The following is a 72089-nucleotide window of genomic DNA, read 5'->3' as shown; positions in this document are numbered from 1 at the left end:
GGGAGAACTAGTCCTTCAGTCCCCATAGATCAGTGAAATACTATCTAAGGTCTGTCTCACCTTGTGGATAACTGTCATATTTAGCCAGATGGGGTAACTCAGGGCGAGTATCTGTACGAATCACACATTTCATTTTCTGGTTGTCCTGAGGCTGTTGGTATGCACCTAGTGAGACTTGTGAGAGACAACCCTTGGTAAGACAAACAATTCTCTGAGATTGTAGCAGCCACTAGGATTCATTAAACTTAAAGGATCCTCACCATTTGGCATGAGTATCATAGCAGCACATTGTCCTGAATGCCTAAGCCATGGAGGCAGAGTTACAGGAGCACTGGCACAGAATAAAGTTTTGGGATAACCTGAAAGACACCGGTACAGACATTTACACTGAACAATCCACGTTCTACAAAGCTGAAAAGGTCAATGAAGTCTAATGATTTTGAGACCCAATTGCTCCCATCTTCCTTAGCTTTAGTTGTCACCTCTATGTCTTATTCTTCTAGTGGACTCTGAACCGTTCTTTCTACCTTCCTCTCTCTGAAACCCCCAATACACAGGGAATAATCATTCATCCATCTTTTGATTTATCCCAGGGAACTTCATTGAACCAAGTCTTAACTTAAGGTAAATTTTTCTCCTACCCTAAACTTTTTATCACTCCCCAAATGCCCTTGCCCAAGGACTGTATCCGTAAGAAGAAGGGTTGAGAATTGGTGTTGGCAGCTTCTTAAGGCCAATATGATCCCACTTCTTACCTCATCTGGATTACCATCTATCTGTATTCATATTTTCAGCCTTTTTTGTTACTTCCTATGATCCACTGAACTATCTATAACTCAGGCAACTGACATCTTCTGCATTTCAACCTCTGCCATCATCTTGAAAATTCTGATACCCATGTGGGTACTAAATGTATTATCCTAATGCAAATGGATCTGGTTTCTTCAAATCCAAGGACTTTGCCTCTATTCTACTTCAGCATCAACCTCTTAACTCATGAAAACCTTATCATCAGTCAGCACTGTTCAACTTTTCAGAATTTAATTGGCACACACACACACACACCCCTCAGACACAGTATTTGTAGTCTTTTAACTTGTTTTAATTCTCAGTCATTAGTTTTAGTGACTAAACTAACAATTAGCAATTGTTTCAGCCACTAGTCATCATTGTACTCTTCAGATTCTAATCATCCAAACCACAAATTAGCTTCAACTCTGAATCTCATTCAAGGTTTATTTGTATTTTTGATGTTTAAATTTCTCCATATTTCTTCTCTCAAAACTTGGTTTCAAGTCTTTTTCTCACTTGATACATATTTTTTTATATCCTTGGAAGAGAAAACTTTAATACTAATCAGAAATCCTGTATGTGGAAGAACAAGAGGAAAAAGGATTGTGAGAATATTTTAAAAATTTTCTTTATATAGCTTCTGAAGTAGTAAAAACTCTTTATTCGTAAAAGTTTTTATGGGAGAAAACTTACCATCGGAGGGCCTTCTAGGACCTGCACCCAAGAGACTTGGCCTTGGGATATCCCTATGAACCAGAGGCCCCTGGATTGGCTCGTTGAGTTCCTTGTCGATGGCAACAAAGGCTGTGAAGGAGCTCATGACTCCAGAATCTAGACTGATATCCAACACATCTCTTTTAAATATTAGTGATGTCTCCTTGAAGCCAAAGTCTTTGGACTGGATCATGGACTTTGCAGCAAGACGGTGAATAGTGAGGCTGAAAGAAAATAATGTTCTGGAAGTAAGAGGAAAACCAACCTGCATGCCTTTCAGTTGGAGCCTATGAAAGCTACATGTCACAGAAGGAAGGGGATGTAGGAGAAAAGGGGGGTTATTTGTGAGTGAGCAAGAGACGAAATGTGATTGTAAGGACACAACTTGGTTCAACATCAAGAAAGGTATTTGGCCATCAAAGACCACAGGGACAAAGAAAGAAGGAAAGGGAAAGAGAAACAGAACACTCACTTGTCATCAGGCTTTGGCTGAAGAGAGAATGTCACTTTTTCCTCATATCTTTTGCCTTGAAGTGTATATGAGAGACACACTTCACCAGTTGCCTCTTCTTTCTGTAAGTGAGAGAAGGAATGCAAAAGAGGAATCACTTGGAAGATGGTGGGCTATAAATGTCAGACTCCTACCCCAGCTTAATATATTCAAGTTTCTATCCAGAAACCATGTGTTCAGGAGAGCAAGAACCTGGCATGATGGGCAGAATTCTAGTTAGCAAATACAAATAACCTGTTGAAACTCAAAACCATCTATTTTGTTCAGTGACTTTACCAGGGAAGTACCTGCACCAGGTAGAGAGACTAAGATTATGGACTTACTAGTATCTTTCCAATCAGTAGGCTGTAAATGATTAACCTTTGACCTCTAAAGATAGAAGTTTGTTCTGGAGATAGCATAGGTGCAAACATCTTAGGAGGCAAATTCCAGCTCAGAGAGACATCCTCTACTATAGACTGTAAAGAACGTCTCAGAGATCTAAGGGCCTGCAGGAGAAGAAAGAACAGAGTAAGTATATGCAAGAAATTATAGTGGTTGGTACCATTGGTCACATTCTGTGTATAGAGGTCATGAGCCTTCATTAATGCTATGTCTAATTTCTATTGCTATACTAAGAAGTAACCTTATTGCTCTTTTGCAGTCTAAAGTTGAGGAATTTCACACATCAATATGAATGGATGAAATGCTGATGAGAGAGGATTCACCAGAGAAGAGATTTAGTAAAAATGCTATTGTGAGACAGAAGCTTAGAAATGTATCTGGAGATGGCTTCTCATACACATGTATTTAAAAAACTGTATCAATTTGAAGTCATTTTGATTTTATAATGCATAACACACTTTATCTTTCTCTTTTGCCTGATATCTCTTGAAGCAATGATTGGATATAACACCAAAGAGGTTCTGAAGCATATATGTGGATTCTTAAGTGTGACATCAAAAGCTCTTTATCTGTCTCATTTCAACACATAAGCTTCAACTCTCAGCAAATGATCTCTGAGCCAATGTATAAAAGAACAAGAGATATTTTCTTGCATACTATAATGGGCCCTCTTTCCATTGGCTGGAATTGTCTCCATTAAGTTATATGAGCTAACTAAGAGCAAGAATTGACAAATGGGACCTCATAAGGTTACAGAGTTTCTGTAAGGCAAAGGACACCATCAAGAGGACAGATCAGCAACCAACAAATTGGGAAAAGATCTTTACCAATCCTACATCAGATAGAGGGCTAATATCCAATATATATAAAGAACTCAAGAAGTTAGACTCCAGAAAACCGAACAACCCTATTAAAAATGGGGTACAGAGTTAAACAAAGAATTCTCACCTGAAGAACTTCGGATGGTGGAGAAGCATCTTAAAAAATGCTCAACTTCATTAGTCATTAGGGAAATGCAAATCAAAACAACCCTAAGATTTCATCTTACACCAGTCAGAATGGCTAAGATTAAAAATTCAGGAGACAGCAGGTGTTGGAGAGGGTGTGGAGAAAGAGGAACACTCCTCCACTGCTGGTGGGGTTGCAAATTGGTACAACCACTCTGGAAATCAGTCTGGCGGTTCCTCCGAAAACTGGGCACCTCACTTCCAGAAGATCCTGCTATACCACTCCTGGGCATATATCCAGAGGATTCCCCACCATGTAATAAGGATACATGCTCTACTATGTTCATAGCAGCCCTATTTATAATTGCCAGATGCTGGAAAGAACCCAGGTATCCCTCAACAGAAGAGTGGATGCAAAAAATGTGGTATATCTACACAATGGAATACTATTCAGCCATTAGAAACAATGAATTCATGAAATTCTTAGGCAAATGGATGGAGCTAGAGAACATCATACTAAGTGAGGTAACCCAGACTCAAAAGGTGAATCATGGTATGTACTCACTAATAAGTGGTTATTAACCTAGAAAACTGGAATACCCAAAACATAATCCACACATCAAATGAGATACAAGAAGAAAGGAGGAGTGGCCCCTGGTTCTGGAAAGACTCAGTGAAACAGTATTCCGCAAAACCAGAACGGGGAAGTGGGAAGGGATGGGAGGGAGGACAGGGGAAGAGAAGGGGGCTTACGGGACTTTCGGGGAGTGGGGGGGGGTAGAAAAGGGGAAATCATTTGAAATGTAAATAAATTATATCGAATAAAAAAAATTAAAAAAAAAAGTTATATGAGCTAAACATTAGAGGCATCAGAAAATGTGCCCTGGAGCAAAGTTTGACTCGTACCCTTGAAGAAATGTCCCTTTCTGTCAGAGATTTTAATTGTAGCATCCACTTCTTTATACATGGTTGATCCTCACCTTGGACTGCATTCTGTCATTCCCTGTGATAAACTCTGCAGTGCCCCCTGACACCCGAGCAAGGTTCTTGACTAAGCTAGTGGAGGCCCCTTCTCCAATGCCAAATGAGAAACATCTGTGAATGTAAGAAGATGGATGTTAAAGATGGAACGTGAATAGAATTATCAAATTAACACATCATTATCAAAAATTATATGAACACGGGGTACTTTCTTGAATAACTGTGGAATAATTGCCATTCATTAAATATACTCTATTTCAAAGATACATAAAATATCTCACCGCTGTGACACAATTTACCTATCCAGAGTCTTCTGAGATAATCTCATGTTTCATTTTGACATTCAGATCTGAAGTGCAAAAACCAATGAAAACTATCCAAAGTCATTCTTTACCAACTGATCTGTCTAAATACAAAATTCTTCTAAAACAAGAGGAAAGATATGAAGAGTAAACAGCACCTTCTTGACACTGCCTAATGTAGTGTTTGCCTTGCTAGGGATAATGTCAGTCTGAGGAACATGCACATGCACCCTGCTTTGCTTTTTTTTCTTTTTTTCTTTCTTTTTTTTTTTTGTTGAAACATATAAATTTTATTTTATTTATTTTTTCGTTATTTTTTATTTGATATATTCTTTACTTACATTTCACATGATTTCCCCTTTCCAGGATCCCCCTCTCTGAAAGTCCCATAAGTCCTCTTCTCTCACCCTGTTCCCCAATCACTCCCTCCCCTTTTCCCTCTCCTGGTATTCCCCTACATTACTGCACTGAGCCTTTCTAGGACCAGGGGCCTCTCCTTTCTTCTTCTTGGGCATTATTTGATATGTGAATTGTTTCTTGGGTATTCCAAGCTTCTGAGCTAATATCCGCTTATCAGTAAGTGCATACCATGTGTGTTCTTTTGTGACTGAGTCACTTCACTCAAGTTCTCATTCTGTTCAAATCTATATACAACAAGTAGTGGGGTTTTTGTTGTTGTTTTGGTTTTTGTTGTTTACCATAATTTCATTTCCCAAGAACAGACAATATATTATGGGTAAATTAAACAAGTTTTTTAAATGGTATAAAAAAGTTTTCTTTGTAAAACAGTACAGTATAAACTGGGCCTGTTTATTGATCTCTTTTGATTGAGTTAATATAAGTCATAGTTCCCGATGATATCAGTTATAAAGCTAATGATCTAAAAAATCCAAGAATCAGGGCTCAGCACTTAATTACAAAGAAAACCAACTGGCGATTTTCATCTTACAGAATACAGTCTGTCATGATCTTTATACCACCACATCAAATTTTCTAATGTAAAGCTTCAACCATCGTCTATACCATCTTTATATATAGAATCAAATTAAAATTGTTTGTGCCTGATGGCTTGCCTAGAACTCACAACAGCGCTTTATGTGGAAGCTAACAAAAACAATAATTACCATGACATAAATATTTGTGATACTCAAATTGTATCAAGATAATTCCTAATGCTTATACAGTTTTATTATTTCTAGTATCACAGTAAACTTTAAATAAATACTGCTACTTTCTCCATCTTGAGAAAAAAATATAAGGGTTAGACTGAGTGGGTAAGTAAGACATATAGAAATTAACTATGTAGCTTAGGTTCCAGCACTCACTCTGGGCTCTGCTCATAGAAATGCCAGCTGCAGTTTTCTAAACCAGTAGAAAACTAGAGAACATATATCTATAAATATTTCCTTTTCATGCTTTGAGAGTATCAGACATGTATGCAATGTATTTTAATCAACTACCCTTTCCTACCTCCTCCAAGTCCTCCTAGACAGTCTATTTCAACTATCTCCCCATCAACTTTTTATAAAACAGAGAATGCACTCAGTGCTCTCGATGCATACATGGATGTAAGAACATCCACTGGCACATGGGCAACCTACCAGTGGCCACTGCTCTAAACAAACTCATTTCCCTGCCCTAGCAATGCTCATTGGCCAAAGCTTCACTCAAAGGGGGTAAGTCCTCTCATTTATGCTGGAATTTCTACTAAGTATTTTTAATAATAGTATACATGGAGGGACCCAGGGCTCCAGCAGCATATGTAGCAGAGGATGGCCTTGTTGGACATCAAAGGGAGGAGAGGTTCTTGGTCCTAAGAAGGCTTGATGCCCAACTATAGGGGAATGCCAGGACAGGGAAGCAGGAGTGGGTGAGTTGGTGAGCAGGGGGAGGGGGAGTGGCATATAGGGTTTTTGGAGAGAAAAGGAGGAAAGGAGATAACATTTGAAATGTAAATATAGAAAAAATATAAAAAACATTAAAGAAACTAAGACACATAAATTCTATCTCTACAAAGATGTTAATAACATGGGGTGAATAACTCAGAAGGCATCCATTTACCTATTGGGGGGATTAGTAGAACAGATAAACAGGTAAAAATCTAAGCATGTGCTTTCAAAGAGCAGTGTACCTTGTCCTACAGTTGTGGACAGAACCCTCTGGGGTCATAAACACTCAAGAGGTCCAAAAAGGTAAGGGTACATTAGTATTTTTAGGTAATTGATGTTATTTGAAGTATTGTTTTTATTTTCATCGAAAATAGTCAGTTGAGAAGTCTTCAAAGTGCTTAGTATCAAAAGTGCTTAGTCGGCTGGCTACAATTTGGCCTTGCTAAGCTCCCTCTGTTTCCCCAGTAGAAATGAGACCACCCTCATACCTGTGCTTTTTGCTCTGGAACTTAACTTCTCGGATTACATTAAAAGTTTCAACAACTTCTCCATCAGTGAAGACAAAGATCTGCACAAAGCGAACAACAGAATATCCATCAAGTCACTGTCAAGTTCATTTTAAGAGGATAGAACTTAACCCTTGAAACAATTCAACCGATTTCTTTCAAATTCTCTGGTGCCTCTTTGAACAGGCAGGAGATCACTATTCTCCAGTGTTCTGCTTTAGCTTACAATGTTTGCATGGGGTCAGCACAAAACCATTGGGAGTTTCAGTCATTAACACATTAGTTTTGTTTAAGTTAAGAAGACAAGTACCTCTTATTTTTATTTCTCTCTCTTATACAGCAGAAGTCTGAAGTACATAGAGTGTTTCCAAAGTCTTTCAGTGACATTCAAGGACATACATTCTTAAGGAGAATCTTCATGCTCTCTACCCCTTCTTTTAGTCTTGGTCCAATACTTACCTGTAAGGGATGCCCTGGAATGGGGGGTTTCCTAAAAATTTTCCGCAGTGGTGTTAAAAGTTCAGTCCCTCCTAGATCCGCCAACAAACGCTTTACTTTCTTCACTGCAACCTGCATTGTTTCTTGATTGTACATCACACTGTCCCTGAGAAAGGCAAGCACATGTGGTCACATGGTGGCCCACTATTGAGTTTCCAGGGCTGAGAAATCCCATCAAATCCAATCCTTCCTGGATTTCCCCCAAGCTCAGCTCAGCTTTACCCCTACCCTTTCACAATGTATTTTCTCCCTTCAAAACTCTTTAAAATATATAGTTTATGTGATTTTTACAACAGTGTGTGTGTGTGTGTGTGTGTGTGTGTGTGTGTGTGTGTGAGAGAGAGAGAGAGAGAGAGAGAGAGAGAGAGAGAGAAAGAGAGTTGTGTGACAGCACACCTGTGAAAGGTCAGAAGACAATTTCTGGCAACTGATTTTGTTTTCCTTCTACCATGTGAGTTCTGGTTAATCAAAGTTGGGTTGTTAAGCTGGGCAACAAGGATTCCTACCTACCTAGTTATCTTGAATGCAAACCCTCTTATAGCTTCTTGGCCCCTCTTTATCGAAACTTACGGAAAGAACTCCTCATGGGTGGCTCCAAATCCATAGATGTTGAAATAGCAGCCCATTGGCAAGCTCTTCAGGAGCAGAATCAGTGTTTCCTGGAGGTGAGAAAGTGTGATCAATGAAGCGATTGGGAGTGCACACACACACACACACACACACACACACACACACAGTACAAGTGTGGAGGGCGTGGGCTGTCCTACTACTTATTCCGTCTTGTACTCTAAGGAAACCCCAAGAGCTCAGACAACAACCATACCTCCATCTCTAGCACAGCTGAACAGAACCACTCCCTAAGCCCAGATTCATCCTCACTGAGTTCATTTTACCTTGGCAGCATCTATTCTCAGCTGAGATTTGTTCTTGGAACTCATAGGGCTATTCATGCTTCTTGAACGGTCCATAAGGAACACAAATTCTCCACATTTTGCTGTGGTCTCCACTTCTGGGATATCTGGGTAGAAACTCACCATCGCAGAAGGTGCTCCCATTAAACTGTCTATATAGAAAGGATTAAGATCTTGTAAGACAAAAAGAAACCCAAGAATCCTAAAGTCCCTAGGAAGCCTATAATGGCATAGGTTTAAAATCTCAGCTACTTCCATAGCTAAAGATGAAAAAGCATGTACTCTGGAAGACAAAATGAATACAAGTCCAATACCTGTATAATTTAATGAAGTCCTTTCTCAAAGAAAATATAGTACACTAAATAATATGCTGGGATCACAGGTCAATTGTAGCATTTGCCTAGCATGTGAAAGACTCTGGATCTACTCATCCATTTCCAAAAACACATTCCACCCTCCTCCCGCTCTCTCTCTCTCTCTCTCTCTCTCTCTCTCTCTCTCTCACACACACACACACACACACACACACACAAACACACACACAAACACACACACATAAACACACACACAAACACACACACACACACACACATACACATATCAACATCAATCCCCCTAATCAATTATGAACAGAACAGTGAGAGGGAAAAACACAAGCTCAAAACCTATTTTATTTTGGTTTGTTTTTTTTGTTTTCTTTTGTTTTGTTTTTGTTGTATGTTTGTAGTTTGGTTTGATTTGGGTTTTTTTGCAACCTTTGTTCTTCTTTTTAAAAAAAAAATAATTTAAACAGTTTTTTAATCAGTTTGCTTGCAAGGGGCTAGAGGTGAGTTATGAACATTCAAAAGACACAGGAGAAGAAATATGAAGATGAAAAATGGGGGATTAGCATATAAAAGTAATAGTGGCCCTGGTGTAATTGCCAATGAATGTTCATTTCCTGGCAGTTCGTTTCATTGTTTTTTAAGATGTTAATTGCAGGGCCCAAGAGATAGCTTAGCAGATAAAGCTGCCATATTTGGACATGTCTGACCTTTTGAGAAGGGAAAATGTCATAGAATTATTTTGAATTATATCTTTTCAAAACTGGCTATGGTTCAAGTTTATACTATTTGCATTTTTCAAGCTATTTATTCACATTCTTCTTCCAGTTATTTATTAATAGACTTAAACATCCTGATCATTAAACTATGTTTGGTTAGAGAAGTGTAAGGACTTTCAGTATTTCAGACTGTTGATGGTTTGCTCATCACTTAACTGAACAATCCAAGTATCAATATTTGAGAGTAGTTTTAAGGCAGGATGAGCTCCTAGGGGATAAATTTCCAAGTAAAGAAGAAAATACCTGATGGCCTTTCAGACATCCCCATCTCCACAGCTACACTGGGGCTGTGCACCTTCCTATAGAAAATCAGGAGTTCCACATCCCGGTCAAACTTGTGTCCTTCAGCCAAGGAAACCTGAGGAAGGGATCAGTGGAAGACCCATGTTAGAACTTCCACTGATTGCTTCAAGAGATGTAAATCATTTCTAGAATTATAGATTTCCATGAGCAGCATGAGAAGAGTTATTGTACAAAGGGTAGGTAAGCAAGACAGTAGCTCAGAAAGTGAGGAGGATCTAAAACGGAGGGATGAAGACCACGAGGTCAATAGCTAAAGCACTAAAGGACTGGAAGCTCTTGCACTGATTACCTGAGCTGAGGTCCTGTTATCTCCGGTGTACTCAATGGGACTCAAGGGACAGTTGGATTGGATTGCACTGATACCAAGCTGGGAGCTGATGGTGGCATCCATGCTGAGTGTGTAGGGTAATTCCTCCAAAGGGACTATTGGGGTCTTCATATCCAGGGAACTGTCCTCACGTTGCTCTACAAAAAGATCCCCAGTTCGGTGTTTCTTGTCAATATATCTAACACTCCAAAAATGTACTGTGCCCTCCCAACTTATGTCATCAAAAGCAGGTATCCAAAAGGGAGAGGCACTCACCAGAGAGATGGAATCTAGGATTCAGGATGGCTGGGAGCACGTAACGCAGGGCCCCATCATCTTCCAAGGGAAGTTCTTGCACATATCTCAGGGTCAGTGACACTTTTGACCCTGGCTGTAGGTTCCCCACATTGCAACAGAAGACATCCTTGGAACATTTGTCTTCCTCCAATAGGTAGGTCTGATATCCCCCAGAGAGGGCCTCTTCATACCTTTTGTGAGCCTAAAGGAAATAACATGAGGGGTGGAAAAACAAGGTGACACCAATGACCAATGAACGGACATGTAGGAGGCACATAAAATCCATGCTGGTTCCAAGAGACTTTGACAGGTGCTGGCACTGGAAGAACTAAACTCTGGATGGCAAATTATCTGCATCCCAAATATTTTTAGGCAAATAGATTAGAAGTAAATGAAGGTTTGATAAAAGTCTAAGGAGAAAGTCCTCTGTAAACAAGAAGGGGTGGGAGGATAAACTCTTCCCTCGAACCTGATACTTGTCCTGCAGTTCTGCCACAATTTTCTTCCCATCCACTAAGGCCTCAAAGCTGTAGACAGCAGAGTCTTCATCCATGGGGAACACAAAGAAGGCCTCCAAGGGAGATTTCTCTTCATTCTCATAGTTTAGGGTTGCAGACACACCCGCCACAAAATCCTTGATGGACAGAGTCACAGCAATGCTCTTCAGTGCCACTAGGGAAAGATCAGGGATCTGTAGTTTAATGAGATGTACTAGAGTCACACACACAGAACTCATAGGTTCTAAAGAATACAGCATTAAGAGTCTTGGCTCTTGCTTACCTGGATCCTTTACACTAGTGAGTAATCCACTAGAACGCACCATCTTGACTCTGTGGTTCTGTGGAAAGGTACATGGTTAGAGTCAAACACTCAAACATGACCACCTGACATGTCTCTGGCAGAATGCATTCAGAGTGACTGTTTTAGAGCTAGAAAGAAGGATGAGGTGTGAGGAGACAGAAATGTCAAAGATAAGGTTTCTATTAAATGGCAAACCAGGCCGGAAGATATAAGAGTCCTGAGGTGTCCACAAACAGGAAATATCTGAGACTGCTTTACACAATAATTCTACTTCCCCTGAAGTGTGACTAATAAATTGCATCTCATACCTACGGAATAGGTGCCATAAATCTAGCCCCAGTAAACGTTAGTAAGTCCTGTCTAAGATGAGAACCATAATACCAGCATAGAAATGTGACAGTCATATGCACAAGCTTTCTAGACTAGGGGCAGATCCTTAGAATCAATGACATCAGCAGTGTTCCTGTTGTCATGGTCACTACACTTAATCAATGTCTGCTGCTGATTATTTCATTCACACTACTCAGAGACCTGTGTGAGCAGCTGGGCAACCCAAGGGTTGTCTGCCTTCTGAGTCCTTGTAAGTAGTGAGTTATCCTTGAGGGCAAACCACAAATACCATAAATACATCACCAAGTTTTCCTCCAAGCTTTTCGAATTTTCACACCTATAAGATAAACTCTACATAACCTCTATTTAAAAGTAAGATGTCACTGGGTGGTGGTGGTACACACCCTTTAATCCTAGCACTTGAGAGGCAGAGGCAGGCAGATTTCTGAGTTTGAGGCCAGCCTGCTCTACAAAGTGAGTTCCAGGACAGCAAGGGCTACACAGAGAAACCCTGTCTCAAAAAAAAAAAAAAAAAAGTAAGATGTTTCTATAATATTATAGTATTTTTAAAGCTCAAACATGTTATGGTTTTTTCAAAAAAAAAATGGAAGGAGTTTATGCTTTATGATGGCCTTGACTGTCCTATCACAGAGTCTGTATGTTGTTTGAATTTCCATGTTTGGTAGCTATGCAGGATCTAAGGGGATCCATCGGGAATGATGAACCCTTCTCTGGCTGGCTTTGGACTCCACTTCCTGATAACATTAGGAAGAGAAACATGAGCTTGGCCCCGCTTCAGGATTGAAAATACCATATGAAAATATAGAGGTATGAGGGAGGGCTTTGGGGGTGTGGCATTAAAAGAGAGATATGTCTTCCAGGTCAAAAGAATAAAATCTGAGTTCTACCTAAGGACCTGGTTAGAGCCATGCATTGTATGCTATTGCCCATGTTAATACAGTTGGGTTTGTCAATCACCTGGCCAGGAACCTATTCAAAAGGCTGCCCACTAAGAGAAAGGACTAACAGTCTTTTTAATGAGATAGTTAATTTACCCAGGCACCCATTAGCCCTCCCACAGTACACAGTTCTGAGCTGCAGTGGCAGGCACCATCAAAGGAGCTTTTTGTGGGGCTGAAGCGTGGCTGACAGGAGCACACAGCAGGCTCAGGACAACTGATACTCTGATGCTGATGAATTGGCTCAAGGGGCAGTTGATTTAAATACCTTCACCTTCCTTGGGACTAAACCATGCAAATACGGGCTCTTGTTTTTCTTTGTGGCGGCAGCTGTCCTGTACCTCAGGGGTTCCAAAGCTCTGGGCAGTGCTACTCCTGAGCCAACCATCCTCATCTAAATAGCAATTTCAAATACATTCTAAATTGTGATGTATCTTAGTGATACAGCATTTACTTAGTATATCGCAGCGCGTGCGCGTGCGCGCGCTGGAACACACACGCACACACGCACACACACACACACACAGAGAGAGAGAGAGAGAGAGAGAGAGAGAGAGAGAGAGAGAGAGAGAGAGAGAGAGCAATCTTCATGCTGTTCACACACACCCACTCCCAAAAAATCAGCAGCTATGATATTCTGCCTCAACTCTCCAAGTTGCTCTTCAACAACTGCGGAATAAATCCTGGCTGTCCAAATGTTTTACTGCTTGGCGGGAAAGCAAAAAAATGTAACAGATGAGAATTTATGAAAACACAGAGCAACTAAAAACACATAGGAGGAAGGGGGCGTCATTTAAAGAAGACAAAATGTCATAGAAAAGGCCTGAGGCCAGTGCAAAGAAAGTCTGGTAACAGCAACAGGGAGCTTAGAGAGGAAGACTCACCCTGGAGCAGCAAGAGCTGAAAGATACCCGTGTGGCAGCAGAGATCTCTGACTGGCAGTGGTCACAGCAGGAGGCTGAGAGAGGCAGACCACAGTCACCTGTGATGGAAAACAAAACAGATATCCTTTATTTCCTGAATCTAAACTCAGAGTAAATTTCCCTCGCGGAGGGATTTCCCTGTCCCTCCCACCCTTTCTCATATAAAACAGTCAGTTGTGGCAAGGCTTCTTTCTGCATCTCAGGGGAAAAAAATAAGAAAAGTGTCTCTATTTAAGGTAGACAGTTTCCCCAGGTGCGATCAAAATTCATGTCCAGAACCTGTTGCTGTTGCTGGTAGTGGACGTGGAAGACCGAGGCGAGGGCTTCTCACCCTGTTGCGCAGAATCTGCTCTGGTGTGGACCCTCTGCGCAGAGCAACTGCAGTGAAGGGGGCGGGAGTGTGAAGAAACAGCTGGCCACTCCCCTGCAGTTGTCTGATGGGAACTAGAAGCTAACCATGGAGGAAACTTGGAAAGGGGAGGATAGCATGTAAACCAAAAAGAGGGTAATTTCAACTTTCAATTGCTTGCCCTTGATTTTCAGTACCTCGAGATTTACCAAAACGGTCCGTTTTCCTGAGTTTTATTCTTTATTTATTTATTTTTTCAGGACTTAAGAGCTCCAAACAGTTTCCGTGGTCAGAGGCTTAAAACTGCACTTCTACAGCACAATTTTACATAAAACCGATAACTTAATTGACTTAAAGGAAAGGAACTTTGGAGTTGAAAGAAGAAGGAGGGGAAAGAGTTAAGAAAGTAGAGAAAGACAGTCTGTTTAAGACAGACAGACAGAGACAGACCGAGGAGAGGAAGAGGGGCTTGTCTGACTCTATTAGATGATTAAATGATTTTTTGCAGCCCGATAAACTTCTAGTGGCGCAGAAATCACCCACAAGTACCCACTCTCCACACTTGGAGCTTTCAGTTTAAGCAAGCCCTAAGGGGGGTGGGGAAGGAAAGGTGATGTTCAAGTCCGAGATGGGCATGGGGTGTGTTTTCAGAGCTTGGAGTGGGATTTGCTTTCAGCATCTGCAGCGCTGGCTCTTACCTTCCGCAGAAATCCTGGTGCTGTGAGTCAAGAAAAAGGAAAACAGCTGCAGATTAATTTTCCTGGAAAACACGCCCACCTCTCTGGCTCTGTTGTAGCATAGCAACTCTATGACTGAAGCATCTGCAGGGAAGAGAATCCCTGCTGAATTTCAAAGATTGCTATTTACCTCTCCCTGCGCTCTGCGAAGTAAGGATCACAGACCAGGAAAAGACAAAAGCAGGCAAACCCTTCTTCAAGAGAAAATTTAAAATTATAACAACAGAAAGACCGGGTATGAAAACGCAACGCTTCTGTACCTGATTTGATTATCAACAGGTTTACATCCGCGCTTCCAGTTTCAAGGTCGAGGTTGAGGCTTCGTGGCTTCCATCTCCAAGTTATGTTTGGTCCAGGGCACACATTCTGTAGAAATCACTTCTGGTGTTGCTCACTGCCTGCCGGAATATCTAACAGCAAAAGCCAAAAACTGGGAGAGTGAACAGATTTCTCCCTCCATTGTGCTGGAATAAAAACCTAGGACTTGTCTTCCACAGAGGAGACATGACACACTTGTTGTAAGAAGCAGAATTAAGGAATATTTGTGGTACAATACATACAAATAAATAGAACTTTGCAGTTAACCATAAATCCAAATTTTATTTTAAAACAGTGCATAATTTCTTTTTTCCATAATAATTTTTTAATGAGTCCAATACCAAGCCATTAAAGGAAAACATCATTTTATATGCATACATATTATGCATACATTTATGTGTATATTAAGGCACTGTTGTACAGATTTGTATTTTGTCAATAAGAGGAGACTGAAAGAAAGGTCATCCAGAGACTGTCCCATCGAGGGATTCATCCCAGATACAGTCACCACTCTGACACTATTGTGGATGCTAAGAAAGGCTTGCTGAAAGGAGCCTGATATAGCTGTCTCCAGAGAGGCCCTGCCATAGCTTTACAAATACAGAATCAGATGCTTGCAGCCAACCATTGCGGGGGTTCCCCATGGAGGAGTTAGAGAAGGAACTGAAGGAGCTGAAAGGGGTTTGCAACCCCATAGAAAGAACAACACTTTCAACCAACCAGCCCTTCCAGAGCTCTCAGGGACTAAACCACCAAACAAGGAGCACACAGGGAGGGACCCATGACTCCAGCCCTATATGTAGCAAAGGATGACCTTGTCGGACATCAATGGGAGGAGAGGTCCTTGATCCTATGAAGGTTTGATAGATGCCCCAGTGTAGGGGAATCAAGGGCTGCGAGGTGGGAATGGGTGGGTGGGTGGAGGAACACCCTCATAGAAGCAGGGGGAGGATGAGAGGAGTTTTCCAGAAGAGGGGTAAACTGGGTAAGGGGATAACAGTTGAAATGTAAATAAATTAAAAGCAAAGAAGAAAAGAAAAGAAAAAAGAAAAGAAAAGAAAAGGAGGAGACAAGATTATTATTACCCAATAGTGCTAGCTAATTTTTATAAAAACTTGACATATGCTAGGGTCATTTGGCAAGAAGAAATCTTGATTGAGAATATGATCTCATAAAATTGGCTTATAAACAAGCCATTGTGACCTTTCTCTTCCTGTTTTTCTTTTCATTAGGTTTATTTGTTTTGAAAAGAAAGCAGTTTTCCCTTATTGTATTAGACATTTGCACTCATGTTTACCATTTTTACACTTTCTTTACATATGTTCCCATTTTCATTTTTATCTTTGTCATTGAAACTGTTTTCCTCACTGTCATTTTGTTTGTTTGTTTTGCCATGGTTTTTCTCATTCTCTCTTTCCCCATCTCTCCTAGTTCAAAAGTCCCAAATTGTGTTCCTCCAGCTGCAGGCGCCACCTGAGCAGTCACCACACTGTCCCTCTGTTAAAACCTTAATAGCAGAAAGCCTTGCCCTTCCCTCACCCACCCCACCCCCCAATATCTCAGAGTGGCCTTGGGATGCTTCTTCTCCAGAAACTTCTTACCCAGCTTGTATCATGTCCTTGGCCAAATGGCTTTTCTCTTCATCACTTCAGAAAGATACCAGCCTTTAATATTGTATCTTTTCCATTTTTTTGTATATTCTTCTTTAACTTTAGTCATACATTTGTAAAACTAATGCTTAGACTCTATTCACGACTGTCTAAATAATGTCTTTAACCCAACATTTAGTTTTCACACTAGTAATTTCCTTCCTTCTTCCCTTCCTTTCCAGCATTCTTTCTCCTTTCTTCCTTCCTTCCTTCCTTTGTTTCTTCTTTGTTTCTCTCTCTTTCTCTCTATCTCACTCTCTCTCTCTTTCCAACAAAAAAAATGACAGAATAAGATAGAAAATAGAGAACAACTAACACACTGAAGCTGCACAAATCAAATTGTCAAATCAACAAAAAGAAAAGACCCCCAAGAGCAGGCATAGACATCAGAGAGCCATTGGGCCACCTTCAGTCAGAAGTTCCATAAAATACTAAGATGAACATTATAATATATACCCAGAGGACCCTGTCCCCTCTGGCTTTTATATCATTTCTGCCTCCTGTTCTGAGGGATTCCTTGAGCTCTGAAGAAATTAATTGTGTTGACTGGTGTTTATTTACATGTTTTTCTCATAATTTTTTCTGAATTTAAACAAATTTTCAAGGATCACTGCTTTGTTTGTTACATCCGTGTATAAAAGTACACTAAATACCCAACAAGTAGAGATGTGGGTATTCCCAGCCAACCATTGGACTGAGCACAATGGAGGAGCTAGAGAAAGGACTCAAGGAGCTGAAGGAGCTGTCAGCCTCATAGAAGGATCAACATTATGAACCAACCTGTACCCCTAGACCTTCCAGGGACTAAACTACCAACCAGAGTACACATGGAGTACAAAGATTATCCGTGCTCCAGCTGCATATGTAGCAGAGGATGGCCTTGTTGGACATCAAAGGGAGGAGAGTCCCTTAAACTTGAGAAAGCTCTATGCTCCAGTATAAGGGAATATCAGGACAGGAAGCAGGAATGGGTGGGTTGGTGAGCACGGGGAATGGGGGGGATTTAAGGAGCAGAAACCAGAAAGGGGATAACATTTGAAATGTAAATAAAGAAAATATCTAATAAAAAATGAAAGTACACTAAAACTGAAGTAAGCTTTTCTACAGCATCAGACTATCTACCCTAGTCTTCCAGCTTCTCAGATCCCATGTCTAGCAGAGAAGATCTGCATAGATCAGATAAAATGTTGACAGGGCAGAAAGATAACCCAGTAGGCAAAGGTGCTTCTTGCGAAGACTACCCATCTCAATTTAATCCCCAAATCCAAATGATGGAAAGTGAGACCCCCCCTTCCTGAAAGTTGTCTCCTCACCTCAATATGCAGCCCTTGACATACAAAATAAAATACCGTGATAATAAGTAAGTGACAAAGAAAATATTTGGAAATGAAGTGGCAAAAAAAAAAAAAAAAAAAAAAAAAAACCCAAAATACCATCATGGACATTAACTTCCAGGAACCATCTGAAAAATGGGCCCTTTGCAAGTTCCTCTGGAACTTTGTGTACTTACTAGGCTCAGGCCACAAGGCCATTACTTGCTATGGGTTCCTGAGGCAGTGGGAAGAACCCACAAATGCCAGGCACATAAATCACTAATAGCAAATTCTTTCCTCCTACGCTTCACTTTTTTGTAAATAAAAGAAGTGCAGTCTAGATTAAATGCCAAATGTATAATAATATGTAAGTTAACAATAAAGTGGCTATCACACTATTAAATATTACCCTTTTTACAAAATCATATGTATTAAATGCTTACATGACTGGCAATATGATAGATTTCTTTTCATCAGTACAAATAGAAAACACAATGTTCTATGACTTCTTTTTCTATTCCATCATTAGGTAATAGGAATTTTTCAGCTCCATAATAATTTTTTGTATCTACTCACACAAGTCTATATGGTGTTGGTGGTGGTTGATAGAATTATTTTTGCTGACAATGACTTTATAGTAAAAGATGAGAAATGAAGACTACTTCAGATTCTATATCTCAATCCAACAGTCTGTCATTCTACTATATACCATTACTTAGTATTTGAAAATAATTCATTTTCACTCTGTTTTATTACTAGAAGAATTTTCAGCTTGAAGTAAGTATATAAATAATAGCATTTTCTGCCCCTACTAAACCTGTATAACCCTGTGAATGATTTTTGATTAGTTGGACACAAGAAGTAGCAAGAGAAAAGGATCAGGCAGAAACTGGAAGCAAGAACAATTGGGCAAACAAAATCCCTAAGGTGCCTGGAAACACTAGGAGTCAATGAAAGACTTGCCCCAGTTATAAAAATAAGCAAATAAATAAGTAAAACAGAGCAAAACATTGGAATAAAAACCAACCCCAAAAACAAGGTCTGAAGGGATTCACATTCTTGGTCCCACTTGATTACTGTGAAACTCTTCTCTGCTTTTAATTGTTCCCTACACTCAGAAGGCTTAGGCTCCCTGAGTCTTTGGATAGATTGAAGATAAAACCCCAGTGGGATCAAGAAGTCATTTGAAGTCCCATAAAAGTAGGATGATTTAGCTTCCATTAACAAAGGAAACCACCCCAGGTCCCAGCAGACATTCAGCAACATCTCTGTGTGTGATTCTGAATGAAAAGGAAGACCAAGTAGAACCTGAAGCTGTAGAGTAGATGTTCAATTGTATGGGAGTGGAGAAGGTTATGGTGAAGAGCACATACCTACAAAGAAGAAACTGGTAACAGAAGGAGAGAAATCTGTCCTTCATATTTGAGTCATTAATGATCCACTATTCATGTAAGTGCTCAAGAAGAAGCAAGCTTCTCTTCCTGCTTCTTTCAGTTTTGTTTTGTCCTCACTCCAGGAATGTAGAGAGATAGATATAGTGTGGGAAATGACTGTGGAGGCTTCCTTCTCCTTAATAAGAATGGCCAGCTCCTTTCTCCATTTTCTGTCTCACATACAACATGTGGGCGTGAAGCCCCTTTTTATTTGCTACCAATTAATTGAATATCTGTTCTGTTCAGAGAATTATACCATGACTTATGCATAAAAGGTTAGTTGGATGTATTCTTTACATAGAGAAAAACAACAATTATGAGACAAAGGTGTATATATCCTGACTCCCTGAAGACTGGGAACAGTTCTTGTAGTATGGCTCAATTTCTCTCATCTGTTCCTACAGGGTAACTTTCTAAAAGTTGCATTCTAGTCCTGCTTGGTCCTGCCCAAACCCTGCTTCTCTGAATGATCCTATGTGAACTTAAGTTAGCAAATACTATTTCCATGCAGGTATCTTCTTAAAATCTCTAACACAAAGCCACCTATAATAAGTGCAATCACAATAAATGATTGGATAAAATCATACTATATATCAACACTTTCCGAATCTATTACTGTTAACACTGTTTACAGTGACTTTGTGAAGCAATGGTTATCACTTAGCCAAAACCAAGCACAGGGCAATCCTCATTCTATACCAAGCACAATTATGAAAGCATTCAATGTATTCACTAAGCACTTGTGATGTCAGTTGCTGAATCATAAGTGTCTGGGACACAAATGAAGACTAAGAAGCAAAGAAGAATAGTCTTCTGGTCCTGCCAAGAATTTTACTGATTTTACTTTATTTTTCATCCATTTAAAAATGTCCACTCTATCATGTAATCTATCTACTTTGGATGATAAGATATGATGAGCTAGTTAAGTTTGAAGCTACTCCTGGGAGAAACGTTTTGTTTCTTAAACAACAAGAAACTGAGTTCCAGAGATATAAATTACCAGAGTTTCGTCCTATCAACAGAAATCAAACCTTGAAAGTGAGTATTTAGATCTAAAGGCGAAGTTCTATGGGTGTGGCACTGCTGTCTTTTTCCTCAATACATTTGAATTTGACTTCAATATTCTATAAAAGCTCCATTACTTCCCTTATGGAAGAAAGCATATACTACCAACTGGCTGTATTCTTGAGTCCATGAATTTATGATGTCTACAAGAATGGCTAATGATGAGTAAAAAATGATAGCACACCTTAATCTCTAGGATTTCAAAAAATAACATTTGAGATTATAAGAGAAATTTGTTTTTTTCTTTAAAAAATTTATTATATTTAATTTATTTATTCTGTGTGTAAATGTTTATGGGTGGTGGTACGTGCCTGCCACAGCCCTCTTTTGGAAGTCACACCACAATTTGAATAAGCTAGTTAATTCTGTCTATCATATGGGACCTGAAAATTTAATCTAGGTCCTCAGGCCTGGTGTCAATATTCTTGAGCCACTGAGTCAGCTCATTGGCCCCAAGTTATCTTTAAATGTTGAAAAATAATCTCATCCTGCAACATCTCATAGGCTTCCCTTGTTGGGAATCCTACCGCTTCTGGGATTCAGATTTGTGCTGCTATAGGTAAGAGCACTATGAGTCACAAGTTACATTGTACATCACCGGTTAGATGTACTGCCCAGTTCATACTGCACTGTTTTGAATGGTTTGAAAGAGACTTTACATATGGATGCTAAATAATTCAGTCAACCCTTAAACCATGGTTTTCAATCTTTTCCATCCTATATGTTAGTTTTTACCTTAAAAAAATTAAGTAGTCTTGTTGAGCATTCAAGGGCATGTTTTAAATTCTCTTCCATATTCTGAGTTATTTGACGTTAATGATGTTCACATGAATGTCCCCACACGTTATAAGAATGTCTTTTGTTACTGCAGATAGAACTTAAATTCTTCAGATGGGAGGCAAGAACTTTACCCTGAGCTATAGCCTAGCTACAGAAAAACATTTCTTTTATTGAAGAAGTAAATAGCATTTGCTAAAAATCTACACATCATTAGAAACTCTGTTACAAGTCTCATTATTGCATGACCTTGTTTGGTCTAATACATAAGGGATGGGGAGCACACTATAATATTATCTTTTTTCAGATATTAGAAACTGAACACATTAAAAACTCACAAAGCTACTCAACAAGAACCAACCTAGACAAAAATCTTAAAAATATTATTTTTATCTTATCTTCCTTCTTTTATGGCCTCCTCTCCCAGAAGATAGCAATAGAAGTCTATCATTCTCAAAGTTATTTCATGAACATTGTCCAATTTAAACTTCATAGTGCTTCTAGGATGGGGATATATTCTAAATTAATCAACAATAATCATTTAGTGGGTGGTTGATGTACTGAAGACAATTACAGGAACAACCCACAGTTTCAAGTTTAATTCCTCATCCATTTGACCTTGATTTCTGACTGCAACACATTACCTTTATTTATTCTTTATTTCCTCACAGTTTGAAGGTCATATATCACACCCCACAGTTTTCTAGACCACTTGTCTAAATGTGTTTGCCAGGAATGTGTTTAAATGCTAAATACTTTTATGACAGCTATTTGTTGTGCATTGGTCCTCAGGTTCAGAAGCCTTCCAGGAGGCTATGTAGAGACATGCATAGCATGAGAGCCACCCAGTGGCCATGACCTCTTCTACAGTTAGGAACAGCTACAAACTGGCCTCTTTGGAAATAGAGGAGAGTAGAAAATGAAAAAGAAAACTAATTTCCTTCCAGCTAAAAACACAATGAGCTAAAACTGAAAGAACTTGATAGAATAAGCTCTCTATGAACATTATCAAATGGCAGTAGGGAAGTAAAACAATTGAAATGAATTATGTCACATTAGTCACTCTGTGAAAAGGAAACATGGTATCAACCCAGTAACTATACACACCACTATATGTAATTCTCAAATAATGTATCTAAAGATATACACATGATCATATATAATTTTGTATTAATTCAAGTATTTTATACTACAAATTCAGTTTCTGTTACAAAAATCTAATAACCAAACCTTTTTTAATTTTCCCTTTGAAAGAACTCCATTTTCTTTCCTTCATTCTTTACTCCAAATTATTTTATGTGATTTTCCCCAAGAATTTGATGAGATGCTATCAGCAATTATGAATTTGTTATTGAAAATAAATAATATATCTATGTAATTTCTCTCCAGGAACATGGACTCAATTACTTAAAAATTTCTTGTGTATACATAGAAGGAATTGTTTTATGTACTAATACTTAAACTACCAATTGATCTATATTAAGTATTAATTATAAAAAAGAAAAGATCAGAAATATTGAACAGAAACCAATGTTAGTAATCGGGACAGGTAAAATTGGAGAGTTTTCATATACTTTGTAAGTCTATACTACAAATCATAGAAGTAAAGTTGTAGATGGAAAATCATCATGTGTGCTTGCATGATTCACAAGGACCTTTAAATGACACTACTGAGGCAGACAACCAACCACAAAACCCCAGAAAAGGTGTATGACTGTCAGGAGCTTGCTTCTATTCTTCCATAGATAGCACATAGACAGCATATAGATAGCATAGCACATAGATAGCACATAGGGAGCAGAGAGCAAGAGTGTGTTGTCAGCAGCAGGATGAGGGAAAACTCATCAGTTCTATTGTTGCATTGTGCTAAGAAAGCTATGACCCACAAGTTCACATATGATAAACCTGTGGCCTGTTCACTGAGCTCCTTGAATATCTCTGCAAATGATTGAAAAATAATCAGAAACTTGTGCTTCCAGGTCATTTTGTTAAACATCACTCAGATATGCAGTTGGTTAAAGATACATTACATGTCTTTCTGTTTGAAACTTGTGTCTTGTTTTCTGAGGCAGTCCTAACTTGGCTGGGACAAATTTTATTTAGCTTTGTGACGATAAACAGGAAGGATTATCATACTAATACTTCACTAATCCCGAAGTATTTCTAGCAAAATACTTAAAATTTAATTTTAACATCATCTGTGGTGATTAGACACTTCTAATAAAACTAACATTTAAATTTGATTCTGTTCTAAAACAATTTGTTAAATTTCATGTATGCGTGTTTGTGTCTCTGTATCTGTGTGTGTGTGTGTGTGTGTGTGTAGTTTCCCTTTTGACGTATGCGGAGATGTAACCATAGGGATACAGAGCTTGACATTTTCCTGTATAGTGAACTAATGTGATGGTTCACTTTCCAGTAAATCTCCTAGAAAAGCCTATTTGATGCTTTTTTCTTTAGTTAACCTTTGATTCACTGAGGCCACTTACTGCCTCCAGACTCAATAGGGAATCCTTACCAAAGAGAACACCCCAACCAGGTGTGTTCCATCGAAACACACTCCTGCAGAATATCAATTAATCAAGCTTTTTTTTTCCTTCATGATGTATCTAATATTGGGTACTGATGGGTATTGTTTCATAACTATGAACAGGCCAAGAGACTGACTTTAGATTTTAGCACAAATGATGATTAGCATTCTAGTGTTAAATTTATTACAATTACTCTGCTTCATTGTTTTCATGTTTAGTTGAAAGTTATTTCCACCAAGACCATCATTGAAGATAATGAGGAATTACACCCTACTCAATGAATTCATTCTACTGGGAATACCCCAGACCCAAGGACTGGAGACTTTACTCTTTGTGGTATTCTTATTTATATACTTCTTCACTTTGCTTGGAAACTCACTCATCTTTACAGCAATCATTTCTTCATCTACCCTTCATACTCCTATGTATTTCTTCTTGGGACTTCTATCTAGTTTTGACATGTTGTTCCCATCAGTAACCTGTCCCAAAATGCTACTTTATCTTTCTGGTAGGAGCCCAGCCATCTCTTACAAAGGCTGTGCTGCCCAGCTTTTCTTCTATCACCTTCTGGGTTCTACTGAAGGATGCCTCTACTCTGTGATGGCCTATGATCGTTATGTTGCCATCTGTCACCCGCTTAGATACATGCTCATCATGAAACCCCAAGTGTGTGTGAACTTGGTAATAATAGCTTGGTTAGTGGGCTGTCTTCATGCCACCATCTTGACCTCTTTAACCTTTCGTTTAGTCTACTGTGCATCCAATCAAGTGGACTATTTCTTCTGTGACCTTCCTGCAGTTTTACCTCTGGCTTGTACTGACAATACGTTGGCCCAGAAGGTGGGTTCCATCAATGTTGGATTTCTGGCTCTGATGCTTCTCTTCAGTGTTTGTGTCTCTTATGTACACATTGGGGTTGCCATTCTGAGAATCCGTTCAGCAGAGGGCAGGCAGAAAGCATTCTCCACCTGCAGTGCCCACCTCACAGCCATTCTCTGTGCCTATGGACCTGTAATCATCATCTACCTGCAGCGCACACCAAACCCTCTGCTTGGGGCTGTGGTGCAGATATTAAACAATATTGTCTCACCCATGCTGAACTCTTTAATATATTCATTGAGGAACAAGGAAGTGAAGAGATCCTTGAGAAGAGTTTTCCAGAATATAATGTTTAGTGGTCAGAAATGAATTGTATATTTAGTAATGGTATACAAAACTTTGTCTCTTGCCTTCTTCCTTCAGCAGATGGGAACAATTACAGAGACCCTCCGCCAAACATTAAACAGAGAATGAGAGACTTGGAACACTCAAACCTAAACAATATATCTCCATCAAATTCCTCCCCTTAGGACTCAGGAAACCAAGAGGAAGAAGAGGCAGAAAGAGGTTTAGATCCAGAAGGCATGAGTGACACCACAGAAACAAAGGCCTCTAAATCAACATGAGCAAAAGTCATGTGAACTCAGAGACTTAGGAACCAAGCAAGTGACCTGCATGGGTCTACAACAGGTGCTCTGGACATTGTGGCATCTGGTGTGGTGTTTTTATGGGTCTCCTGAATGTAAGAACTAGTGGGCCTCTATTTTTTTGTGTTGTCTGTTGGGCTCTTTTCCTTGTGTTTGTATGTTTTGTTCCAAAGTGTAACTTGGTGTTTTGTATTAAATTTTATTTTATTTTAGTATTTAAAAATGACCTAACATCTTTTGCTACAGTAAGATGTTATATGGTCAAACAACCTGCCCCAAATTACATTAAATTCCCTGTCAATTTAAATTAAATTTGTCTTTTTGATTGCTTTGTTGTTATGAAGAAATAGGAGTAGTTGTAATTTTCCACTCCTGAATCTGAACCCTTTAAAGATAACAATCATCAAAATATGTAGAGATATTAAAGGACAGAAAAACCTCAAAAACACCTATCTTTAATAAGATTTGTCTCTTAGTATAAACCTTTAATTCCAATTTTTGAGGAAATAAATAAATAAGCAGAAAATGAAATATCTGAAGACATGTGGTACATCTATAATACTTTCTATGTTCTTCTGCCTCTACAAACCTGAACTCTCCTAAGTAAATCCATAGCCAAGTGCAGAGGTAACTAGGCCTCAATTCTGGTTAAGGAATGCAAGGGCTTAGGAAGCACCAACAGAGAGATTTCTGACATCTACAATCCTCAGTGCAGACATATCTCCAAATGAAGATTGGAGACAATTGTGACTCTATTCGTCCCTTCTGTGTCAAATCAATCTCATTCCATACTTCTGCTCTCCATGGAGGGGTTGCTCTGTTTATCTGCTCACAGGCATGCCAGTTCCCTGTTTCTTGAAGAAGAACATGGGCTGTTTATAAGACAATGCCATTGTCTGGTCACTGTGATGCTCTCTCACAACTCTCATCTCCATACATGTACACATCACTCCTCTGAAGTAAACTTTATTTTCTCTATGAAAGAGTTCTCAGTATTAGAAACCTCAAATAACAGATAGAAAATTGTGCATGAATGGACATTATGAACCTGAAACACACATTTCAGTTGACTAAGAGACTGCTGTTCCCAATTGCTCACCCCTCCAGGAACTGACCTTCATGATCACTGTGTTGTCTTATCATACTCCATCATTTTTCCAGAGAGCTTTTGAGATTACAAACTTTTTCAGGAACTGACTTATAATAAGTACTTTGAACAGGTCCTGGATAAACACTGACATCACCGAAGACTCAATTTTCATATATATATTTCCCTCTAGCTAGTGCAGTTAGAATCTGACCTCCTACAACAATCTATTGATTGTTAAACCTCCACTGGGCCAAATCCAGTGCCTCCCTTCTTTGTATTTTGCTAGCAACTTGATGCTGACACAAACCATATTTTTTTGCTTGTCTGTATGTCTGTCTGTCTAACTGTTTTCAGAGCATGGCTCTTTAGGATTTCTTCCTAGTTTTAGCATTTTTAAAAAATTAGTTCCTCTGTAGGACCATTAAAGGCAGCCTGGTTTGTGTTTTGAGCTAGGTTTAAACCCTGGAGATGCAGCATATAATTCTGCAAGGAACGGTAGGTGTTTGCCACACTCCTAGACACCAGGCTCCTGACACGAAGCCTCAATTCTCCATAATTCTGTGGCTATCAGTCGCGTAGGGAAATGCCCCAATCTCCTCCAGAAGTAGAGGATGTGATCACAGATCACCATTTTAATGAGGTACTTAATGGCCTGAAGGGCTTAGTCAATTAAGCTCTCCTTCCCTTACATTCCTCCCTGAAAAAGGTATTTAAGCTCAGGCCCACCCTGAGAAAGTAGAGTAAGGTTGCACTCATCATAATTCTCTGCCATGGCAGTATATACTTTAAAACATGCACTACCTCTTCTAATCGGGATTCACCATGCTGGAACAATGGAGCAGGTCTTCCTCTAAACAGCTGCATCTAGTCTCCATCAGGAGACCTCTGCATTGCCAGACACTGTCTACACCAAGCCAAGCCTACTGCCAATCAAGCCAAGGACAATCTTGTCTCTGCAGGAACCAGTCAGAGCTCTCCTCCTGCCCTTTCCCCTTGAGACCCAGGCTAGAGCCAACCCATGGGTCACCACTTTTCTCAGCTCTTCTGCATCATCCAGTGGCATCTGTGATGTCCAAGAGCCTGAGAACATGTTGTCCTCAACCTCCATGCGGCCTGGGGACCTACGAGCCCAACTCCGGCAAGCTGAGACCTCAGATTGCACCTCCACACTCCGAGAGCAGGGTCCTGTGGCTTCTCACAGCCCAATGCCTACCCTGCAGCAGGGTGGGGTGCACACAGTCAAGACTTCCGGAGTCATTCCTTGCCCAGTGGCCCAAGCCATGTGCTGGATACAGGCTACCACTTTTAATACACAATTGTCCAAGATGATGTTATCTCACCTCTTACAAACTTGGCCTATAGAATAAAGATATTTGAGGAAGGATAGCCTTTGGGATCACCATGAAGATCTCCAATCTACAGTGCTAGCTTTTGGGGGTTTTCACTTGGCCACTAGAGATGCGATCAATATCTCATTGCTGGCCATTTCCCAGGGAAGCAGCTGTTCTGGTAGCCAATACCTTCTTTTGAACATAACCAGATATCACTAATTCACTCAATTTTCCTTTTACAGCTGGGTGAATCCATCATTGTACTTCCATGTTGTGTTAAAAAATTTCAGATGACAATCTCTTTAGTCTCCAAATAAACCTATGACTGTTCCTATGTCTATGACTATGACCATAACAATGTCTATGACTATGATGATGACTATGACTGACTATGACTATGACTATGACTATGACTATGACTATGACTATGACTATGACTATGACTATGATTTCGCCCGTCAAAAATGTTAGGAAAGAACTCCTAATGTTTCAAGATAGCATAGAGGGCAGCATTCTCAAGCTGTGGGGGCATGCACTAGGACACTGGAAGGAAAAGAATTAGTTTTGAAAAATTCTAATATTTGAATTTATTTATTTCATTATGTCTAAGAACTTCATCCTACTAAAGGTCACCATTAAATGTCTTTTCTCTGAGCATTAAAAAATGACACTACTCTACATTTGAATTAGACAGATAGTTGAGCTAGTTCTCCCACCAAGCCTTTTTGTCTTACTTTACATCTAACATAACTGGAAAGGAAACTCATTTCTTTTTTTAAGATTCAGAGGTGCAATGAAGAAGTGGAACACTTATTGCTGTTACAAACAAATTTTCCAGCTATTATTTTCATATTGATTTTTTTAATATTCTACATCACCCCATGCTGAAGGCAATAAAGAGCCAGCTTTGATGCATTTCCTGGCTGAGCTCCAGGAAATGAATGAAAATGACTTGCCAAGAATCAAGTCTTCAGGGATTGGTCCCAAGTGTATCTGACTTCTCCAGGATCTTCTGATTAAAATTGAATACCAGATTATGCTTCTGGAACTAGATCTGTCCCTTTCTGTGCTTCTTGCATATGGTGGTTATACACTTAGTCATAACTATGTCATCCAGGTACTGGTCGTAGATTTCCATCTTCATCTACCAAGCTCCCAGGTTATAGACACAGTCCCAAGATGACATTGCAGCTCCCATTCATACATTTCACACTCTTTCTTAGCACTATGCCTTCTAAACCATATCCCTTGTTGGCCAAGCATTTCGTCCATCTTACCCTTTAGGGAAAAACCTTCCCATTCCTTGTGGAATTATCGTAATTGTAATTTGTTAGCATGTTCAGCTGTTTCTTTCACCAAGCCTTGTTTTCATACTTCTAACAAAACTGAAAATGAAATCACGGCCTTATTTAAAAAAAAAAATTCATACAGAGAAGCAAGAAAGCAGGTGTGCTTATTGTTATTACAAACAATTTTCCTCTTGAATTTTGAATTGTACATTTATAATGGCTTCCCTACCTATCAATTTAATAAATGAATTTCCTGGACATATACTCAAAAGATGCTCCAACATATAACAAGGACACTTGTTCTACTATGTTCATAGATGCCTTATTTATAATAGCCAAAAGCTGGAAAGAACCCAGATGTCTCTCAACAGAGAAATGGATACAAAAAATGTGGTACATATACGCAATGGAATACTATGCAGAAATTAAAAACAATGGCTTCATGAAATTGAAAGGCAAATGGAAGGAACTTAAAATTGTCATCCTAAATGAGGTAATTCAGTCACAAAAAAAACCACACATGGTATGCACTCACTGATAAGTGTACATTAGCCAAAAGGTAGCTCAGAATAGCCATGATTCAACTCATAGACCATATGATGAAACCCAAGAAGAAAGAAGACCACACCAAAGTGTAGATGCTACAGTCCTACTCAGAAGGGGGAAGAAAATAATCTCTGGAAGTAGAGGGAGAGGGGGATCTGATAGGGAGAGAGAAGCGAGAGGGAAAAGAGTGGTCAGTTCAGATATGGTAGGAGAAGGGGGAGAAATACAGAGGGTCAGGAATTTGAAAGGAGGTATGTAGCAGTGGAAGGGGGACTGGGCATAGCCACTAGGAAGTTCCAGATGCCAGGGATCCAAGAGGTTGCCAGGACCCAACAGGGAGGTCATTAGTTAAAATACCCAACATTGAGTAGAAAGAACCTGTAGAGACCTAGTTAAGGGATGGTACCACCCACCCATCTCAAAAATATTAACCCAGAATTCCTCCTGTCAAAAGGAATTTAGGGACATAATGGAGCAGAGACCGAAGGAAAGGCCATCCAGAGACTGCCCCATCTAGGGATCCATCCCATCTACAGACACTAAACCCAGACACTATGATGCCAAAAAGTGTTTGCTGACAGGAGCATGGTAGAGCTGTGCCCTGAAAGACTCTGCCAGAGCCTGACCAATACAGATGAGGATGAACACAGCCAAACAACAGACTGAAAGAGGGGACCCCAATGGAGGAGTTAGGGCAAGGACTGAGGGAGCTGAAGGAGTTTGCAACCCCACAAGAAGAACATCATCAACCAACCCTACCACCCAAAGCCCCCAGGGACTAAACCACCAAAGAGTACATATAAGGGGAACCCATGGATCCAGCTGGCTATGTAGCAGGGAATTGCCTTAGCAGGCATCACTGGGAGGGAGTCCCTTGGTCTTGTGGAAGCTTAATGTCACAGGGTAGAGGAATACTAGAGAACTAAGACAGGAGTGGGTGAGCAGATGGAGGAGCACCCTCCTAGAGGCAGGGGTGAGAGGGAGGGGAAAGGAGCTTTGAGGAGGGGAAACTGGAAGAAAAATAACATTTGAAATATCAAAAAATAAAATAACCAATAAAACATAAGAAAGAAATATTCAAAAATGTGCTTCCTTTATAATTATATCCAAATCCTGAAAATTTGTTATAGCAATGAAAAATGGACAAAGACATCATTTAAATTATGACTAATCTCATATTTTGACACCATGTCTCACCATGTTTCCCAGGCTGAACTTCAATATCATCTGTTACTCAGGCAAGCCTAAATTTGTGATCCTACTCTCTAAGATTCCTCAGAAACTGAAAATAGAGGCTCTGACTTTCAGCCTCTGCTATTAAATTCTTTGAGCATCAACTTCATTAGTCATTAGGGAAATGCAAATCAAAACAACCCTGAGATTTCATCTTACACCAGTCAGAATGGCTAAGATTAAAAATTCGGGAGACAACAGGTGTTGGAGAGGGTGCGGAGAAAGAGGAACACTCCTCCACTGCTGGTGGGGTTGAAAATTGGTACAACCACTATGGAAATCAGTCTGGCGGTTCCTCCGAAAACTGGGCACCTCACTTCCAGAAGATCCTGCTATACCACTCCTGGGCATATACCCAGAGGATTCCCCAAAATGTAATAAGGATACATGCTCTACTATGTTTATAGCAGCCCTATTTATAATTGCCAGATGCTGGAAAGAACCAAGATATCCCTCAACAGAAGAGTGGATGCAAAAAATGTGGTATATCTACACAATGGAGTACTATTCAGCCATTAGAAACAATGAATTCATGAAATTCTTAGGCAAATGGATGGAGCTAGAGAACATCATACTAAGTGAGGTAACCCTGACTCAAAAGGTGAATCATGGTATTCACTCACTAATAAGTGGATATTAACCTAGAAAACTGGAATACCCAAAACATAATCTACACATCAAATGAGGGACAAGAAGAAAGGAAGAGTGGCCCCTTGTTCTGGAAAGACTCAGTGAAACAGTATTCAGCAAAACCAGAACGGGGAAGTGGGCAGGGGTGGGTGGGAGGACAGGGGGAGAGAAGGGGGCTTACGGGTCTTTTGGGGAGTGGGGGGCTAGAAAAGGGGAAATCATTTGAAATGTAAATAAAAAATATATCGAATAAAAAAAATTCTTTGAGCATGTTGAGCTCCTTCCCATCATGCACAGCGCCCATGCCAATGAATCTGCTGGGAAACTGCTTTGACTTTCCCCACCAGGTCTGCTGATTGACTCTACAGATCCCAGCTAAAAAAACATTTTCTGAGACAGCACTGCCTTCAGAGAACCCTACCTCAGCACATAGGTCAGTGTGTGACAAATAGAATTTTAGAATTATCAGATTTTATAAACTTTAGTGGCAGGTTAAGTATCTAAAAGGTATACTTAAGGTTTCAAGTGAACATTTTTGAACAACTTAGTCCATAAAAGTTTTCACAAAAGATAGTCAAATACCCCCTCACACAAACACACAACACAATTAAACTAATGAGTTAATGAGAAGTTTTCTCAGTAGGACTCCATTCTCTTGGGACGAACATCCAAAGGAAGATCATGATTTAAATCCCTGGTGTTGTGGCTTATTGCAGTTCCTGGAACCACACAGGAAAGTGCTCCCAGGGACATGAAACACACAGAGATGTGTGGCATCCTACTAGGAAGTGATTCAAAGCAACAGAGATTCTCAATTCCAACTTACAGACTGAAGGAAGGTGAGCACTTCCCTTCTGCTGCAGGTAGGAAGGAAGACAGCACTCAACAGTGCCATCATCTCAGGTTTTCTGTGGCTCAGAAAGTAGCCAGATGTGTCCTTTACCTTTGTCTTAGTGCTGTATCTCTCAATCACTATAGTCATATTGTGGCGTGAGGGTGCAGAGTTTTAGACAATAGATTCTATGAACTAATCTATAATTTAAGGATTGCACTGGCTGGAAACTGAAAAACACATGAAAATATATAAGAAAATTTCAAACTATGAAAACTATTAAGGAGTATTTTTCATGTCTACCTTTTCTCTTTAACTCAAATATGATTCCAGAATTAAATTTTGTAGCCTGGGGTAGAGGCAATGGCTTGTTTGTTCCATATGGAAAGCTAAGGTCTTTCTTTAGGTAGCTTTTCATTGTTCTTTATGCCCAAGGAAATAATCTAGAAAATCAATATGTCTGCTAAATTATTGATTTCAATAATCATGAATAGAGTTAAAGGAAGGAGCATTTGATGATACATTCTTAAGTTTACAGATGAGCCTAAGGAATTGGATGTAACCTTTCTTTGTTAAAGGAAATAAAGCTCAACACCTTTAAAAATCTGCGTGATTTTATTATTTAAAGACTGACCTGTATAATTTGTTTCTTACATACAGTTGGTTAATAAAGTGCTTTTGAAGTTGTCTTTTCAACTTCTACATATCCTTAGTTTACCTCTTGTGACATGTGTGATATGTATCCTTTTAAAAACTTAACACAATATAGAGAGTTTGGGTATCTCTATATGTTTGTGTGTGTGTGTTTGTATGTTTAGCTTTGTGTTCACATGTGTACATGTGAGATGTATGTCATGTGTGTCAGAGAGAACAAAGAGATAATCACAGTAGGCACCGCACTGCTATCATGCAAGAAGTGCCTACAGAGCTGTCAGTCACTATGTTACTTTCAACTTTCCTCCATACAAGCCTCAGGGTAATCCCATGTACAATCATAAATGCCCATTTTTCCAAAGAGAAGAGAGCACACATGCATGATACAAAGTAACAAAAATTTAATGTATTCATTTAACCTTCAGTTTCAGTGAGGTTCATACTTGGAGAATAAAATTCTGAGATATATCCATTGCTGTTGTAATTTTGTTCTTAGTATTGTGAGCTCTGCTTCTCATTACCCTCAATGATATAATATGGATGCCAATGAGTCTGAAAGGATATTTTTTTCATTAATTCAATTGGTTCTAAGATACTTTCACATGTATATGTGCTGCATTCTGAATATGCTCATGCACATACCCTGGATTATCTTATCCCTATCCCATACCTGCTTCCACACTAATCACTACAAGTTCATGGCTGGTGTCTTCTTGTTCACTTTAGAATCACAATGAAACACCTGGATTGATGAAATGGGATCATTTGTATAAAGAGTGGAAGAGAAGACATTAGCCTGGGAAGCTACCTTCTGGGTGAGGTTGTGAAAGACATCACTTGCAATTGTCCTGAAAATTAACTTCTCAGGGAGATTTTTAAGGAGCATCATCTTAAATTAAAAGTCTAACTGAAGAAAAATATCCCATCACTAGGAAGACAATCTATAGGTAAATATCAATATCCTTTTCCTGTCCACCTCTGTGATTTAAACTCCTCTAATACACACACATAACCAATGTCATGAAGAATTTCTTTCCACAGACTCCCAGGAGCTGTTTCATCCATAAATATGACAAACTACACTATGGTAACAGAATTCACCTTACTTGGCATCCCTGAGACAGAGGGCTTGGAGACTGTCCTACTATTCCTGTTCTCAACATTGTATGCCTGTGCCCTGCTGGGAAACTTGCTCCTTCTTACTGCAGTCACTTCCTCCCCACGACTCCATACACCCATGTACTTTTTCTTGAGCAACCTCTCCATCTATGACATGGGCTTCTGTTCCACTACAGCTCCCAAGATGTTGTCATATCTCTCGGGACGGGGTGGAGGGATATCTTTCCAGGGATGTGTTGTACAACACTTCTTCTATCATTTTATTGGTTGCATATTGTGCTTCCTGTACACAGTGATGGCCTATGACCGCTTTGTTGCCATCTGCTTCCCTTTGAGATACACAATCATCATGAACCACAGAGTGTGCTGTATCTTGGCCACAGGGACATGGATGAGTGGCTGTGTACATGCCACTATCCTAACTTCCCTCACTTTCCAGCTGACCTACTGTGGCCCCAGCAAAGTGGGTTATTACTTCTGTGACATGCCTGCAGTGTTACTGCTAGCCTGTGAAGATTCCTCTCTGGCACAGAGGGTAGGCTTTACAAATGTTGGTCTTTTATCTCTCATTTGTTTCTTTCTCATTGTTGTGTCTTACACTCGAATTGGGATCTCCATCTCAAAAATACGCTCAACAGAAGGCAGGAAGAGAGCGTTCTCCACCTGCAGTGCCCACCTCACAGCCATCATGTGTGTCTATGGACCAGTTGTCATCATCTACCTGCAGCCCAACCCCAGCCCATTGCTTAGTGCAATTATTCAGATTTTCAACAATCTTGTGACACCCACCATCAACCCATTGATCTACAGCCTGAGGAACCAGGATGTGAAAGCAGCCCTGAGGCATGTATTTCTTAAGAGATGTCTCAGCCTGGAATTAAATGAAAGCATCTAAATAGTTGCTTAACAAAGTATAAATTACACTTTATAAGAACAGATTTACATCTGCAACTTCTTTCATAGGACCAATGACATTTCTTACTTCATGAGCATATTATAATAAAATGCACATTACATCAATTTACCACTTGATTTACTCTTTGAAATACATATTTGATTCATATTTCCCTATATTTTGTAATGAAAAATAAACGATAAAATCTCTTAGTGCTGCCGTGTTCATTTTCACTCTGTCTGGATTCTCTCCAAGCACCATGATTCCTCAAGTATTTCCTTGTCATCTGACTCTACAAAGAGTCTAAGAAAAACATTTGTTCTCTTGAATAGACTGTCTCAAAATTCTTCATTCAAAAATGGAGCTGTATAAGGATTTGAAAATATTTGAAGGAAAACCCCAGACTCATATAGCATGCAGATACAGGGCATTTATTCTGCAGAAACAACCAGCATACAGATAACAACCATTCTTCCAAATGGCCACCAAAGACAAAGGCACGCAGGCCTAATAGTGAACTAGGGTAACTCTCTAGAAAGACTAGGTAATCTCTAATGTTATTGGTAGGGGACAAAGTGATGACATTAGTATAACTTTGATTGGCTATTACATTAGTTCTTCTATTTTTAAAGAGTGTGTTAGGAAATCTAAAATTTCATCGGTGGGTGTTGGGGAGATCAAGGGGGTCAGATTCTGATTGGCTTGTGCCAGGTGGTCACTGGTCTGTATTCTTGTCCTGACCATTTAATCACAGGATAAGATAGGGCTGTCCAGCACAGAAGGCCCATCTGGTTTCTTCCCATTCTTGTGATTATCTCTATAGGCTGTTCTATGGGAGCTGGTTTTACGACCTTATTCCTGGAATTTATAATCTGTTCTTGGAGCTGGTGACTTATGGCCTAGTTCCTTGGACTGTTGGTTTTCATTTTTAAATCAGGCCTGGTACTTAAATGGAGACAAATGGATAAGGGAAGTAAGATCTGTGGTAAGTTCCAGATTTCTTCAAGAAACTCAGAAATCCAAACTCATATAAGTTATATTTAAGGGAAGCATTTCAAATCATATAACTTTGCAAGATTTCAACTTGGTTTTGTGCACAACTTCTGTGATTAGCTATGTCTGGATTTTTGTTTGTTTGTGTACATGTGTGTGTTTATGTATGTTGTAATTTTATTCCTGAAAAGCACAAATCTGGATTATCTATTACTAAAAATACACTTGGGTTTCATAAAATTTTCTCAAATCAAAAAGCCAAATAAATTGAAAATATTTATCTATTTAAGAACATGATGATTAGTTTAGGTATAAGGATCTAAATCAGGTAGCTGTAAATTTCCATGAAAAAATGTGTGTATATCTTCTTTTTTAGAGTATCCCCTATAACTCATTTACTATTTTTATCTCTATACTGCAAAACGCCAGAAAAATGAAATGGATAAATTTTATTTATATAACCAAGTTAAATTTTTAAAGAATTTATTCTTCCTATTGTACTGGTTTTAGTTTTTGCTTAGTGTTTTTTTTTTTAATATCTAGTAGTGATATGTTTTGTAATGCAGGGACTTGATTGGTGGGAGGGGGTGCCTTAGTGGGATCATACTGAGGTATCCCCCCTAAGACCAGCCATAAGACGGGTCTAGTATAAAATGAAGTTTATTTGAGGCAACAAAAGGGAGTGTCAAGGGTATAGAGGTAGCAAAAGAGAGGAGACAGATAAAGACAGAGGGAGGGAGGGAGAGAGAGAGAGAGAGAGAGAGAGAGAGAGAGAGAGAGAGAGAGAGAGAGAGAAGAGGGAGAAAGAAAGAGGCCATCCAGGAACACCTAGATGGACGGGGAAGAGGACCAAGTCGGGGAAGGTAGAGGAGATGCCAGAGAAAGAGAGGCTAGAGAGAGGAGGAGAGAGAGGAAGAGAGAAAGAGGGAGAGAGGGAGGAAGAGAGAGAGAGAGAGGGAGACAGACAGACAGACAGACAGAGACAGAGAGAAATAGAGAGACAAAGAAATAGAGAGACAGAGACAGAGAAAGGAATTGGTCAAGTCTTAGGGGAGTTGTCTGTTTCCTTGCTTTCCAGAGTCTGTAGGACAATCTGTGGATAGGAAGGCACAAGCCCAGTAGAAGTGTCTGTGAGAATAAACTGGTGTATTTCTGGGTTACTTCTCTGGAGCTGTCCTGGATGTCATATATATATGGCAGAAAATAAAGTAAAATAAGTTTGAGAGAAAAACTTTTTCATAGGCGTGCATTTAAAACACTTAGGTCATGGTGGTTGAGGTGAGGAGAGTATCAAAACCAGGGAACAGGAGGAAATAGGCAACAAGTGGGAACTTAGGCTATTGATTGATTTTGATTGACAGGGTTACTTATCCAGATGGAATCTATTTGGTCCATAAGAAGTAGTTCTGTGTGAGCTTTTTTGGAGCTTATAAGTTTACAAAAGAGATAAATTTGTTAACAGAATGAAGTCTTTAAGGTGAGCTTAGGGAAAATAAAACTCTTTCATGGAGCAGAAGGTGAAAGAAGGGCTTCTTCCCTTTGTCTAGAAGACTGAATGTATACTAATTTAGCATAATGAGAAACATTTTTAAGTTTATATTTAAAAGATAATCAAAGCAAATTCAAAATATTTGACTATGATAGTTGATAGCATAGATTTAGCATGAGACGTATTTAGAGTGAGAAACACTTTAAGTCTATAATTAAGAGACAACCAAAGGAAACTTAAATTTGTAACTTGTGACTATAAAAGTGGATTATATAGTGGAATGTTTTATTAAGATTATCCTAATTTATCAGAATGCCATTGGTTAATGTTAGGGTTTTGAACCCTTGAAGTCTCAATATGACAGTAGCATAACAAAGGGAAGAAATATGAAGCAATTCAAATTTTAAATCACTTTTTATTACCATTTAAGTTTGTATGTCCTCAAACCTTTATATCTTATAATTACCAACCTTAAGGCACCTTTCTAGACCCTCATTTATATCTTTATAACTTAAGTCTTTCAGTTAACTACTTACCATGAAACATAGGGTTAACCACTGGGAAGCAGTCACAGCAAACTGAGGTTTCTTTGAGATAAGGAAGTAATAGAAGGTTATATCTGTGAAAATTTGTTTTTGAACTTGTGTATCTTTTTTTTTGTAGAGCCTGTGAACAAAGGAAACCTGTTTGACTTTTTGATAAGAGATCCGGTCATCTTAGCTCATTAACAAATTGACTAATGAGTTCATATGTTGGTACGTTACTATGGGATAAGGAGCTAGTTGTCTGTTTTCTAGCTGTCAAGTTGCTGTTAGTTTGGTTGTCAATGTAACTAGAAATCTGGGAAGAATAAAGTATAATCTCTCTCTCTCTCTCTCTCTCTCTCTCTCTCTCTCTCTCTCTCTCTCTCTGTGTGTGTGTGTGTGTGTGTGTGTGTGTGTGTGTGTTGTCCTCCTCCTGCAGAGAAGAAACATGAAAGAAACTACTCACCTTGTCTTAGGAAATATGAGACATTTAATTCTCTGGGTGTCCTCTGTTTGTCTACAGTTTAGGCTGAGTCCTGGCAGCAAGCAAGGCAATGGAACAGTCTTTCTCAGTGATTATTGTATCAAATCCATGTAGAGTCTTTTGTCACTGTTCCCATACTTCTAGGAGACTTAGGGATGGGGAACTGTTTGGATTTTGGAACATTTAACATTATTTTTAGCAGATCTCTGACAAGGTTGAGAGCTAGTATCTATTAAACATATCTGACTCTGGCAATTTGTGTCTGTTTGTAAGTATTTGTTTTATATTGTTTCTAGCAAACATAGAGAGTATATTGGAAATGACAGTAGTAAAAATAAGGCTGAACATATCTTTACGGAAGTGGCCTTTAGCATTTTAATGTGGTAAATCTTTAAAATAATATTAAAATTACTATTTACCAAGGCAGCATAGAAACAATACAAAAACATTATTATAATTGAAAAGTATCTTTGGATCAGGTTGTTTTTAAGCAAGGTGGTACTGAAACTGGGACTTTGCAACAAAGTCATGTGACTGCCCTCAGCCAAAATGGCACTGAAAATGGCATGTGGTAGGAAGTCACATGTTATATCCTAAAATGCAAAGGCTTTTATTTACAGAAGTGTAGCTATGCATCAGCAAAGAGACAAATAGTTAGACGTATAAGGAGACAAATATACGTTTTGCCTTGCAGGCAGGCAGAGTGTTACATGCATGTAAGGAGATCTTTCTCTGTCGAGGTATGGAGCCTTTGCTGCCATGAGAGTCCCTAGAGGTTCAGTGGGTCTGGGGCATCATCCCTGAGGTACCATTCATATGATGGGTCTAGTATACAATAAAGTTTATTTGGGGCATGAGGGGTTGTGAAGGGAGTAGAGGCAGAGACAGAGAGGAAACAGAGAAAGACAGAGAGAAAGAGAGGGGAGAAAAAATGGAAGGGGCCATCCAAGAACAGCCAGGTGGGTGGGGAAAACCTGGCTGTAGCCAGGTGACTGTAGGGGTAGAGTCCAGCCAGAATAATGTCCACAGGTTTATGTCCAACATGGGGAGAGAGATAGGGGAAGAGGTCAAAGTGGGTAGGGAGAAGACAGAGAAAGAGAGGCCAAAGAGTCCTTTTATAGAAAGCTAGATTTATACCTGGCTGTTGCTAGGTAATCATTGGGCAGACTAGAAGAAATGCTTCAGATAGATTCAGGGGTGTTCTTCCATGGTGTAATTGTTCCTATTTTGAAAGAAGAAAAGGAAAAGTTATGGAAAAGAAAGAAGGAAGTACAAGGCTGTGTTGCAAAAAAAATATTGCATAATGGAATGGTGTGTGTGTGTGTTTGTGTGGTGTGCTGGTCTTGTGCAGGTCAAGTTAGTTGCTGTGCATTTATGATTACAGAGGCAATATTGTACCCAGAAGACAGAATTTTATAGGTTTCTCCCATATCTTATGGCTATAATCACTCTCTATTCTTTCTCTTATGTTTTTAGGGCCTTGGAGGGCATAATATAAACTTATTTAATTCTGAAAACCCAAATATCCACTTACTTAGCGTCAGTACTTTGAAAATGTATGCTTGTGCTTTAAGATTTGTTTACTTCAAAGAGATGTGTACAAGCTTTATACAGATAAGATACTGTGAATCTATGAATGGTATGTTACATTTAACTATCTTTTCCAAATATAAGTCTTCAGAGGATATCCAAAATAAGTGTGTGTGTGCGCACGCGCGTGTGCAATCAAGAGAGATAGACAAATGAGAGAGAGAGAGAGAGAGAGAGAGAGAGAGAGAGAGAGAGAGAGAGAGAGAGAGAAAGTATGACACAGTAATCAGAGAAAGACTTGCTCTTAATTCTTTCCTTCTTCCATGTATGCCCAGGTTATCATTCGTAGGTTATCACACAAATAACCAGAAAGCTGGAAGTGTGCCTCCTATTCTTTAAGCATGTACACAATGCTTTAAGCATGTGCACATGCTGCTAAGTTGGTTCCATCTCTTTTATGAGACTAGATAATTGAGCTTTATTCATAATTCATAAACCAATGAAACAAACTTCCAAGGGAATGGAAGTTAATAGTTGACATATATATTAGATACTGAATAATTTAAAACCATTACTGAACCTGTATTCTGTAGTTAGCATTTGTGTTTAGCAAACATAAATGCTATAAAATTAACATGAGTACTTAACAAAGACCTAATAAACCCTATAGTTTTTCCTGCTTATCTGGTTATGATTTGGGGGGAGTTTTGGAGTGTCTGTTGTGTTGGTTTTGGTTTTGGAGGGTTTTTTTGCATAGGATTTTTGTTTGTGTTTGAGAATGAACTTAAAGTTGGGTGGATAGAGAAAAGAGAGCATCTGAAAGGACCTGGTAAAAGGAAAGAATGTGATCAAAATATATGCAAATTTAAAAATAGTTTAACTAATACAATGGAAAACAAAACAAATGTACACCAAAAGGAATAAAGGACACTTAGGAACACCCAGATACTATGATGTCAGGTTTAAATGTCTGACTAATTCCAAAACAAGGAAAAGGAGAATATTTTGACTTCTCTTTCTATGAGAGAGTAAAGTATCTATTTTTTGTTTTTTTCCTGGGTATGGCAACCACCTGAACCTACTGAACCTCTCTCTTAGTATTTAATTGAACAATTTAGCTATAAACTCAAATTTATGTTTTCTGTGCCTCAGAAAACCATGCAACCTGATGTGCATCCTGTCAGAGCAGACAGTGCCATCCCCATCTCCTCCTGTGAACTAAGCCCAAACCATGACGTTTCTCAAAGGTTTCTTGCAGTAGTATTGTTATTATTTGAATCTTGACATTATTAAATGTGTGGAAATCTTTTGTGTTTGTAATATTTAGGCAGTATATGAATATTATGAAATGCATATTTCTGAAATTCTGGAAGTTGAAATTAGCCTAAGTTTGTATACTGGAATAATAGAATTTGTAAGTAAGAAAAGAGCCTCATTCTGTCTCATAAACAATGAACCCAGAGACAAGCAACAAGAAACCATGATCCAGATAAGACAAGACAACTTCATTTTAAGGTCAAAGTGAGCTTGTAGAGAAAAAAATTTGGGGATTATACATCTTTAAGAAATAACCAGAGAATAATTCATATTTACCTCTTAATTTCATTTTTAAAACATAAAAAATAATATTCAGAATTGATACATTTGCATAGTTTAATGAAATTGGCATGAAATGACATGGTATATATTATAATACTATATTGAGTTTGTAGTTTCTAATACAGTAAATATTATAGCTCAACAAAATTTAATATATTTAATAGATAAGATAATGTTTTGTTGGCTATGAGAGAAAAAATTACTTGATAATCTGTTCATTTTCCATTGTGAAATGGCTTGCTGTCAGACAGCTTGCTGGCTGATTCAGGAAGCTGTCCATGGTTGCCTGGCAACAAATTGCTGTGTTGATTTTAATGCTGATAGAATTGGAGCATCCTCTGAGATGCTGCTGAGAGGAAGCAGGATAAAATATACTTTCGTTTATAAGCAACCTTTAATTTTAACAAGACTAACATTTTTGCTTGTTTTTTAATTTATTTTTTATTCATTTTACATTCTGATCACAGCCCCCTCCTTTCTCTCTTCCTAATCCTGCTCTTAAGAATCCCTTCCTGCATTGCCTCCCCCAAGTCTCAGAGAAGGGAAGCCCACTTTTGTAGCACTCACCCTGGGCCATTTAGTTCCAGCATGACTAGGCACACCCTCTCCCACTGAGATGCAATCAGGTAGTCCAGGTAGGGAGAAAGGGATCCAATGGCAGGAAACGGAGAACAAGAAAGCCTTGATCCACTTGTTAAGGGGCCCACATAAAGACCAAGCTGCACATCTGATACAAATGTGTAAGAGGTCTAGGTCCAGCTTCTATATGCTCCCTGGTTGGTGGTTCAGGCTGTTTTAGCTCCTGTGGTCTCAGGTTAGTTAACTCTGTGGGTTTTCTTGTGGCGTTCTTGACCCCTCCTGTTGTAGTAAATATTTAATCTCAAATTGGATTTTCAACCTCATCTTTGATCATTCAGTTCTCAAATAAAAACATACAACTTTTATATTTACAGTAAGCCTTTAATGTACTAGAGCTGGTCAGTATCTACCCTTTAAGCTGTTATGTTTACTTCCCCACCAGTAACACTGAGTTATAACTATGTTCCATCTAGACAGTTTTTAACTTCAATTGACCAGCCTTCTTAACCGTGTTTTCGTGATCACTTACCTACCCTATGTCTCTCACTCTCTCTCCACCTTTTCTCTCTTCCTCCTCACAGTACCCCACCTCTGACCCCAAAACTGGGAATGCAAAAAACCTGCCTACCTTCTGCCCAGTTAGAGAATGTAGGCATCCTTATTCACCAATCTGGGATACTTGGGGAACAAGACAATATAGTGTTACTTGGGTCTACATGTAGATTTTGTCCCTGAGTGCCAGGAGCCATTCTCACAGAGATCTCAAAACCCCCTCCTCTCAGTCATTTCCAGCCTGCTTTCTCTAGGCTGCCTTTAGAAGGAAATGTACTATTTTAAAGATTAGCCAAGTAAGCTAGATGGTCAGTACATACAGAGCTCACCCCAGTGAGCTCAAACAAACAAAGCTCACCTGTGGTTAGGTTACCATAGCAACTCCTTTCCATTTCACCTCCTCATGATTGAAATATGATGCCAAGTTCCTACTGCATCTGCCAAATCTTCCCTGAGATCCTGAGAGACAATTCTGAAAAACTGTTCCTGAGGAACAGTTCCTAATTTCTCAAAAAGACCCCTGAGATTGTTCCCTGAATACAATGGCTTTCCCCCTTCACCTCTCCCACACTTGCTTGCTTGCCTTTATAACACCTTGTGTGAAAATTAAAGTTTGACAGCTTGTTCGGAATGCTGACTTGCTGTCTGCCTCTTTGTGTTTCTTGCCCCCCCCCCACACACACCTTCTTTTTAGGTAGCTACAGGAACCCTGTTGACTGTCCTGCAGGTTGGGATACTCTGGCACCCAACAGTGAGGTACCTGTGGAGCAACTAAGAAGAGGGAGGCCATAGGAATAAGAAAAAAAGAAAAAAGAAAGAAGGAAAGGACCTTAGAGTGCAGTGCAGCTCCAGGAGTGGATTAGGTCAAGGCATGGTTGACCTGCCTAGAAAAATCTCCACAGCAACATCGCCTCGGAAGGTGAGACCCCATGGGGCAAGAATTTATTCTTGAGTCTGTTTTAAGGCTCAAGACATGAGGGGCTGGGTTAAGAAAAGGAGATCTTAGGTACTTCTTTGAGAGGTACTCAGGGTCTTAAGTATTATGTTGGACAATTTTGTCCCTGGTTCCCAGAGGAAGGAACCATAGATAAGAAAACATGGGCTAGAGTACGTAATTATTTTAGAGATTACTATGCAACTTTTGGTCTGGGGGAAAAAAGTTCTGGTTACTGCCTTTAACTACTGGTCTCTGATTAATGACATTATTCAGAATTCCTCCTGTTTCCAGGATCTAGTTCTCTGAAAAAGTGCTTGTCCAGACACTGTCTCTGTGCTCTCTTATCCCTCCAGCCTCTGATAGATATGGAGGAGGGACATTTAAAACGGTCTCTGTCTATGTCTGCTCTTTTTCCTAATTTCTCAAAAAGACCAAATTCTATCTTTCTCTATAAACTTTGAAATCTAGTCATAATTCAGGTGCTGACACTCTATCACCGGCGAGGAAGCCAACTTGGAGGAGAAAGCTGCCAGCAGGTGAGCCACTAAAGAAACTTCTCTCTGCCAAGGGGTAGAGAGACGTAAGGAGCAAGTAGCCTTCTTAAAGGATGTAGGAGAGTTAGAGAGACAGGTGGTCATTCTAAATTCAGGACTCTTACAAGCCCCTTGACTTTAAAATTTTAGAAAAAATAAAGTCCACAGTCACAGCCTATGGGCGGACTGCACCCTTCACTTTGGCACTTCGAATCTTCCACTGAGTGCTGGCTGACACCTGAGGAATTTATCTAGCTTGCCTGAGCTGAGCTCTCTTGGGGAGAATTTGTTCTTTGGAAGTCAGAGGCAGCTGAAGCAGCCAGAGAAATTGAAAGTAAAAAACGCTCAAGGGTAAAGTGTAAGTCCTGGACTGCAAAGAAACTCTTAGGCTCTCCTCCCCTCCCACCCCTCTCCACGTGGTCATGGCCAGTCTCTACTTCTCTGCACATTCTCCCTGGCTTTCTCTGCCTCCACTACCCCCATTAAATTTCATCCTCCATCCTGAATAAACTTTATTCTATACCATGTCTGTGTGTGTCTGCCTAGGCACCCCCCTTCCCTATACCGCTGTATAACACATTCTCTAAACCTCTCTCTCTCTCTCTCTCTCTCTCTCTCTCTCTCTCTCTCTCTCTCTCTCTCTCTCTCTGAACCCAACAGAGGTTAAAAAAAGCAGGGCGCTGGGGAGTAATTATCAGTGGCTGCCACTGTGCCTCCCCTACCTTCTCTAGCAGAATTCCCAGAAGAAAAAAAAAAGAAAGAGTTAAACCTTAAACAAGAGAGAAAAAAACAGGTTTCAGAAAAGTAGTTTTTCCACCTGCAGGATGTGGTATCACAAAATGGTTAAAAGCTATTTCAAAACTCTCCTGGGAAGGAGAGGAAAGCAGGAGATGTCCTGCTTTCCTTCTGGATCCTACTGGAGATATCCTTAGTTCTGGTTAGGATATTTGGATCTCTTTGGGACATCAAGTTCCCTCTTTGTCTATTATCTGTCTTTGGTGCACCAAAACCTGTCCATATGTGTGTCAAATTATGTTTGCCTATTGTTTCAGTTGTCTGAATGATTGTTGTTTTTATGTTTTATGTTAAAAAGAAAAACAATGGTTAAAAAAATTATCTGCTGGCAGCCTTCCAGTTGCAGTTTACACAGTGGAAGCTGATTTAAGGTGCTTCACATTCTTAATTAAGAGTCAAATACAGCTGGAAAAAAGCTGCTTCTTAAAGGGCTAGCAGTCCTAGGACAAGAGGACAAATGAATACTTCTCCTAAAAAAAAAATTCTACAATGGTAAAGATTGGTTTCAAATTGCTTTATTTCCTTAAAATTACAGCTGAAAAGAAAAACAAAAATTTTGTTTGGTTTAAATTCATGAGATTCGTGTGATCGCTTCATTTTTATTTCTAATTGGTCTTAAAGGTATAAATGTTTTACATGTCTTGACTATAGATTATTAGCTCATAAGTTATTATACACAATTTAAAAGGTATGATGATGGGAACAAAGGTAAATTTAAAACTAATAACTCAGGGTTAGAGCTTTCTTAAGCAACATGTGTTATGACACAACCCAAGAAAGACAAGCCTCTAAGATATTTCTAATTTGGCATAATGGTTTATGTGATTCTTATCCTAGAAGTGAGACTTATAATAAATAAGATTTAAAATAATATCTCTTCAATAAGTTACACTGTCATACATTCAAACTGATAGACAAACTTTGCAATATGAAAGTAATGTGTTTGCAATTAATTTTAAGGAGAAAAGATTGTTTAAAACTGGATTTTGCTTTCAGAAATTGTAGTTATGCTTTGATATTACAGGTTCCTTTTGTTATTTGACCTTCATACGATGGGGTCTGGTTAGAGGCTACTCCATGCAGGACCAGTGGGTGTAGGTCTGGCCTTATCTTGCAGGTCTCACCTGGAGAGTTTCTGGCCAAGAACACCTTTTCAACAGATTCATATAGATGTGGTTCTAAGTTTAAACTTAGATCTGTGAAAGATTAATATGGCTATATAGAAATAATAAAGGCATTAAAATTTGGCCTGCCTCCTATATACAGATTATTATAGATTTAAAGAGTTGTTTTTGCTTTGTGGATCATGGTAATTATAAAAACATTTTCTTCTAACTTAAAAAAATATGCTAACTTTAAAAATCCAATAAAATAATTTCATTAAAAAGTTTTTCTTTAAGAAATGATTTGCTCTTAACAATAGACTTTTAACATTTTTATGTAAATGATTTTCAAAAGGTGTTAAGATAAATTATTTGGGTAAGACACTGCTTTAAGCTTGCCACAAGAGGATTTAAGCATCTGATGTTCTGAAGGTAAATGCAAAATAAATATAAAAAGACATAACTTGGACAAAACTACCGTAAGTATTTGTCAACAAGTTTATGATATATGTTCACTTCTATTCCTTGACAAAGAGAACATTAATGTAAAATCTCTCCAAATAAAGTTTTAACATCCTCCAATAAAGATTTGGTGTGATAATAAAATGTTCTAAGATAAAATCATAAAGATATTTTAAAAGAAGGTTTTAAGAGCCTGATAAAATGTTTGTTCCTAGTTTCAAACAGCAATCAAATTAATTATTATTGATAGTTAATCTATTACATGGCAAGCCTCTTTTGACAAAATTAATAATTGTTATCCTAAAGATAAATTGTTAAAATTTGCTTCCATACATGCTTTTATATTTCTATACATGCATCCTGTAAAAATGCATCTACTGTCGGAGTAAAGCTCATATAATTAGATCACATGCTTATTCTTTTGAGTTTCTCCTTGATTCAGCACAGATAGTTGAATTGGGTGCTGTAGCTGCTATTTTTAATGTTAAAAATCAAACTTTTAATTTATATATATATATATATAATTTATATATATATATATATAAATTAACATTATACATATATAGCTCATGGCTTACAATTGCTTGAAATTGTTTCGTTTATTAATTCTACTAATTATTAAATTTTACCATTATTTATACAAATACAATTCAAAAATTAATTAAAAATATGCATATGACTATTGACAGCTTTTCAAGCCTTCTAGTTACAGCTGTTTTAACAGAAAAACAACAATAAAATGTAATATTAAAATCAGTCATTACATATGTTATTTTCTATGAATGTTCCAAATCAGATTAAGACAAATATTATAACTGACTATTACAGTCAGTCATTTGAGATGTTTTGTTAGCAATTTATTATTAGTCATATTACTCAGTTTCCTTATAACCCTCAAGGACAAAATATTATGGAACAGGCCCATAGAACTTTACAACAATATTTTTATAAATAAAAGAGGGGAGAATCATATCTCTATATACCACAAAAATTGTAAAATTTTAATGCCAGGGAACTCTCTGAGTGTAGAGAAGAGGGCATGTTTGTGTTTTTTCTGCAGGATGCCAAAGGAACATGCTAGCTGCCAGAGTAGGTTAATGCTAAGACAAAGAGTGATGCTGATTATAATCATTAAAAAATGGCCACGGTGCTCCAGTGGGTACGGCCCCACAGAGCTTAGGTTCCAGTCCTGAGGCCTCTGGTGGGAGCCTTCAGATCTCTGCTTTGGGATCCAGAACAGCCCTAGCTACAACACCACATCTCCAGGCCTTGCAAGAGACCAGCTATGCACCTGGGAGGCCAGCTGGGAGGAGTCAGCGTGCTCTGGTGAGTCCAGCCCTGCAGAGCAGAGGATCCAGTCCGGAGGCCTCTGGTGGGAGCCTTTAGGTCTCTGCCTTTAGTTCTGGAACAGCCTGGGCCATAGCACCCTGTCTCCAGGCAGTGTAGGAGGTCAGCTGTGCACTGGAAGCCACCTGGGAAGAGGTAGCTTGGACTGGTGAGTCCAGCATTGACAAGACCAACTAACACCAGTGAGAACTAGATGGCAAAAAGCAAATGCAGGAACGTCACTAACAGAAATAAAGGCAATATGGCAGCATCTGACCCCAATTCTCCATTAATAGCATGTCCTGGATACCCCATCACACCAGTAAAACAAGATTTGGATTTAAAATCACTGATCTTGATGCTGTTACATGAACACATGAAGGACATACTTAAAGAAATTCAGGAGAAAATGGATCAAAAGTTAGAAGCCCTTACAAGGGAAACACAAAAATCATTGAAAGAAATTCAGGAGAATACAAAACCCAATAAGGAGGAAATTTAAAGAAAATCACTTAAAGAAATACAGAAGAACTTTGGTCAACAGGCTGAGTTCATGAAAGAGGAAACACAAAAATCTCTTAAAGAATTACAGGAAAACAAAAACAAGCAAGTGAAGGAGCTAAGCAAAACCATCCAGGATTTAAAATCAGAAGTAGAAACAACTAAGAAAACTCAAAGGGAGACAACTTTGGAGATAGAAAACCTTGGGAAGAAATCAGGGGACAGAGATGCAAATATCAACAACAGAATACAAGAGATAGAAGAACCTCAGATGCCGAAGATACCATAGAAACCATGGACTCAACAGTTAAAAAAAAATGCAAAATGCAAAAAGCTTGTAACCCAAAACATGCAGGAAATCCAGGACACAATGAGAAGACCAAACCTAAGGATTATAGGCATAGATGAGAGTGAAGATTTGCAACTTAAAGGGCCAGCAAATATCTTCAATAAAATTATGGAAGAAAACTTCCCTAACCTAAAGAGAGAGATGCCCATGAATATACAAGAAGCCTACAGAACTCCAAACAGACTGGACCAGAACAGAAATACCTCCCATCACATAATAATCAAAACCCCAAATGTACTAAAGAAAGAAAGATTATTAAAGGCAGTAAGAAAAAAAGGCCAAGTACCATATAAAGGAAGACCTATCAGAATCACACCAGACTTCTCACCTGAGACTATGAAAGCTAGAAGATCCTGGGCAGATCTCATGCAGACTCTAAGAGAACACAAATGCCAGCCAAAACTACTATACCCAGCAAAACTCTCAATCACCATAGATGGAGAAACTAAGATATTCCATGACAAAACCAAATTTGCTCATTATCTTTCCACAAACCCAGCCCTACAAAGGATAATAGGAGAAAAACACCAATACAAGGAGGGAAACTTCACCCTGGAAAAAGCAAGATAATAACCTTCTTTCATCAAACCCAAAAGAAGAAAACCAATCAAATTTAAAAAGTAACATCAACAATGACAGAAAGTAATAATCACTATTCCTTAATATCTCTTAACATCAATGGACTCAATGCCCCAATAAAAAGACATAGACTAACAGACTGGATACATAAACAGGACCCTATATTTTGCTGCATACAGGAATTGCAGCTCAGTGTCAAAGACAAACACTACCTTAGAGTAAAAGGCTGGAAGACAATTTTACAAGCAAATGGTCTCAGGAAACAAGCTGGATCAGTCATTATAATAACAGATAAAATTGACTTTCAACCCAAAGTCATCAAAAGAGACTCTGAGGGACACTTCTTGCTGGTCAAAGGAAAAATACACCAAGATTAACTCTCCAACCTGAACATCTGTGGTCCAAATGCAAGGGCACCCTCATTCATAAAAGAAGCTTTACTGAACATCAAAGCACACATTGCACCTAACACAATAATTGTGGGTGACTTCAACACTGCATTTTCCTCAATGGACCAATTAGGAAAACAGAAACTGAACAGGGACACAGTGAAACTAATTGAAGCTTTGGACCAATTAGATTTAACAGATATATATATATATATATATATATATATATATATATATATATATATATATATATATATAGAATATTTTCTCCTAAAGCAAAAGAATATATGTTTTTCTCAGTACCTCATGGTACCTTCTCCAAAATCGATCATATAATTGGTCAGAGGGCAGACCTCAACAAATATAAGAAGATCAAAATAATCCCATGCCTCCTATCAGATCACTATGGAGTAAAAGTGGTCTTCAATAGCAACAAAAACAACACAAAAACCACAAATACATGGAAACTGAACAGCATTCTACTCAATGATACCTTGGTCAAGGAAGAAAGAAATTAAAGACTTTTTAGAACTTAATGAAAATGAAGACACAACATACCCAAATCTATGGGACACAATGGAAGCAGTGCTAAGTGGAAAACTCATAGCCCTGAGTGCCTCCAAAAAGAAAATGGAGAGAGCATAGACTGCCAGCTTAATGACACACCTGAAAGCCCTGGAACAAAAAGAAGCTATTTCACCCAGGAGGAGTAGAGGCAGGAAACCATCAAACTCAGGATCGAAATCAAGCAAATAGAAACAAAGAGAACCATACAAAGAATCAACAAAACCAGGATCTGGTTCTTTGAGAAAATCAACAAGATAGATAAACCCTTAGCCAGACTAACCAAAGGGCACCGAGACAGTATACAGATTAACAAACTTAGAAATGAAAAGGGAGATATAACAACAGAAACTGAGGAAATTCAAAAAATCATTAGATCCTACTACAAAAGCCTATATTCAACACAACTAGAGAATCTGGAGGAAATCGACAGTTTTCTAGACAGATATCCGACACCAAAACTAAATCAGGATCAAATAGATCATCTAAACAGTCCCATAACACCTGAAGAAATAAAAAGGGACATAGAAGTCTCCCAACCAAACAAAGCACGGGACCAGATGGGTTCAGCGCAGAATTCTATCAGGCCTTCAAAGAAGACCTAACACCAATACTCTTCAAACTATTCCACAAAATAGAAACAGAAGGAACTCTACCTAACTCGTTCTATGAAGTCATAATTACGCTGATACCAAAACCACACAAAGATCCAACAAAGAAAGAGAACTTCAGGCCAATTGCCCTTATGTATATTGATGCAAAAATACTTAATAAAATTCTTGCCAGCCGAATCCAAGAACACATCAAAATGATCATCCACCATGATCAAGTAAGCTTTATCCCAGGGATGCGGGAATGGTTCAATATAAGAAAATCCATCAATGCAATCCACTACATAAATAAACTCAAAGAAAATAACCATATGATTATCTCATTAGAGGCAGAAAAAACATTTGACAAAATTCAGTATCCTTTCATGCTAAAAGTCTTGGAAAGAACAGGAATTCAAGGCCCATACCTAAACATCATTAAAGCAATATACAGCAAACCAGTAGCCAACATCAAGCTAAATGTTGAGAAATTTAAAGCAATCCCACTAAAATCAGGGACTAGACAAGACTGCCATCTCTCTACATATCTTTTCAATATAGTACTTGAATTTCTAGCTAGAGCAATTAGACAACATAAGGAGTCAAGGGGATACAAATTGGAAAGGAAGAAGTCAAATTATCACTATTTGCAGATGACATGATTGTCTACTTAAGTGACCCGAAAACCTCCACCAGAGAACTCCTACAGCTGATAAACAACTTCAGCAAAGTGGCTGGTTATAAAATCAACTCAAGCAAATCAGTTGCCTTCCTATACTCAAAGGATAAGCAGGCTGAGAAAGAAGTTAGGGAAATGATACCCTTCACAATAGCCACAAACGATATAAAGTATCTTGGTGTGACTCTAACCAAACAAGTGAAAGATCTATACGACAAGAACTTCAGGTCTCTGAAGAAGGAAATTGAAGACCTCAGAAAATGGAAAAATCTGCCATGCTTGTGGATTGGCAGGATTAATATAGTTAAAATGGCCATCTTGCCAAAAGCAATCTACAGAATCAACACAATCCCCATCAAAATCCCAACTCAGTTCTTCATAGAGTTAGAAAAAGCAATTCTCAAATTCATCTGGAACAACAAAATACCCAGGATAGCTAAAACTATTCTCAACAACAAAAGAAATTCTGGGGAATCAGTATCCCTGACTTCAAGCAATACTACAGAGCAATAGTTTTAAAAACTGCATGGTATTGGCACAGTGACAGGCAAATGGACCAATGGAATAGAACTGAAGACCCAGAAATGAATCCACACACCTATGGTCACTTAATCTTCCACAAAGGAGCAGAAAACATCCAGTGGAAAAAAGATAGCCTTTTCACCAAATGGTGCTGGTTCAATTGGAGGTTAGCATGCAGAAGAATGTGAATTGTTCCATTCTTATCTCCATGTACTAAACTCCACTCCATGTGGATCAAGGACCTCCATGTAAAGCCAGACACACTGAAATTAATAGAAAAGAAACTGGGGAAGACCCTTGAGGACATGGGCACAGGGGAAAAGTTCCTGAACAGAACACCAATAGCTTATTCTCTAAGATCAAGAATTGACAAATGGGACATCATAAAGTTACAAAGTTTCTGTAAGGCAAAGGACACTGTTAAAAGGAAAAAACAGCAACCAACAAATTGGGAAAGGATATTCACCAACCCTACATCTGATAGAGGGCTAATATCCAATATATACAAAGAACTAAAGAAGTTAGACCCCAGGGAACCAAATAACTCTATTGAAAAATGGGGTTCAGATCTAAACAAAGAATTTTCACCTGAAGAAATTCGGATGGCCAAGAGGCACCTTAAGAAGTGCTCAACATCGGGTGTGGAGAAAGAGGAACACTCCTCCACTGCTGGTGGGGTTGCAAATTGGTACAACCACTCTGGAAATCAGTCTGGCGGTTCCTCAGAAAACTGGGCACCTCACTTCCAGAAGATCCTGCTATACCACTCCTGGGCATATACCCAGAGGATTCCCCACCATGTCATAAGGATACATGCTCTACTATGTTCATAGCAGCCCTATTTATAATTGCCAGATGCTGGAAAGAACCCAGGTATCCCTCAACAGAAGAGTGGATGCAAAAAATGTGGTATATCTACACAATGGAGTACTATTCAGCCATTAGAAACAATGAATTCATGAAATTCTTAGGCAAATGGATGGAGCTAGAGAGCATCATACTAAGTGAGGTAACCCAGACTCAAAAGGTGAATCATGGTATGCACTCACTAATAAGTGGTTATTAACCTAGAAAACTGGGATACCCAAAACATAATCCACACATCAAATGAGGTACAAGAAGAAAGGAGGAGTGGCCCCTGGTTCTGGAAAGACTCAGTGAAACAGTATTCGGCAAAACCAGAACGGGGAAGTAGGAAGGGGTGGGTGGGAGGACAGGGGAAGAGAAGGGGGCTTACGGGACTTTCGGGGAGTGGGGGGCTAGAAAAGGGGAAATCATTTGAAATGTAAATAAATTATATCGAATAAAAAATAAAAAGAAGAATCTAAAAAAAAAAAAGTGCTCAACATCATTAGTCATTAGGGAAATGCAAATCAAAACAACCCTGAGATTTCACCTTACACCAGTCAGAATGGCTAACGTCAAAAACTCAGGAGACAGCAGGTGTTGGCAAGGATGTGGAGAAAGAGGAACACTCCTCCACTGCTGGTGGGGCTGTAAGATGGTACAACCACTTTGGAAATCAGTCTGGCGGTTCCTCAGAAAACTGGACATGACACTTTCGGTGGACCCTGCTATACCTCTCCTGGGCCCAAAGGATTCTCAGGCATGCAATAAAGACACATGCTCCATTATGTTCAAGGAAGCCTTATTTATAATAGCCACAAGCTGGAAAGAACGCAGATGTCCCTCAAAAGAGGAATGGATACAGAAAATATGGTATATTTACACAATGGAATACTACTCAGCAATTAGAAACATTGAATTCACAAAATTTTTAGGCAAATGGTTTGATCTGGAAAATATCATCCTAAGTGAGGTAACCCAATCACAAAAGAACATACATGGAATGCAATCTCTGATAAGTGGATATTAATTAGCCCAGAAGCTCTAAATACCCAAGGCACAAATAGCATAACAAATGACTCCCATGAAGAAGTATGGAGAGGGTCCTGATCCTGGAAAGGATTGATCTAGCATTGGAGGGGAGTATCAGGACAGAGAAAAAGAAGAGAGGTGATTGGAGGAGGAGAGAAGAAGGCTTATGGGACACATAGGGAGAGGGGATCTGGGAAAGGGGAAATCATTTGGAATGTAAACAAAGAATATAAAAAATATATATCTTTCTCTATATATAAAATGACCACAATCCTAAATACCTTTGGATGCCTGCTACTAATGCTGACATCACGGACATCTATGGACTCAACATCCCTCTTTGCATGGAGATTTTATTCAGCTGAAAATTTGACAAATTATAAACAGATTAAAGAGGAGATATTGACTACTGCTGATTGCCCCCCTTCAGGGTGTCAAAAGGCCATATATTTAAATTTTACAGATTTCAAGTGTAGACCAGGTAGTATGTGGCCTGCCATTTATTTTAAGAACCAGAATTTATTTTGGTTCTTTTGGACCTTTGGGAGAGCCTCTGGACTTCTCCTCATGAGATTACGTCCAAGTAAAACATAATGTTACACCCTCAGCTAGTTTTCAAAAAAAAAAAATGATGAGTCCTGTGAGGCCTCTAATCCTTCTACAAAGGGATAGTGCACACCTTTACGAATTATGTTCACCACCCATGCAAATTCTCCCAATCTATATTGGCAAAAAGGCTATGAATGAGTTCTTTGTCTCTATGTACTTGGCATTGATGCAGGTATTATTTTCTCTATTAAACTCCTTAAAGAGCCTGTATATCATGCCCAGTCAGTCCCAATGGGACTTAATCCTGTGTTAGTACCTCACCCTGTTCCTCCTAAAGGAATTGACCAGGGCACCACCCATGCTCCTTTTCTTAAAGGCACCTCCCTACCTTCTGTATTTGCACTCCAGCCACCAGCTAAGCCATCACCCACTATTCTACCTGTACAGCCAGCTCCCACTAAGAATTGTGTACTTTCTTTAGTTAATCAGACTTTTCTTACCTTAAATAAAACTTCCCCTGAACTTGTTAAAGATTGCTGGTTGGGCTATCATTCCCAAACACCCTTTTATGAAGGAATTGCCATTCTAGGTGATCCTCTCCATGCTAATGATGCACGGAACTGCTGCTGGCAGAAGGGTGCTTGGCTAGGTCTTTTATTAACCAAGATATCTGGCCTGGGACTTTGTGTAATCTCTAGTGGAACAAACGTCCCCTCAGTTTACGCTCACTTGTGTAATGAAACCTATTTTCCCCCTCCTGGCAATTACTTTATTCTCCCCTTGGAGGTATTCTGGTGGGTTTGCCTTGATGGCCTTACACCTTGCCTCTCTGCCTAGGTTTTTCGAAATCATGAGAAGGGAGAGAGCCCTAAGTTTTACATCCTTATTAAGATGGTTCCTCGTTTAGTTTTTCACTCTGAAGAATTTTTTCACCTGAGGAATCAATCCACATCCACTGGAGACTCCACCTCTTTGAGCCACTCCCACAGAGAACCTATCTCTGCTGTTACTATTTCTGTCCTACTTGGCCTCAGAGCTGTGGGAGTGGGGACAGGTATTTCTTCCCTTGCTCTTTCTAACTCTAGGTACACAGAGCTAAGCGCCACCATTGATCAAGATGTCCAATGCCTTCAGCAGGGGATAATTGATCTCTCTGACTCTGTTGACTCCCTAGATGAAGTTGTCTTCCAAAATAGGTGGGGACTTGATCTCCTGTTCCTTCAACAGGGCGGACTCTATGCAGCTTTAAAAGAAGAACACTGTTTCTATGCTAGTAAAACAGGAGTTGTACGAGATGGCATGAAAGAAGTCAGAGAGGGACTAGAAAAATGTAAGAAAGAAAGAACAAAAAGAAAGTTGGTATAAAAACTGGTTTTCCACCCTCCATGGCTCAGTACACTTTTGCCTAGTATCCTAGGACCCTTTGTAGGTCTATTATTGTTATGTTCTTTTGGATCATGGGCTTTTATATGCCTCACTGAGATTTAGAAAGAGCAATTCTCAAATTCATCTGGAATAACAAAAAAAAAAACAAACAGGGTAACTAAAACTATTCTCAACAAAAAAAGAAATTCTGGGGGAATCAGTATCCTTGACCTCAAGCAATACTACTGAGCAATAGTGTTAAAAACTGCATGGTATTGGTACAGTGACAGGCAGGCAGATCAATGGAACAGGACTGAAGATCCAGAAATGAGCCCATACACCTATGGCCACTTGATCCTCGACAAAGGGGCTGAAAACATCCAATGGAAAAAAGATAGCCTTTTCAACAAATGGTGCTGGTTCAATTGGAGGTCAGCATTCAGAAGAATGCGAATTGATCCATCCTTGTCTCCTTGTACTAAGCTCAACTCCAATGGATCAAGGACCTCCACATAAAGCCAGACACTCTGAAGCTAATAGAAAAGAAACTGGGGAAGACCCTTGAGGACATCGGTACAGGGGGAAAGTTCCTGAAAAGAACACCAATAGCTTATGCTCTAAGATCAAGAATTGAAAAATGGGACCTCATAAAATTACAAAGTTTCTGTAAGGCAAAGGACATTGTCAAAAGGACAAATTGGTAACCAACAAGTTGGGAAAAGATCTTCACCAACCCTACGTCAGATAGAGAGATAGAGGGCTTATATCCAAAATATACAAAGAACTCAAGAAGTTAGGCCCCAGACAAACCAAATAACCCTGTTAAAAATGGGGTACAGAGCTAAACAAAGAATTTTCACCTGAAGAACTTTGGATGGCCGAGAAGCATCTTAAAAAATGCTCAACACCATTAGTCATTAAGAAAATGCAAATCAAAACAACCCTGAGATCTCACCTTACAACAGTCAGAATGACTAAGATTAAAAATTCAGGAGACAGCAAGTGTTGGCCAGGATGTAAAGAAAGAGGAACACTCCTCCACTGCTGGTGGGGTTGCAAATTGGTACAACCATTCTGGAAATCAGTCTGGCGGTTCCTCAGACAACTAGGTATGTCGCTTCCAGAGGATCCTGCTATGCTACTCCTGGGCATTCCCCGGCATGTAATAAGGATACGTGCTCCACTATGTTCATAGCAGACCTATTTATAATAACCAGAACCTGGAAAGAACCCAGGTATCCCTCAATGGAAGAATGGATGCAAAAAATGTGGTATATATACACAATGGAATACTATGCAGCCATTAGAAACAATGAATTTATGAAATTCTTAGACAAATGAATGGAGCTGGAGAACATCACACTAAGTGAGCTAACCCAGTCTCAAAAGATCAATCATGGTATGCACTCACTAATAAGTGGATATTAACCTAGAAAACTGGAATACCCAAAACATAATCCACACATCAAATGAGGTACAAGAAGAATGGAGGAGTGGCCCCTGGTTTTGGAAAGACTCAGTGTAACAGTATAAGGCAAAACCAGAACAGGGAATTGGGAAGGGGTGGGTGAGAGAACAGGGAGAGGGAAGGGGACTTATGTGACTTTCAGGGAGTGGGGGGCTAGAAAATGGGAAATCAATTGAAATGTAAATAAAAATATATCAAATAAAATAAAATAAAATTATACCATGAAAAAAAAATCCGGTACATGACTTGGCAGCCAAGCCCATTCAGATACATTACCATTGTTTGGCTATGGAGTATCAATAGATGGCTACCCAGTCCCCCAGGGTAATTACAGAACAGCCCAAATGGCACACTTGAATGCCCAGCCAGAGAGAATGTTCCTGTCACAGCCATTCCAGCTGGGACTCCAGAAGGAGACCACAAGCTGGAGGCACCAATAAACAATAAAGATGCTGAGCAGTTGCTGATGACAGGCATCTTCCCAGGATCTCATCCACCTAAGAGAGGAGTCTCTAGAGGCTGATGAAGACACACAAGGACAGGGAAGGATGATGGTTAGCGAGACTAGGATGATCCTAAGACAGGCCCTGCTCCATTATCTTGGTGCCTCATCTGCTTCTCATCAATGGTTGTCTGACTTCTGTTCTCTTTAATACAGAGAAGGGAGAAATGCCAGGAGCCATTCTCACAGAGATCTCAAAACCCCCTCCTCTCAGCCATTTCCAGCCTGCTTTCTCTAGGCTGCCTTTAGAAAGAAATGTACTAGTTTAAAGATTAGCCAAGAAAGCTAGATGGTCAGTACATACAGAGCTTACCCCCAGTGGGCTCCAACAAATGAAGCTCACCTGTGGCTAGGTTACCATAGCAACTCCTTTCCACTTCACCTCCTCATGACTGAAATATGATGCTAAGTTCCTACTGCATCTGCCAAATCTTCCCTGAGATCCTGAGAGACAATTCTGAGAAACTGTTCTTGAAAAATGATGCTAGCCCCCTGAGATTGTTCCCCGAATACAATGACTTTCCCCCTTCACCCCTCCCCATACCTGCTTGCTTGCCTTTATAACACCTTGTGTGAAAATTAATGTTTGACAGCTTGATTGGAATACTGACTTGCTGTCCGCCCCTTTGTGTTTCTTGCCCCCTTCTGTCCCCACTTGCTTTCTTTTTAGGTATCTTCAGGAATCCTGTTGACTGTCCTGAGGGTAGGGACACCTGAAAGCAACTATGCCTCTTGTCTGGCTAACATGACATTTTCATGCTTTTTTTTTAGCCCCTTTTATTCTATTGAGTTCTAATTGCCGTCATTAGGTATCATTTTATTGATGATAAATATTCTTTATATAAATGTAAACAATGAATTAATCTGGTCATTGTAATTTTAACCTTATGTTAATCACCAGTAACTACACAGAGAAACAATATTTATTTAAAACCATACATCAGTAGCTGATTATTTAAATGATCTATGGTAATCTGGCTACTTCCCAGCCCCATCCCATGATACTTGCATATTATTACTGATTCATTTTGTTGGACTTCAGGTGTGTTTCCCTGATCTCTCTCTGTACCCCTTCTTCATGAATTTCAATCCTGCATTCTCCTAACTGATCTCACAGTCCCTGCTCTATCCTAGAATTCTTTCTGCCTCCCAGATGTCTCACCTCTGTTTCCTGCCTAAGCCATAGGCCATAAGCTTTGTAATTGGTAGGTGATGCATCCATACAATACAGAAGATATTCTCTCTACCTCCAGCTTGCTTGCTTCGGTCCCCCACTCTTCCACAAGACGTCCCAAGTTATGCTTGATGTTTGGCTGTGAATCTCTGCATCTGCATACATCTACTGCTAAAGCCTCTCAGGAAACAGTTATGTTTCTGTCTGCAAGCACAGCAGAGTATCATTAATTGTGCTGAGTTGGCTCTCTCACATGGGATGGGTCTTGAGTTGTGACAGTCATTGGTTGACTCTTCCCTCAGTCTCTGTTCCATCTTTATCCCTGCATATCTTATAGGTAAGAAAAAATTTTGGTTGAATGTTTAGTGGGTATATTGATGTCCCCCTCCCTCCTCTCAAGTTCCACCTGGCTACAGGAAGTGGCCACATCAGACTCTATATCCCCCCTCTGGTAGGAATCTAAGGGTTACCTACACAGATTCCCTTTATCCTCTCTTGTCCTTGGCCTACAGCTAGTCCTAGACATGCCCCGCCCCCAACTTATTTCCATTTCAATCCCAGCCCTTTTGACAACCTTTCTCCCCACACTTGATTGGTATTCCTCTTTGTCTTCTCACCCCCTCTTATAAAGAGTTCCCTCTCTCCATCCACCTTCAATGATGATTTAGTTTCCCCTTCTGAGTAAAATTTGCATATCTTACATTGCAACCTCTGGGTCTGTAGATTGTAGCATGGTTGGCATTCACTTTATGGCTAATGTCCACTTATAAGTGAATACATAACATATGTGTCTTTATGGCTCTGGGTTACCTCACTCAGGATGATATTCTTAAATTCCATTCATTTGACGGTAAAATTCATAATGTTTTTGTCTTTCTGAAATAAACCCATAACTATGGATACTTGATCTTTGACAAAGAAGGCAAAAAACATACAATGAAAAAAGAAATTATCTTCAACAAATGGTGCTGGTTTAACTGGATGCCTGTATGTAGAAGAATGAAAACAGTCCATATTTTTCACCCTGAACAAAGATCAATTCCAAATGGACCAAAGACCTCAATATATACCAAATACATTAGGCAATTTAGTCCACTAATTTGCCTTTAGAGCACAGCTAGTAAAGGTGAATTGCATGTGGTCTCTTGACTCCCATTAACTGGCACTGTCCCTGCCCATTGGTCTAGAGGAACCTTGAAGGACCCAAAGAATATCCTAATTTGCTGTGAAGGCCTGCAGGGCCACAAGAATACACAGCTTGGATATCAGCCCTATCAACTTCCTTGCAGTCTGGTCTGCTAGAGCTCAGCTGGCAGAGGTGAGTTGTGCTTATTAGCTGGAATTCGGCTTTGAGTCCCTTTGGTCTCAAAGAATCTTGTAGGATCCCAAGAGTTTTCTGCAACCTGTGGAAGCCTATAGGCCCCTAAGAATACCCATCTTGAAAACTTGAAAACTGCTTGACCAATCCCCTTTCAGCAGAGAGGCCTGTAGGGGACCCAAAAACTACCAGGTTGGAACATTCTCCCACCAATTCCTTGCCAGTGAGGTCTACCTGAGGCACAGTCAGCAGAGTTGTGTCCACTGATCTTCATTGTCTGCCCAAGGCTCCCTGTCTTCCTGAGAAGTCCTGCTATCATCAGGATGATCCAGTTTGCATGAGAGAAAACCAGATGCCTAAAGAACAGTGTCAGAACAAATCCAACCACAGGCAAGGCAATATATCACCAACAAAACCCAGTTGTCTTCTACAGCAAGTTCCAGATATCCCAAAGAAACCTAAACACAAAAAGATGATCTTTAATCCAATCTTATAAAGATGATAGAGGCCTTTAAAGAGGAAATGAATAAATCCCTTCAAGAACCATAGAAAAATAATATCAAACAAGTAGAGGGACTAAAAGATGAAGCAAGAAAACATAAAGAAATACAGAAAAATACAACCAAACAGTTGATTATAAATAAATCTGTCTATGATCTCAAATGGAAGTAGAAGCAATAAGAAAAACATAAACTGAGGCAATTCTGGAGAATGAAAAACCACACAGGAAAGAAAACAGAAACTACAGGCATAATCATCATCAGGAGAATATGAGAGATAGAAGAGAGAACCTCAGGCATTGAAAATACCAATAGAAGAAAGTGATGCATCAGTCAAAAAAAAGTGCAAAATCTAAAATGTTCATGACATAAAACAACCAGGAAATTTGGGACACCATAAAATGGCTAAGCCTGAAAATTGTAGAAAAAGACAAAGGAAAAAATCCCAGCTCAAAGGCCCAGAAAATATCATCAAAAATCATAAAAGGAAATGTCCCTAACCTAAAGAAAGTGATGCTTATAAACATATAAGAAGCTTACATAAAAACACCAAAACAGATTGAACCAGAAAATAAAATTCTCTTACCACATAATAATCAAAACACCAAATGATGGAACTAAGACAGAATATTAACAATTGCAAGGGAGAAAAATCAGATAATATATAAAGGCAGACCTACAAGAATTACAATAGAATTACTCTCAACAGAGACTCTAAAAGCTAGCAGGGCCTGAGCATATATCTTGTAGACCCTAAAAGACAATAGGTGTCACCCCAGACTGATATAGCCAGCAAAACTTTCAATTACGGTTGATGGAAAAACCAAGATATTCCATGACAAAACCATATTTATACAATATCATAATATTTTTCAACTAACCCAGCCCTACAAAGGATACTAGAAGGAAAATACCAACACAATGAACATGACTACATTCAAGAAAAACACTAGAAATAAATAATTTCACATCATTAAAACCAATAGAAATGAAACACACACACCCCCACACACACACACTATCACACAAAAACACGCAAAACCACCACCACCAACATCAAAATAACAGGAATTACCAATCACTGGTCATTACGTCTTGTTATACTGGACTCAACTCCTCAATAAACAAGACACAGGTTAACAGAATGGATGTATAAACAGAATCTATTATTCTGTTCTGCTCTATATAAGAAACATATATCAGCAACAAAGAAAGATATTACCTCAGACCACAGGGATGCTAAAAGGTTTTCCAAGCAAACAGATACAAGAAACAAGCTGGAATAGACATTCTAATATCTAATAAAACAGACTTTAAACCAAAAGTAATCAAAAAATGGGAAAGGTCACTTCATACTTATCAAAGAATAATCCACCAAGATGACACCTCAATTTTGAACATCTATGCCTTAAATGTAAAGGCATCCATATTTGTAAAAGAAACAATATTAAAGCTTAAATCATACATCGAACCCCACACAATAACAGTGGGAGACTTTGACACCCCACTCTCACCAACGAGCACTCATCAAGACAGAATCTAAACATAGAAATAATGAAATCAGCAGAGTTTATGACTCAAAAGGGCCTAACAGATATTTCTAGAACATTTCACTCAAACACATAAGAATGTATTTTTTCAGCATTTTATATAACCTTCACCAAAATTGAGCATATAATCAGTCACAAACCAAGCCTCAACAGATATAAAAAAGATTGAAATAACCCCTTGCATTCTAACAAATCACCATGTATTACAGCTGGATTTCAACAACATGGCCAGAAGCTGGCCCAAGCACTGGTTCTCTCTGGAAGGGAGCTGAGGGGGTGGAGCATCAGCAGGTGGACAAAACTTGGTTTTGTTAGCATAAAAGCTGTTTATTATAAAATGATATTTACCTGTCTTGACCCTCAGTTAGTCTGAGGCCAGAAGCTGCAGGCCTCTGGTGATTTATTCTCTGTTGTTAACCAGTTGGGGATTAATTAAAGCTGTTCCTAGATATCATGTCCCTGCCCAGCCCCCACCCCACTGCAGGCTCTTCCTGATCTGAGCCCTGAAGCTGGGAGTTCACTGACTCCTTGCCAGCTAGAGAGAGTCACAGAAAAACAAAACAAAACAAAACAAAACCAAAAAACAAAACAAAAAAAAAAAAACCTTAAAGATTCTAAAGTCTAATATTTGTTTTTAAGAGAAAGAAAAAGAAGTAACTAACTTTCTATTGATTGTAAGAAAACCTGACTCAACTACTGTTGTTCTCAGTACTTATACTTTTTCAGGATACATGACCACATTATATTACAAGCATCTAGTTTTAAATTTTCACAAATTTCATACATAAATTCAAATTATATATCAAATATGAAGTACCAACAAAGATGTTTTTTGTGTTTCCGTTAAGAGTAGTTATCTAACTAAACATTTATTGTTTGCTACTAGCTTCACAGTTTCATTAATAGTTACAAACTATAATTCATGTGACTAAGTTAACATGGTACACCAAGAGGCAAATCATTTGCCTAGTGTATCATTAGTACTGAAGTTTTGTATGGATAAATGCAGTCAATATTTTATTTACAGTTCTTGCACCTATAATAAAACATTTATTCCCTTTTATAACCTCCAGTTACCAGACAATGTGCAGCTGCTTGTATTCTAATTGGATCTCCCAAATGACTTTACATGACAGGGTCTTCATGTAGCTTCTGGAAAAATGTGCCCAAATAATTCTAATTGGTAAATAAAGATGTAATAGCTAGGGAGAAGGGAAAGGTGGAGTTTATGATTTCTGCACTTGGGGTGCAAGGAAAGAGGAAGGAAGAGATCTGCCATGCAGCAGGAGAGGTTGGAAGAGAGGAAGAAGCAGAGATGTCATTTATGAGGGTGGGCAGAAGAGAGAATCAGAACTTCTATGTAAGGGGAACAAGAGGATAGGGCTCAGAGGACTGCTCAACCGAGTCTAGAGCAGCCAAGATGGAATATAGAAATTAATAAGTAGTAACTCAGAATTATTTGTAGGAGTTAGATTCTAACAACATAGAAGTTAGACAGTTGTTCTAAGACCTCTATGACAAGAACATCAAGTCCCTGAAGAAAGAAATTGAGGAAGATATAAAAAGATGCAAAGATCACTCATGCTCATGGATCAGTAGGGTTAAAATAGTGAAAATGGCCATTTTATCAAAAGCTATCTATAGAGTCAATGCAATCCCCATCAAAATTCCGACACAATTCTTATAGACCTTGAAAAAGCAATTCTCAACTTCATATATATATATATATATATATATATATATATATATATATATATATATATATACCAGGATAGCTAAAACAACCCTGAAACATAAAAGAACTTCTGGAGGTTTCACCATCCCTGACTTCAAGCTGTAATCTAGGGCAATAGTAATTTTAAAAAAAGAAAACTACTGCATGATAGTGGTATAGAAACAGATAGGTTTATCATGGAATAGAATCAAAGTCTCATCATTAAATACATCTATGGACAATTGAGTTTTGGCAAAGCATCCAAAATCATACAATGGAAAAGGGAGAGCATCTTCAATAAATGGTGTTCATCTAACTGGATGTCTGCATGTAAAGAAATGCACATAGATCCAAATTTATCACCCTGCACAAAACTCAAGTCTAAGTGGATCAACAGATAAAAGCAGATACACTAAATCTAATAGAACATCAAGTACAAAATAGCCTTGAACTCATAGGTACAGGAGACAATTTCCTGGGAAGAACACTAGTGGCTCAGGGAATGAGATTAAAAATTAATAAATGGGACCTCATGAAACTGAAAAGCTTCTGTAAGTAAAATCACACCATTAATAAGACAAAACAACAGCCTAGAGATTGGGAAAAGATCAACCTTACATCTAACAGAGGGTTAATATCTAAAATAATAAAAACTCAAGAAGATAGACACCAACAAACCAACTATTTCAAACTGGGTTTCAGTGATAAACAGAATTTTCATCAAAGGAATTTTTGTTTTTATATTTTCTATTTTTCTTTTTTAATCTTATATTTATTGATTTCTTTATTTATTGATTTATTGATTTTTTGATTTATTGATTTACTTACTTATTTTAAACTCCAGATTTTATCCTCCTCTTAGTCCACCCTCCAATTGTTCCACGTCCTATATATCCTCCCCAGGCCTCTGTCTCCATGAGGATGTTCCCACCCCCAGCCCCCACCCAACCAGACCTCTAAACTCCCTGGAGCTTCTAGTCTCTTGAGGGTCAGGTGCATCTTCTCTGACTAAACCCAGACCTGGCAGTCCTCAGATGTATGTGTTGGGGGCCTCATATTAGCTGGTATATGCTGCCTGGTTGGTGGTCCAGTGTCTGAGAGATCTCAACCCAACCAATGGACAGAGCTTTTTTAAATTTACTCTTTAATCTTTTTTATAGTCCAGCCTTTATCCCCCTCCAGGTCCACCCTCTGACTATTCCACATTCTATACCTCCCCCAACCCTCTGTCTCCAAGAGGAAGTTCCCCCATGCCTCCTACCCCATGGGACCTCCCTAGCTCCTGGGCCCCAAGTCTCTAAAGGGTTAGGTGCATCTTCTCTGACCGAGTCTAGACCTGGAAGTCCTTTGCTGTATATATGTCAGAGAGCCTCATATCAGCTGGTATATGCTGCCTGCTTGGTGGCTCAGTATCTGAGAGTTCCTGGGGATCCAGGGTAATTGATACTGCTGGTCTTTTTCTAGTGCCACCCTCATCATTATCAAAGGAGTTTCTAATGGCTAAGAAGCACTTAAAGATCTTTCAATGTCCTTATCAAGGAAACACAAGTCAAAATGATTCTGATTACACCTTATACCTGACAGAATGTTTAAAGACTCAAAGTACACGACTTGCTGATGAGGATATGGAGCAAGAGGAATACTCCTCCATTGTTGGCAGGAATGCAAAGTTGTACAACCACTCTGAAAATCGATCTGTCATTTTCTCAGAAAATTGGAAACAGCTCTATCTCAAGACCCAGCTATACCCTAAAGATGCCCCCCTATACTACAGGGATAGTTGCTCAACTATGTTCATAGCAGCTTTATTCAAAATAACCGGAATGTGGAAACAACCTAGATGTCCTTCAACCAGACTGAGGAATGGATAACTAATTTTCTACATCTGTACAATGGCATACTATTTGGCTATTAAAACCCTAACATTATATTCTTTTAACTCTATAGTCAGATACTATAGTCTATTTACATTTAGCAAGAAGTCAGAAAAAGGATTGTTGGTAAAAACTCCTCTGTACACAAGATTTCTACATTTTCTCTCTAAGAAACACAATGTTCTAGAGAGTAAATGTAAATAGAATTTCAAATGTCTTTTTCCCTGAAAGCTGAAATGCATGGAGTATGTACCAGCTATTCTTGAATTTACATTAAAGAATAAACAACTGGATAGACAGCGGCGGTGGCGGCAGCGGCAGTGCAGCAGTGGCTGGTCCAGCTGAAGGGCCATCAGCAGTGGAACCAAGGCAACACAGGGTCCAGTTAGGCCCTGTGCCCACGACCACTGACCTTCGCTGACCAGCCGGGCAGCAAGCAGCTGCGGTTGTGTGGCGCCTTTCCTGCACGGAAGCCACTTCAGAACTCGGCCTCCCACCAGTCAGGAGAGGCTCATCCATCTTGGTTTCTGACTCCAGGGATCGGACAGACTGAGGTACACAAACATAATCCGAGGCCAACACCGCGGTGGTCTGAGCCCGACGGGCGTTGGCCTGCACCCAGGCCCTAGGCTGATCGTGGGGCCATCGGGGTGCCAACCCAGCCAGGAGGTTTTTTTGCCCGGGCCTGCGCGTGCGCCGCCATTTTGCCTGCAGGACAACAGAGAGCTCTGGCGGGCAGAGCCGTAACAGGCATAGCCAGAGGCTAACAAAGCGGGGGTCTAGGCCACAAAAGGCACAGGACTGACCCCAAGAACTGGGCGGCTTGGTGGGCCATCTGTGAGTCAACCCACCCAGGAGGTTGTTAGCACAGCAGACTCTCCCGGCGCTTTCAGGGACGCCGGACATCCTGGTCACCTGGCGGACCCAATTAACAGTCATAGCCCTAGGGGAACTTTGTTCGGACCTTGGCCTCGCAGGTTTTTGCCTGGACTCAGGGCCTGGGCGGCCAGGCTAACCTTGTGTGCGCCAGCCCGGTTGGGGAATCAGCTGCCCAGCTGAGTGAGCGGAACACAGGGGAGGTCACAACAGCATACACCATCAGTACTCCTTACGGGTGCACACGGGCTCCATCTGGTCCACAGACACAATCTGGGGCAAGGCCTCAGGCGGAAGCCCTCAGCTCAACTCTCTCCTCTCTGCTTCCGGATCCAGATCAGCCTGGGCGGCCTCACCACATCTCCATGTCCTGCCAGAGGCTAGCTGGGCTTCCGGGCAGCCAGCTGGGAGAAGTCAGTGTGCTCCAGTGAATCCAGTGGGCCCCAGCGGGAGCCTTCAGGTACCTGCTTCAGGATCTGATCAGCCTGGGCAGCAGCACCCTGTCTACAGGCAGTGCAGGGGGTAAGCTGTGCACCAGAGGCCAACGGGGAAGGGGCAGCTTGCACTGGTGAGTCCAGCACTGACAAGACAAACTAACACCAGTGAGAACTAGATGGCAAAAGGCAAACGCAGGAGCGTCACTAACAGAAATCAAGGCAATATGGCAACATCTGAACCCAATTCTCCTCTACCAGCATGTCCTGGATACCCCATCACACCAGTAAAACAAGATTTGGATTTAAAATCACTGGTCATGATGCTGGTACAGGAACACATGAAGGACATACTTAAAGAAATTCAGGAGAAAATGGATCAAAAGTTAGAAGTCCTTGCAAGGGAAACACAAAAATCATTGAAAGAAATCCAGGAGAATACAAAAGCCAACAAGGAGGAAATGCAAAAAACACTTAAAGAAATACAGGAGAACTTTGGTCAACAGGCTGAGGTTATGAAAGAGGAAACACAAAAATCTCTTAAAGAATTACAGGAAAGCACAAACAAGCAAGTGAAGGAGCTAAGCAAAACCATCCAGGATCTAAAATCAGAAGTAGAAACAACTAAGAAAACTCAAAGGGAGACAACTTTGGAGATAGAAAGCCTTGGGAAGAAATCAGGGGACAGAGATGCAAATATCAACAACAGAATACAAGAGATAGAAGAAATAATCTCAGATGCTGAAGATTCCATAGAAACCATGGACTCAACAGTTAAAGAAAATGCAAAATGCAAAAAGCTTGTAACCCAAAATATCCAGGAAATCCAGGACACAATGAGAAGACCAAACCTAAGGGTTATAGGCATAGAAGAGAGTGAAGATTTACAACTTAAAGGGCCAGCAAATATCTTCAATAAAATTATGGAAGAAAACTTCCCTAACCTAAAGAGAGAGATGCCCATGAATATACAAGAAGCCTACAGAACTCCAAACAGACTGGACCAGAACAGAAATACTTCCTTTCACATAATAATCAAAACACCAAATGTTCTAAACAAAGAAAGAATACTAAAGGCAGTAAGAGAAAAAGGCCAAGTAACATATAAAGGAAGACCTATCAGAATCACAGCAGACTTTTCACCTGAGACTATGAAAGCTAGAAGGTCCTGGGCAGATCTCATGCAGACTCTAAGAGAACACAAATGCCAACCAAAACTACTATATCCAGCAAAACTCTCAATCACCATAGATGGAGAAACTAAGATATTTCATGACAAAACCAAGTTTACCCAATATCTATCCACAAACCCAGCCCTAAAAAGGATAATAGGAGGACAACACCAATACAAAGAGGGAAACTTCACCCTGGAAAAAGCAAGATAGTAACCTTTCATCAAACCCAAAAGAAGTTAAGCAATCAAATAAAAAAATAACGTCAAAAATGATAGCAAGTAACAATCACTATTCCTTAATATCTCTTAACATAAATGGACTTAATGCCCCAATAAAAAGACACAGACTAACTGACTGGATACGTAAACAGGACCCTACATTTTGCTGCTTACAGGAAACACACCTCAGGGTCAAAGACAAACACTACCTTAGAGTAAAAGGCTGGAAGACAATTTTACAAGCAAATGGTCTCAGGAAACAAGCTGGAGTAGCCATTTTAATATCAGATAAAAGTGACTTTCAACCCAAAGTCATCAAAAGAGACCCTGAGGGACACTTCTTGCTGGTCAAAGGAAAAATACAAAAAGAAGAACTGTCAATCCTGAACATCTATGCCCCAAATGCAAGGGCACCCTCTTTCGTAAAAGAAACGTTATTAAAACTAAAAGCACACATTGCACCTAACACAATAATTGTGGGTGACTTCAACACTGCACTTTCTTCAATGGACCGATCAGGAAAACAGAAACTAAACAGGGACACAATGAAACTAATTGAAGCTTTGGACCAATTAGATTTAACAGATATATATAGAACATTCTATCCTAAAACAAAAGAATATACCTTTTTCTCAGTACCTCATGGTACTTTCTCCAAAATCGACCATATAATTGGTCACAAGACAGACCTCAACCAATATGAGAAGATAGAACTAATCCCGTGCCTCCTATCTGATCTCTATGGAGTAAAAGTGGTCTTCAATAGCAACAGAAACAACAGAAAACCCACATACACGTGGAAACTGAACAATACTCTACTCAATGATACCTTGGTCAAGGAAGAAATAAAGAAAGAAATTAAAGACTTTTTAGAACACAATGAAAATGAAAACACAACATACCCAAATCTATGGGACACAATGAAAGCAGTGATAAGAGGAAAACTCATAGCCCTGAGTACCTCCAAAAAGAAAATGGAGAGAGCATACATTACCAGCTTAATGACACACCTGAAAGCCCTAGAATAAAAAGAAGCTATTTCACCCAGGAGGAGTAGAAGGCAGGAAATCATCAAACTCAGGGCCGAAATCAATCAAGTAGAAACAAAGAGAACCATACAAAAAATCAACAAAACCAGGAGTTGGTTCTTTGAGAAAATCAACAAGATAGATAAACCCTTAGCCAGAATGACCAAAGGGCACAGAGAAAGTATCCAAATTAACAAACTTAGAAATGAAAAGGGAGATATAACAACGGAAACTGAGGAAATCCAAAAAATCATCAGATCCTACTACAAGAGCCTGTACTCAACACAACTGGAGAATCTGGAGGAAATGGACAATTTCCTTGACAGATACCAAATACCAAAATTAAATCAGGACCAACTAGACCATCTAAACAGTCCCATAATGCCTAAAGAAATAGAAGGAGTCATAGAAAGTCTTCCAACCAAAAAAAGCACAGGACCAGATGGCTTCAGTGCAGAATTCTACCAGACCTTCAAAGAAGAGTTAACACCAATACTCTTCAAACTATTCCACAAAATAGAAACAGAAGGAACACTACCCAATTCCTTCTACGAAGCCACAATTATGCTGATACCAAAGCCACACAAAGATCCAACAAAGAAAGAGAACTTCAGACCAATTTCCCTTATGAACATCGATGCAAAAATACTCAATAAAATTCTTGCCAACCGAATCCAAGAACACATCAAAACGATCATCCACCATGATCAAGTAGGCTTTATCCTGGGAATGCAGGGTTGGTTCAATATACGGAAATCCATCAATACAATCCACTACATAAACAAACTCAAAGAAAAAAACCACATGGTCATTTCATTGGATGCTGAAAAAGCATTTGACAAAATTCAGCATCCTTTCATGCTTAAAGTCTTGGAGAGAACAGGAATTCAAGGCCCATACCTAAACATAGTAAAAGCAATATACAGCAAACCGGTAGCCAGCATCAAACTAAATGGAGAGAAACTTGAAGCAATCCCACTGAAATCAGGGACCAGACAAGGCTGCCCCCTTTCTCCTTATCTTTTCAATATTGTACTTGAGGTACTAGCTCGGGCAATTCGACAACATAAGGAGGTCAAAGGGATACAAATTCGAAAGGAAGAAGTCAAACTATCATTATTTGCAGATGACATGATCGTCTACCTAAGTGACCCAAAAAACTCCACTAGTGAGCTCCTACAGCTGATAAACAACTTCAGCAAAGTGGCAGGTTATAAAATCAACTCAAGCAAATCAGTGGCCTTCCTATACTCAAAGGATAAGCAGGCTGAGAAAGAAATTAGGGAAATGACCCCCTTCACAACAGCCACAAACAGTATAAAGTATCTTGGGGTGACTCTTACCAAACATGTGAAAGATCTGTATGACAAGAACTTCAAGACTCTGAAGAAGGAAATGGAAGAAGACCTCAAAAAATGGGAAAACCTCCCATGCTCATGGATCGGTAGAATCAATATAGTTAAAATGGCCATTTTGCCAAAAGCAATAAACAAATTCAATGCAATACCCATCAAAATCCCAACTCAATTCTTCACAGAGTTAGAAAGAGCAATTTTTAAATTCATCTGGAACAACAAAAAACCCAGGATAGCTAAAACTATTCTCAGCAAGAAAAGAAAATCTGGGGGAATCAGTATCCCTGACCTCAAGCAATACTACAGAGCAATAGTGTTAAAAACTGCATAGTATTGGTACAGTGACAGGCAGGAGGATCAATGGAACAGGATTGAAGATCCAGAAATGAACCCACACACCTATGGCCACTTGATCCTCGACAAAGAGGCTGAAAACATCCAATGGAAAAAAGATAGCCTTTTCAACAAATGGTGCTGGTTCAACTGGAGGTCAGCATGCAGAAGAATGCGAATTGATCCATCCTTGTCTCCTTGTACTAAGCTCAAATCCAAATGGATCAAGGACCTCCACATAAAGCCAGACACTCTGAAGCTACTAGAAAAGTAACTGGGGAAGACCCTTGAGGACATCGGTACAGGGAGAAAGTTTCTGAACAGAACACCAATAGCATATGCTCTAAGAGCAAGAATTGACAAATGGGACCTCATAAAATTACAAAGTTTCTGTAAGGCAAAGGACACCATCAAGAGGACAAATCGGCAACCAACAAATTGGGAAAAGATCTTCACCAATCCTACATCAGATAGAGGGCTAATATCCAATATATATAAAGAACTCAAGAAGTTAGACTCCAGAAATCCAAACAACCCTATTAAAAAATGGGTACAGAGTTAAACAAAGAATTCTCACCTGAAGAACTTCGGATGGCGGAGAAGCATCTTAAAAAATGCTCAACTTCATTAGTCATTAGAGAATTGCAAATCAAAACAACCCTAAGATTTCATCTTACACCAGTCAGAATGGCTAAGATTAAAAATTCAGGAGACATCAAGTGTTGGAGAGGGTGTGGAGAAACAGGAACACTCCTCCACTGCTGGTGGGGTTGCAAATTGGTACAACCACTCTGGAAATCAGTCTGGCGGTTCCTCTGAAAACTGGGCACCTCACTTCCAGAAGATCCTGCTATACCACTCCTGGGCATATACCCAGAGGATTCCCCACCATGTAATAAGGATACATGCTCTACTATGTTCATAGCAGCCCTATTTATAATTGCCAGATGCTGGAAAGAACCCAGGTATCCTTCAACAGAAGAGT

At 39.3% G+C, this 72089-nt stretch overlaps 3 protein-coding genes across 4 annotated transcripts in view; 2 read left to right on the top strand and 1 right to left on the bottom strand.

Moving 5' to 3' along the window:
- Positions 1-11267, bottom strand: part of LOC127689965 (von Willebrand factor A domain-containing protein 5A-like) — a 16734-nt gene extending 5467 nt beyond the window's left edge. The window contains exons 1-15 of the mRNA XM_052189539.1: positions 11225-11267; positions 10914-11116; positions 10424-10646; positions 10130-10305; positions 9781-9895; positions 8418-8587; positions 8095-8183; positions 7486-7630; positions 7009-7088; positions 4329-4443; positions 2341-2505; positions 1979-2079; positions 1486-1730; positions 261-359; positions 61-165 (exon numbers count right to left, since the gene is read on the bottom strand). Of these exons, the coding sequence (XP_052045499.1) occupies positions 61-165; positions 261-359; positions 1486-1730; positions 1979-2079; positions 2341-2505; positions 4329-4443; positions 7009-7088; positions 7486-7630; positions 8095-8183; positions 8418-8587; positions 9781-9895; positions 10130-10305; positions 10424-10646; positions 10914-11116; positions 11225-11267 (2074 nt within the window). The remainder of the gene's footprint in view (positions 1-60; positions 166-260; positions 360-1485; positions 1731-1978; positions 2080-2340; positions 2506-4328; positions 4444-7008; positions 7089-7485; positions 7631-8094; positions 8184-8417; positions 8588-9780; positions 9896-10129; positions 10306-10423; positions 10647-10913; positions 11117-11224) is intronic.
- Positions 11268-23884: 12617 nt separating this feature from the next.
- LOC127689963 (olfactory receptor 148) lies at positions 23885-26858 on the top strand. Of its 2 annotated transcripts, XM_052189537.1 has the most exons (2): positions 23885-24781; positions 26826-26858. In XM_052189537.1, the coding sequence occupies exons 1-2, from the start codon at positions 23885-23887 to the stop codon at positions 26856-26858; spliced, it is 930 nt and encodes a 309-aa protein (XP_052045497.1). The 2 variants fall into 2 exon arrangements, with proteins under 2 accessions (XP_052045497.1, XP_052045496.1); XM_052189536.1 differs by lacking the exon at positions 26826-26858 and having other exon boundaries at positions 23885-24817.
- Positions 26859-33766: 6908 nt separating this feature from the next.
- Positions 33767-34714, top strand: LOC127689964 (putative olfactory receptor 10D4). The gene has a single exon (XM_052189538.1). The coding sequence runs from the start codon at positions 33770-33772 to the stop codon at positions 34712-34714; it is 945 nt and encodes a 314-aa protein (XP_052045498.1). The 5' UTR covers positions 33767-33769.
- The last annotated feature ends 37375 nt before the right edge of the window (positions 34715-72089 follow it).

Source organism: Apodemus sylvaticus, chromosome 7 (assembly GCF_947179515.1).
Source record: "Apodemus sylvaticus chromosome 7, mApoSyl1.1, whole genome shotgun sequence".
NCBI lineage: Eukaryota > Metazoa > Chordata > Mammalia > Rodentia > Muridae > Apodemus > Apodemus sylvaticus.
Note: the sequence above shows the minus strand (reverse complement) of the source record. Positions and strands in the feature narration are given on the sequence as shown.

Excerpts from the sequence above, each read along its gene's own strand:
- LOC127689963 (XM_052189536.1), top strand. The coding sequence starts at position 23,885 with ATGAGGAATTACACCCTACTCAATGAATTCATTCTACTGGGAATACCC.
- LOC127689964 (XM_052189538.1), top strand. The coding sequence starts at position 33,770 with ATGACAAACTACACTATGGTAACAGAATTCACCTTACTTGGCATCCCT.